Here is a 72,089-nt window from a genome sequence, read left to right on the forward strand (position 1 = left end):
AGCTACTTGTCTAGGCGCTCGCAGATGCTTAGTAAATGAGAGAAATCTAAAGTTAGTCTTGCTCAGAGTACTTGTTCCAAAATGCCAAGCCTTTAGAACCAGTGATAATACCCACACAAGTCTCCTCTCTTTCAACTGCATCGATGAAAGAAAAACTTCCTTCAGCAGCCAACAATCAACCACAAGGTCGGGGAAGAGGTCGAGGCAACAGAGGACTTGAGCGCAACACTCCAAGACAACAAACTCATACAGGCCTGAAGTGCCAAATATTCTCCAGGTTCGGACACCGAGCCAATGTGTAAGATGATCGCGTTGGACCCCGGCAGAACCAACAGAGAAACACCCTCATACCTCAAACTCCTCAGTTTGCTGCTTAAGCAACACATCTGTAATCATACAATTCCAACATGAATGGTTCCATGATTCCAACTGGAAAGTCATCTCCAGCAACAACACTCTAGAATGAGGGTGGATCCACTTATCATGTCCTGCTAGATGTTCATCTTCCTCGTCCATCAAACCCCTACCTTTGATCGAACAAGTTGTACGTCGGCGATGGATCAGGTTCGCCTATTCACTCAACTGGAAATGCTTCATTAATGACTAGTCATCAGAATCTAGCCGTTAGAAACATCTATCAATTAGACAAAATTACAAAATAATATATTACCAATTAGACAGTTAATACTCGATAATAATGTCCATGTTGAATTTCATCCCCATATATGCCTTGTCGAGGATCATATGACCATCATTGCACTTCTTAAGGGTGCCTCATCGAGCCCTATTCTGCCTGAAGTCATTACAACTGACAGCTCATGTCAGCTCGAAGGCCTCATCTGATGTGTGACACACCATCTCGGACACACTCCTCTTAAAAAGTATTATATCCCTTTTTGGAATTCCTTTTCCTGAATTGTCTACGCAACAGGTATGTGAACAATGCTATGTTTCTAAGACCCAAAATCTTCCATTTTCTTTGACTTGCACTATGTTTTCAAAGCCACTAGAATTGGTTCCTACTGTCTCTTTAATAGACACCTACAGCAGATACACTCAAATCTATCTACCCAAAAAGAAATGGATCTACTTACCATTTTCAAACAGGTTCAGCAGCTGGTTAAAAGATAACTCAACCCTCTAAATTCAATCTCTCTGATCGGATAGGGCGAGGGGAAGGAGAATGCCAGACGCTTCACCAACATCTTGTCTCGGAAGGTATCCCTCATCGTATATCCTGTCCGCACATCCCATAAAATAATGACACTGCAGAAAAAAAGCACTGCCACATTGTTGAAACAACGCTCACCATGACACAATCATGTAGGGCAGCCCCAAAAACTTTGGGATGAAGCCAAAGCAATTCCCACGTATCTCATCAATCATCTACTGACACCCACTGTGTGCATTTCAAGTCCCTACGACACTCTATCAAACCTGACTAGTCTCAGCTCAAATATTTGATTTCGACTTGAATATTTATTGCGTCAAAAATCCAGACCTTGCTTTGCTCACATATGCTTCTATGAAGCAGATACCCATTATGAATATTATCATCATATTTATCTACATCGTCTCAAATGAGAGAAGCTTCAACTATGTTCTAAGATCATATTTAGTTGGGTCTGAAGGGTGTGTTCTAAATTGATACTCTCTTCTTGACCAACAGGTGTGGCCCATTCACATCAGAAAACAAATAGAAACGAAAAGAGATAAACCCTTCCATATAAAACGATATATATCATCTTCAAATTCATAATTCTAGCATTAAAACAGTAATTCATTAAAACTATGAATTCTCATTAAATTAGTTTCCACTTTTCTCCTTTTTAACTCTGAAATAAAAGACATCACAGCATGTGCTTCTTCAACCAAAAAATATGTATATATGCGCTGGCTTAATTATATGAAATGATGGATATTTGACTACTGATTTTCTAAGATATTATTTTTTGTCACTTTTATGAATAATTCAAAAACTAAAAAATACAGTCAAAATAAGTTAACTCTTGATTATGTCAATCTCAAGAATGGCTCATTCTTGATGACATTAGGTTTTTTGGTTACATATGTTATTTCATCAATATTTTGATGGAGTAGTGTTTCATTCTCATTACCCTGATGAGTAATTGGACTTTGATTGATCACTTGAAACCAAATTTCATACAACAGAAGATGGAGGTCACTTCATAATTTAGATATAAGACCCTTGATGATGTTATCATCTTGTGTGGAACTAGTTCGACTTTTGACTTGCTCCTTTGAAAATTTTCTTCAACACATTCACCACCTGTCCTTTAGATTTATCCACGCAATATATGCTAATGAGGGATCTGCTCTTGATCTCTTAATATTTTGTACTCCTTGAAATTTTATTTTATCTTCTCACCATCAATTTTCATTACAAGGAGGGAAATTCTAAAAATTTAAAAGGACAAAGTTGGCGTCCAGATGTGTCGGTATGGGTTCCTTGAATGGGTGCCCCTTATTTTTACACATTTGGGAACTATTCCTAGAAGCCCTTATAACTTCACTATATGTACCAATACCCATTGATCTTATGCATGTGATCCCCTATGGCTCTCTAACGGTCAAGTTAATAACTTTAATGTACGCATATATTTATTGACCAACCTCTGCCCTTAACTATATTGACATATATTGATTAATTTAACACAATTGATAGGTCAACTTTCCAGTATGTTCATTACCAAGATAAACCTTGATCTTATGAAGATACCTAATCAAGATTGAACTTTTTTATTTAACCGTAACCATTATCAGTTACCACATATGTGTATCCTTCCTTGATGTGAGACTCTCAATGAATTAGGCTATGGTTAATTATCAAATTCCAATCTGGTATTCCAGTTAGTACCAATGTGTTATTGGGATCATTTGAGAACATCTTATGTAATAACTCTAATTACAGGGCCAGGGATTTAATCCATCTTTGTCATCGAGCTAACCTCTTCCTATACAAATGGAAGATAGTCACATCTTGCAATATTTTCATAAGATTTAAGTCAATAACATTTTTATGTAGAGTTTCACCCCAATCCATGTTTTATAAATGATCCAACAACAACGGAGTTCCTGCTCCTGGAAATGGTTTGGAGTGGTATCCACTACATTGAACCAAGAGAATTGTTGACACTATTGTGAGAACAAACTCCAACTAACATTTGGCATCTTCATCTTGGGAATCCAGATTTTATTGTCTTCAATAGAGAATTAAACATTTTAGACTTCTTCTGTCTTAAATTCATGAGTGTTTTCTTGGTTAGCCTGCTGTTTGGTTAAAACTCATCAGTTTTTGTTTAGTTCTAACCAATACCCTCCAGTAAAATTGCTTCATATCATACATTCAGACTTATTGGGACTGGTCTGTGTCAAGCCATTCCGCAGTTTTTCCTACTACATAATGATTCTTCATGAGTTTATCAGGTCACCAGGCTTTATCCATTCGAAGAAAAATGTGATGTTTTTCTTCTAATCATTTCCAATAGCTACTGGAACAACAAATTTTAACAAAAATCAAAATATTTCATTATGATTGAGAAGATGAGTATAAAGATCCTCATAATCACTAATCAACTTGCAGCATTAAGCCCCAGGTTTCATATCCCTGCACATCGGAGCAAAAATGAACTGTTGAACAAAAGCATCGTAGTATTGTCGAAACATCTCTAAGCATGTTACAGCAAGTGTCAAAACCAATGAAATTCTTGATTCATGCCATGGCAATGGCGACATATGTTATTAAAAGCATGGTCGCTCCTATTCCAAGTAAAAAATCACCTAATGAAACTATGCATTATGCACCCCAGGTTACACTTTCTTAAAGTGTTCAGCTGTCTTTGGTTCCCCAATGTTCAATCTTCTGGCACAAATATGTTTCTTCATAGGTCTCGACGACAGGTCTTTGTTTGATATGGTCATCTTCATAAAGGTTATTGTTGTCTCTTTGGAGCCACTAGTTGTCTCTATATTTTTGAAACTAATTTCTTGTTCTCAGCTACCAATTCTACTTCTTCATCAACTGAAATATTATTCGGATCCTCATCTTCACAGTGTTCCCTTCTCCCTCATTATCCAGTAAATTTCTCACAATATCCAATTATGATCACTCCATCACTTGGTGATGTGATCTCTTCACGTTACAGCCGCCTTCCTCATTTGTCTTTATCAATACCTCAACACCTCCCAATGCCAACCTCATCTCCTCATTGTTCTTTGATGAATTCTTACACAGAGCCAAAACCTTCATTTACATACTCATTATATATAAAATTTCACTAATATAACGAACCAGAATTTTGGTTAATTAAGTGACTTTAAGGATATGATTTACGTAAGAGTATGTATTAAATTTTCCATGGAATAAGGTAAATAAAGGTCAAATACATAAGGACCAGCTAACAAGAGATAAAATGAAATTCAAATATATATTTAAATAAATGTTTGAGGTGATTTTATATTTTTATGGCTTTTTTACTATTTCCTATAGAGAAAAATCAATCGAAGGAAGGAAAAAAATTCAAAACTATTTTCAATAAACAAAATACTTTCTATTTTGTTTGAAATAATTTATAATAATTTAATGAGCTTTTAATGAATTTTTCAGGAATTTTTTGGGGCAAGAAATAAAATTTAATGTCAAAGAGAGCCCTTAGCCACTATGCCTGCGACGCAATTTCCAATCCAAGATGCGCCGCCACACGGCAGAATTGGGCACCAACAGGTAGTGGACAAAAAACACAGTAATGTTTGCTTCAAGTGTATTTTTTGGATGATTTTTGTTTTGCTGGAAAGCTTGAAGTCTAGGCTACTTATTGGAATGTTCCTAAAGAAAATAATGATAAAATTCAAATCAAAGATTCAAGGTATCACACAAACCTTGTTGTCACTTTTCCCAAGGGCCAAGTGGTCCTTTTTCTCTAAGAATCTTGATCATCCATCAAATCTCTCTCCCACATTTTTTTATAACAAGAAGGGAATAAAAAAAATCAGTTGCACTAAACTTTCAACAAGTTGGGAGAATAAATCCAATATGAGATACAAAGAGAGGGGGAAATAGATTAGTAGTTGTGTCGCAACCCTCCCAGCCATTTGATTTAATTACAAGGGTTTGGAGGGCTATGATACCTGATATATAGCCTGGATCCACATTCCCTCCTTATCAGATTTTATAATGGGACTTATAAATTCAAATTGTGGTTTATTTCCACATATCTTGTCTCCAGTTGACCCAATTTTAAAAGAGGTTTCAATGGGTTTTTAGAGTCGGATTCTTGTGTATTTGGTATTTTTTTATTCTAGAAAAGATGCATTGGGTTCTCCTTTATATCCCAAATTCACCATTCTACTTACCTAGATCATGTATTTATGATAAAACTCCAAGAAGGTAAGAGAAATCCACTTGACTCTAAGGATTCAATTGGGGTTAGTCTCGAAAATCAATAAAAACATTAAATTGAACTTAGAAAATAAATTTCTCATTTTATCGTTAAATGGTGAATAATGAAATTAAAATTCTAAAAAATAATGGGTAAAAAAAGAAGTATAAATTCATATTTTTATTGTTATAAGTTGATGTTATCAACCTACATTGACTCTTGGATGGGTAAGTTTTGTTTACTCTCTCGAGGTGCTTGAAATTGAGGTTCTTGTGTATCGAGTATCTTCTTAGGCTCTACTTACTCCAGGTTGGCAAAAGCCATGGATGTAGAAATCATGGCCCTGCATCGTAATGGCACATGGACAATAATGCATCATCTGAACCAATATTGTGGGCTCCAAGTGGGTACTCAAATGTAAGCTCAATGCTGATGGTTTCCTAGATCAATGTAAGGCCTGACTAGCTGCCTTGGGCTTTAGTCAGGTGCAGTGTATTGACTATCATGATAATTTTGGTCAAGTAGTCAATGTAACCACCGATATACTGCTCCTTTCTATTGTTATTTCATGTAACTATCATATTTAACAATTATATATCTATGATGCTTTTCGTCATGCCATGTTAGTGAAACTATACATTTGTGATAACATCTTGGATTTGTAGACCCTCAGTTTCCAAATCATGTGTGTTTACTTAAGAAATATCTTTATGACAGTAAGAAAAACCCCTCCTATGTGGTACCAAATTATACACATACTTGTTCCAGTTAGGTTTCAATGCCCAATAACTGAAATTTCCCTTTTCTTCAAAACCAGCTATTAATCATGTTTATTTTTACTTGTGTATGTTGATATCCTAGTTCTTTGCTCAGAGACAACGAAATCCCTAAAGAATGCTTGTACCCTGCTATGTCTTCACAATACAAAGGATTTCGGTGGAATTGAAATCATCCACACAAAAACAGGTATTCTCTCTCAATCCAACTACACGCCTCGTATTCTCTAAATCAATATCATGGGCAGCTGCAAATCCACCAGCACAGCATTTAGTCTATCTTCAACTTCTTGTCACAAAAACTTGGAGAAAGTTGATGCAAATTGTTTTCTTTAAATCGGAGGAGTTCACCTATATGACTACTACCCAGTGCAACGTTGTACTGGTGTCCGTAAAGCATGCCAAAATAGGCATGAGCCTCAAGCAGCTCATTTGATTATTGTTAATCACTTGCGACAGGTGTTTCACGCAAGTACAAATCATATTGAAATTGCTTCACAAATTTTTCAGAAACATGTAGCTTCTAGAAATGTTCATGTTTCATTGTTTCTAAACTAAACCTTTGTCCAAGCATCGTTTCGAGCAGCTAGGATCTGTTTGGAACTCACACTCAAATTTGTGTCCCATGAAGTGGAAAGCCCTACTAATTCTACGTAAGAACGCTTTTGGAGAAGAATGGAAAACAAATCTCTTTCTCTGCCGCCTCCCCTGCTTCTCTTCCTTCTCCTTCTTCACGGTTCTTCCTTCCTTTCCTCCTCTCCAAGATATTGAGCTGCAGTCTTCTTCTTCTCCCCTATTCTCCATCTCTCATTATCTCTTTCCTCTTCTCCAAACAACAGGATCAAAACTCAATGTAACTCTCAATATCACTACAGATCAAACATCATTACAAAGAAATGTCATGCGACAAGGTGAAGCTGACACTTGACGGTTAGGGTGCATGTGTCTTTGGGTCTTCATTAAATGCATGCCATAGTTCTTATCCTCTATTATTAGTATAAAGATGTACAGACCATCGATGTTTAAGTTAATGGGACTTTCTCTTCCTGTTTTCATCGACTCATAATCTTCTTCTTCGATTCCAGAGCATGTGAAGCTCTCTTACTCCCATGGACTCAAAATCAACTCACCATCTTCAAACAGATGTATGAATGGAATCCAAAATGCGTGAAGTTCCTCTCCGTCGTCCTTCTGAAACCGACCTTGACTGGCACGCATACCTTCTTCGCCTTCTCCTTCTTCTCTAACGCCATTACTGCTTCTATTCTTCTCTCCATGTGAAAGATCAGCAAGAAAACCAGATTTTCATTGAGTGCGGATATACGACAGCATTCATAGTGGGGGGTAAATTTTATAGCAGAAACGAGGAGGAATTGGGGTTCCTACTGTTCTGGAATTCCTATCGCTGTGGAAGTTTAGTAAGTTTGTTCATGAACAGGTCATACACAGATTTCATCTTTTATCATTTTTCATTCTTCAGTGATTTTTGTATGTCACAAGCTTTCACGGATCTGCAGAGAATGTGATTGGGCTTGGGAGAGAAAAATTCCCGCCAAGAATAATGCTTCAGTTTTTTACATATATTTGTTTTTCGATGATTTACCAATCCGCCAAAAGTTTCATTGGGTCCCCGATGAATAAGAGGGAGAGCGCTTCAGAAGTCTTTTGAACACGGTATTTTATTCTTAAATGGCTCCTACTAATTCATTTTTCGCATTTATTGGTTTTTAAGGCCTTCTATTAATTTTATACTAATAACAAGTTTTACTAATCTGTTGGAACTTTGTTTCTTGAGCTTTGGAGACAGAAAATACTTTTTTTTTCCTTTCAGTTCCCAGATGATCATTTTTTTCCTTTCTGTTCGTTTCATGGGCTAGTAGAGCATGACCTTCACTTTGGGAACATCTTCTTGAAAATTTAGTCGGATTGATCTCTCTATTGAAAAATGCATTAACGCGTTGAACATGGGTTGAGTTTATATTAAAATAAAAATACAAGTATGCTTGATTTTTTAAAATATAGATGTAATAAAATATTTGTTTACCAAGAAAGAAATGAAAATCTAAAAGAGAAAATCAGATACAGATCAACTTATCATAAGATGCAAATATTTTACGCTACATTCGAATTTTTAACTGACCATCTCTCGGGAAGTTAAATAAATTCATTAGAAATCGATAGTTAAAGTGGATTGATAACGGAAAATATTTGAAATTGTTGGTAATAAACATTGACAAAACGGGTAACCACATCTCAGTAAGAATTGATTCTTCATTAGGCTGTAAAAAAAATTTATTTGATTTAAAACCAAAAAATGGATCATTCACATTGTCTCTGGTTTACTTAAACTCATATTTATTGGTTGCTCATCAAGTGTGACTTAAGTTTTCCATCCACTATCCAAAAGAAGATCGAAGAAACTGCACTTCATTTTCTTCTTTTAAATCTGTTTAGTTTATAATAATTTATTACTCCAAAAGAATCATGAAGCTGGGAGGTCAGTGACGCGCAATTGGAAGGACAAGAGCTCTATAAATTTGTTTAGTTTTCTGGGCGTGGAGCTATCCTACTTTTCAATAGGTTCATTTTATTTCATAACTTTTTATTTCCTAGGAGCAGGAGATTCTTAAGTTCTTTAACGTTCTGCATCAAATATGGAACCTCTGGCTTCTAAAAGCGTGCAGCTTATAAACTCGTGCTTTGTACTTCCTTCTCTCTGATTGAATAATTTACAGGACTAAGCTAGTGTCAAATCTATGTAATTTGATGCACCATGGTTAGTTTTATAGCTCAGTGTCCCTAAAACACTTTCATACTTGTAATATTAACCTCAAGCGTAAGGATATGAGTTTGAACTTGACCAGAATTACAAGTCCAAAAAATTGAAGTTTTGGTTCATAAAACTTTACTAATCTTCTCATCGATGTGATGTTGTTTTGAAGGAATGTTACCTAAAGAAGCCAATCATTTGATAAAAGCTGAGTTTTAAAATACTTAACATTATTGTTGTAAAAAAAGTTAATATTCACAATGATTTGAGCACCAATATTTGGAGAGAAAATGCGAACTAGGTTTTGGCACCGATATTTGTTTCTCACTGATCTTCATGTGTTTCTTGTTGGTGACCTGATACAGAATTTGTATGATTCACATGTTCCTACTCCCTTCATCAAGGAAGACAGAAGAAAGAAATAGATACATCCAAAATAAGAACGTTTTTACTTCAAATTTACCTTTGTGCCTTCAGCATTTGAATCTTAGTTAGAAAACTAAAGGCTTTATGATGATCAGGATCCACAAATGAAAATAAAAATAAACAAGACAAATACATTGTTTGAGGTAATTTAAATCATTATATACTATTTATACTCTAAAATAGTTTGTTACTCCCTTATGTTTGTATGACAACATGTTTTAAATGTGTACATTAATACAAATATTTACGATAACATTAAATATTGATTATTTTACATGACTTCACGAGTCAAATTATATTTTCGAGATGTTGAGTGTAATGCTGATTCGATTAAAAAGATTGATTGAACAAAAAAAGATTCAGAACCCTGTTTAGAACATGAGATGGACATAGGATCTAATTTTTTTGTTATCAAGTTCTAATATTTAGATAATTTTTGAGAAATTTAAAAGAATATTTTGATTTATTATTTCATGGATGCTTTGAGGGAAACTCAGAATTATATATATTGTAAGATATGAACAGCTTTGAAGGAGTTTAATATTAACATATCTAATAAAGAAATTTAAATTTCTTTGTTAATTATTTTACATCTTGTTGCTGAACTGATACTTTCATTATTACAACTGAAATTTATATTAAATCAATTGACACACATTTAAATCTCTGAAATAACTCAAATTTATCATTAGATTCACTCTAACCCTTGCAGACTCCTACAGATCGGCCAATTCACTTTGACATTGCAGACTACACCTCGACTAGAGGCAATTTTCCATCCTACATTTCAGAGATACCAAATTTGGTGGATTAAAAAATCTTGCATTTTTCTTCATCAGGTTTTTTTCTTTTGTCAGGGTTATTTATTTTAATGAAGACTCTGATAGTTTTCCTACAGGGAACCATAAATTCTGGTGATTGTTTCATCATTATTTCTTTGTATCCAGCAGATTTTATCTCATCATTCTCCAATCGTCAGTTTGCGCCATTTTTTTCATCATGAGTGTTCATATTGACACTGTACCCAATCATTCCTCTCCAAAACATCATCAAATCCAGATGTTTCTCTCCACGGCGTCGGGGTAAGTACTTTATGGATATGATTTGCATATCCATGTAAACTCTTGGCTAAATTTTGAACAATGGGGAGCAAGGGACTATTTCCCATTTTCTAACAACACGATTCTATCCACCTACACTATCCTTGCCCAGTATTTCATTCTGTTGGGGATGAGTCACCATCCCCCCGAAAAAATGGGAGAGAGGGGGGACTTAGCAAACACCCCAAAGAGAGGGGGCACGCAGAAACCAAAGTGTACCCCCACTCTGTTGTCTTTTTGTGTGGAAAGGGCCTATTTGGGGTCCATTTCGGTGTTATTTAAAGGGATTTTACCCCTTTGGAAACCCTTATTTAAAAATCAGCCACCAAGTGATGTTTTGTTGTTAATTCTTCTTGTCTCTTTCTCTATTTCCTCTCTCTACGTTGGTTTTTTGTCTAATAGATCATTTCTAGGTGATTACTCCCTTGTCTTGGGAGGTCAAGGTGGCGCTTCTCTACTGCAGCATATGACAACTTATGCCCTGGACATTGACGTCGCACCGGTGACATACAAAGGTCTAGTATCTATCTCTACATGCCATTATATGGATCATGTTTAGGTTGATTTATTATGTAGTTTACTGTAGCATCTTGGGATTTCCTTCAGCACACTCCATTATATACAAAGCCGGTACATTATTTTTTATTGCTCTTATTATGTTACTTGGTCTGCTAGCGTTCGGTTGTTCTTCATCACGTATGACACTCCACCTTTTGAGTAAGCTCCCTTCAAACAGTGGCTTATTTAGGGTGATGTAACACAAAGGACGCCGGGATTGAATGGCTCGTGTTACACCACAGGGAGGGCGGGGGAAATCATGTCATGTAGGAGAGACGACTTACGTGGATGTAATGCAAGTGATGATGTGATGATGAAATCGATGAGAAGTAAGTCACCCAACATCAACAAACACTTACGAACTCTAAGTCATGGTAAGTAAGACCTGGGAATGCCACTAGGCTCCTGATGATCCCGACGCCAGGTTGAAGGTTGGTAGTGCGAGCTCACCTACTAGCGCTAATGCGCACGCCCTCGACGATTCAGACCAATGACATACCGTTTGAAATCCTAGTCCTCGGAACATGAATCCTATCTATCACTAATCTAACCCAAGTGGTGAAGAAAACGTTTGGAGGTTTTGAAAGAAATAATATAATGCCGAGAGGGATTTATGAGCTTACCAGCAGCAGCATGAGTTGCGATGTCTGATTCGCCAGCACTGGACGGCATGCCACACGTAGGCAAGATGACGAAGTAGGTAGACGCAACGGTGTGAGTAGGCATGCCAGCGCGAGTAAACGCGGTAGTGGGTGTGACAACGGACACAAAAATGGGTGCGCCAAGGCCTCAACGGTAGCAAGTCGTGGCACCGCGGCAATGACACGGTGCGGCGGCATGGCGCAATGGTGAGGCACGGCGACAGAAAATGCGATGAATATAGGGAAACTGGCAAATGGTAGCAAGGGCGACGATGGCAGGCGAGATGGCTACGCGTTTGGCAATCGTGGCCGGCACCAGCGGCCGGTAGGGCTGCTATGGATGCGATGTGCTCCAACGCCCGCTAGGGCTGTGGTGGTTGCGGGTTTCTGCGGTAACCGATTGTGCAGCTGTGGATACGACATGCAGTGGTGCCCACTAGGGTTGTAGTGGCCGCGGGTTGCTACAGCAACAGTAGGCTACTATAGCGACCGCGGGTGGCGCCAGCAGTCGGGAAGGCTCACGGGCGGCGGTGCCGACGATTTTCATAATTTTTTGGTGGCATTTTTGAAATTTTGACAAAAAATAAAAAAACACAAAAAAGAAGAAAATCCTTCAAAATCACTTTTTTTAAAATCGATTCTTCATCTTACTTCTTCCTATTGGCTGTCCCACCTCTTATGGGGGTAAATATGAACCAAGGGTTGTTGCGCTGCCGCGGTCGGCAGTGTCGGCCTGTAGCACTGTTATAGACGCGATGTGTTGTGGTGCTCGTTAGGGCTGCGATGGCCGTGGGTTGCTGTGGAGAACGCGGGCTACTGCGTGGGCCGCGGGCTACTACGATAGTTGCGACCAGCGACAGCCTTGGCCGATAGAGTGAGACGAGTCGAGCTGCTCACGTGTGCAGCCTTTAGACGTATCCACGCGATCCTCGGCACGTCGAATCTCCTCCTTCTCCTTGACGAGCCCCATTCTACCTCCACCGTCATCGTTACACCGTTCTGATCGCATCGGGCATGGAGAGGGGGTGTGGGGAGAGTGGAGAAGAAGGGGAAGGGCCCTGAATAATTTTTGCGTGGGTAAATTTTGTTCAGGGTCTTCCCTTATTTATACTAAGTGGGTATTTTTCATAAAAACCCCCAAAGCTTAAGTATATCTTCCGACGTCCAAAAGACCATTTGTGTGTAACAATATAGGCCCATGTACTAGTCTAGTTAACGACTCTAGCGGCCCAATAACCTTTATTGGCCTTCCAAATTAATTAACCATATCATCATATAGATTAATGAATGTCGTATCAATTTAACCCAATCGACAAGTCGAGACTCCGACACGTGCGGTGCTAAGCTACACCTCGTGTCCTAGAAGATACAAAGTAGTGTGTATCGACTCACTCATGGAACCTGTTCGTCGTCGGTTACCGTGTATGTATAATCCCTCATCCACTTGATGCTCCTTGGATGACTTAGGGTATGGTCAATTGTCAAACCCTAATCGATCATCCTAGTTAGTACTGATGCATTCGGAAGTCATCGGAGAACTCTTCTCCGATATTTCACTACCTTGGCCAAGGACTTCATCGCATCATCTTCCTTGAGTTGTCACCTCTTATACCGAGGGTGGATGATCCCATCTTGACTACTCAATCGTCTTCGAGAACTTCTTGATGTACCCGAACTAAGACTGTTTAGAAGCTCATGATTAGAGACTCGTTGGCCATAGCCAAAGTACAACCGTCCATCCACAAGACGTCTTTGGTGTCTCAGGTCTAAGAACCACTTACACAACCGTGACGTGAATCAACCTGATTGAAAGTTCGGTATAATACCATTCAGGGATTCGTACGGATCAATTCAATGAACTCTTTCCACTAAAGAACACCCACTATCTATCCTTAGTGTCTACACATTAATGGCTACAGGACTGGCCATACTCATCATATGAGTGAGGCTAGATAGTGTTTTCTATGTGGATACTTCGATGTCCTTCTCGTGTATCCTTTGAATAGGAATGTTTAGAACACATGCTTAAAGACTAGTGATCTCTGTATTATGATCTCATCATAATTCACTAAGTCCAATTATGTATTCATGGCTTTCATTATGTGCATCACACATGCACTATAATGAATATTTTCTATTAATGAACATGGAATGAGATGTGGAATGTGTGATTGGCTTTCCAGCCACATATATTTCCATCAGGCTCACGGGCGGCGGAGCCTACGGTTTACGTAATTTTGTGGTGGAATTTTCGTAATTTTGACAAAAACTAAAAAACATTAAAAAAACACAAGAAAATCCTTCAAAATCATATTTTTTAAAATTGATTCTTCATCCTACTTCTTCCTATGGGTGGTCCCACCTCTTATAGGGGTAAATATGTGCCTTCCCTCTTAGAAATAAAGGGGAGAAGGCCCAATTATAAGTAATTCGGGCCTCTTAATAGGAGAAATACCAACTATCATGCCCACACATGAGCTCACACACGTGCAAATGTGTAGGTCCATACAGTGACCCAAACATGCGCGAACAACAAAACATAGACGTGGCCAACATACAAGGCCTAGTAAACAAGAAAAATATGAGGAAAGATAATGTCAACCTCTATGGCCTGTTGACTAGGTCAGATACTTTGAAGGGTGGGTTGCGCGTGTGAGCCCTCACATGATGAACTGATACGATCGGGTCTTTGAAGTTGGATGGTCCACCATCATAGGGTCATGGCATCCTCTCCTGGATGATTAAAAGGATGATGCCCTCCATTATTGAGCATATGGAGCTTGTTTCTCCATCCAAGTGTATCTCAGACGAATGAGCGTGTATGAATGGATATGAGTATACTATCTCTCGCATAGTAACAACGAGTTGGTACAAATGAGACAGTTTAGGTGCCCCAATGACAGATTTTATACCCCAGTTTGTTGTCTCCTTAACTATACAACCAAACTAGTTCATATATGCCTACTTTTTATGGTTGTAAAAACAGATCGTGATGTGATTTATTTTGAATGTTAATGAAAGATCAAAATGAATTATTAAATGAATTATGGTGCATTATGTTAATGAATTAGTGTTTTAATGATTCACTTGATAACTTTATGCTAATATATATTTTTTATTATGTAAAATATTTCGTGAATTATTTACTAATAATTTGATACTCCTTTCTTCATTAAAAAGGCACATATTGAATAAGTTTAATTTTTAGCTTAAATCCTGTTAATTATTTATCGTGAATTTTAGTTAATACAAGCACAAATTCACATACAATGAAGATTTCTTCTATGGACAATACGAAGTTTTGACTTTTTTATATATTTATTTTCAGATGTTAATGGACCAACCTTCTAGACCAAGAAGAGAGCACTAATGTGAAAACCCTTTTAATTTCCATCCAAATTTAGCCTACTAAAAGGCTTCTCTCATTTAAACAAATGTAGACAAAGACTAAAATAATCATCATAATGAAGATCTACTATATTGAAACCATCCAAATGTTATATTGTGGGATGCTTCTCACTTTTGTAGGGCTTAATAGAAGCTTTTCAAATTTGACCCAATGTAGATAAAGATGATGATGATATTTGTAATGAAGATCTAATTCATTAAAGTTTCAATGAGCTGAGCCATGGCTGGATTTGTGAAGCTAGAACTTTTGAGTTGAAACCAAATACTTGTGAAATGGCAAGACCACCCAAACATGAATTATATTCAATAAAAATATACCTAAAAAAAGGATTACAGCTAATTTAAAACAATGAATTCTTAAATCCCAAATTGCAGAGCAAAATTCCTAGCTGATTCAAGGTACCAACTAGCCATCAATTTTTATGGCTGTAAAGCTCTGAAGAATTTGCTTTTCTATCTAAACGGAAGTATTCTGTATGGTTTACTGACTCACCAAAATTCCAATCTAAGTATGAATGTCGTTAGTGATGAGGATTGGACAGGTGATAATCTTATTTCTTGGAGTTCCAAGAAGCAGCCTAATATACGAAGATCAAGTACAACAGCAGAGTATAAGGCAATGGCTAATTGTGCTGTAGAAGTTCTTTGGATACAATCCCTCTTCAAAGAAATCAACGTCATCACCTAGAGCGCAACAATACTATGTTTTGATAACATTGAGGCTACCTATCTTGCTGTGAACCCTGTATTTCATGCCTGCATGAAGCATATAGAAACAGACATCCACTTTGTCAGAGAACAGGTGGGAAGAAAAAATATAGAAATCAAGTTCGTGCAAAGTGATGATCAGCTAGCTGATGTTCTGACCAAGTCACTTCCCAAAGCTTGGTTGGACAAGCTTAACATCGTCGCACTGCCGTCACGCTTGATGCGGGGTGTGAAGTGAGTCAGCAAACTCGGCATCCAGTCAACAGCCATCTGGTCAAATAGGATCCTCAGTATGAATAGCCAGTAATAATTGAACATGTACCCTATACTCGTTATGAGAACTAGTTGTTAGGATTCAATCTATGTTCAAGTATAGAATAGGATGAAATTAGCAGGTTAGGATAAAACCTAGAGGGGAGAAATATCAATGGTCAAGGGTACATCTCGCACAGCCGTTGTATTTACTAATACCGCTATGATTAAATCTAAATGGAGAGGAGACCAACAGCTCAGCTCTATTTTAACATAGACATTATAATTAGTTATAACGGCTATGATTAAAATAGAAACATGTTCCATTTAACAACTATTAATTTATTATTAATACGTACCAACAATGACATTTTAATTTGTGGAGTACAGATTATCTGAACCTAGGTCTTGTATCTTCTCTCCCTTTACTTCTCCTTATTTAGGAATAGGAGTCAGCAAACTCGCCACGTCACCAGCTCTGCCAGCAGGGGGACCAATAATGACTTAAATGAAGGTTAGCAAGTAATTGTATCCCATAGTCATTAAAGAGAAGTAAAAAGGAAACACTCAAACGGATGGGATTTATTCCTATCTAGCTGTTATAATCAGTTAAACATAAACTTTCCATTATTACAGTACTATACTGTACTGTAATTACGAAACAATTTTAATGAGACAAGTGTGGTGTAATAACGGCCTTAACGAATTGCTGTTGTCTCTCTACCTATTCTCTCTCTCTCTCTCTCTCTCTCTCTCTCTCTCTCTCTCTCTCTCTCTCTCTCTCTCTCTCTCTCTCTCTCTCTCCCACTCTTATGCTCTCTCTCCTCCTCGTCTATCCCCATTATTGTACTTGATCTCTGGAGCGGGAGAGCTGTTCTCCTTTGTTTGAGAGTTGTTCTCTTACAATATACAGCAGAATACAGCAGTAGAAGAACGAGAAACGGAAATAGAAAATATATTTCCAAGAGCTCACTGTCTGTTCTACATTTTACATTCACAAGAGCAGATCCCATATTTGAGCATCAAAACTATTTATTTGAAGCCGCGCTCATATGAAACCGCTGTTTTCATGAATGATATTTTTCTTCAATCACGTTTTAGTTATACAAACAGAACTACTTGTATATAAAAGTCCAACCTGTTTGTATAGATCCGGATCGTCCCAGACGTGGATGAAGGACGGTACGGTTTTTCGTCCACCAACAAAAAAAACCGTCCCGTCCAGTAATCATGGGATGGTTTTTTGTCCCGTCCAGTACTCCCCTGACGAATTTTTATCCCCAAATTCGTCCTCGATGAAAAAAATCTATTTTATATTTTTAATATATTAACATAGATTTTTTTAAGTATGTTAAGGGAAATATGGAGGAGAGAGAATGGAAATAGACATATGTACAATTAATTCTGAGCGGCAGCAGTTTGCAGGCGCGAAAAAACAAAGGACCTTGATGCAAATTGTCACAGCGAGGCCATGTGGTGAGATCCCAATCGTCGGATGTGAATCCGGAGGTTTTTCGTCCACATCCGTCCGTCCATCGTCCGAGACCCCCGGATGGACGGTTTTTTCTGCCGGGATGAAAACCGTTCTATCCAGTGGTCCCAGGACGAGTTTTCGCCCCGAAATACATCTGTATCCTCGGATGGGACGATTTTTAGTCCCCGGACGAAAAAATCGTCCCCTCCGCGTCCCTGAACTATACTTGTTTGATTGGCATTTTGCCATACTTTCGTCTCTTGTCGTAAGAATAGGCTAACATTTGGATTTCCGTGATAACGTTTTATGAAAACTACAGCCAGTTCGGAACGATGCCCAGATGCCGCGTCACGGATCACAATTCACACTTGAGACGAATATCCTGCCGACAAATTCTGTGGCCAAAATTATTATCCTCCGCGTATTTGGTCGGCAGTATCCATCAAGAATAATGCGCAACGTCAACGAAGAACATGACGAATGCCCGGATATCAAAAGACTGACGTGCCTCAATAGCGAACACCCAAAACTGAATTTGGCAGGTCAAAGTTGGAGCACAGATCTACCCAGTCCGATAAAATATTAATACAATAAGTAGCAAGGCAGAATGTAACAAACTGAAGATAAGAAGCCTTATTTCACAGCATCCGACAAGATTACATGGCTCTCCTCAATGATCGTCGCTGGGAAAACATAGGTTGATAGAGTAGGTAAGCCATCGAGATCGCGGGCATCTTTCAAATCTCCTCGATCTCTGTTTTCCGCTTCGTCACCTGACTTATACGGCACAGCCCATAACGCACATGCCAGAATGCAAAACGTGCACCAATTAATTAGTAGGGGGATCCAGCGACTCTATAAAGAGACCCAAGTCGAGTAGTATCTTATTATCAATCGTTGTGGAACTCCTTGTTCGTATCTTATTATCGATCGTTGCGGAACTCGTTTTCCGCATTTTCCACAGACCTGATTTTATACAGATGAACACATTAGCCGTCGAGAAGATGATCTCGGGCAGCGCTGCACCGCTCGACGCGAATTACCTGCTGGGTCTGCGGCGTCGGAGTCTGAAGCAGTCCTCTGCGCTTTGTCTCGCGTCAAAGTCCAAAGCTCGGAGTCTATCCTTTCCGGTGAGCTGAGCTTCCCAACTGTCTTTAGGGAGAGATAGAAGGTCTTTCTTTGTCTGAACGGCACGGTACTCATAGTTGTACACGGTTATCTGCAGGCACTGTTGGAGGCGGAAGCGAAGGAGGAGGACAGGGAAACGCAGCGGAGGTCGGGGCGCGCGCCGCTGGTGGACGCGCTGGGAGCGGCGGCCGAGGAAGACGTGGCCTGCTTCGGCTTCCCTGGCCACTCGAGAGGAAGAGGAGCGCCCGCGGCGCTCGCGCGACTCATCGGAAATGCGGCCTTCTCCCACGACGTCTTCTTCCTGGAGGACGCCGTCGCGGAAGCGCAGAGGGAGGCCGCGGTGCTGTTCGGCGCGGACGAGACGTGGTTCCTCGTCAACGGCACCACCTGCGGGGTGCAAGCCGCCATCATGGCCACCTGCGGCCCCGGCGAAACCTAATCCTCCCCGCAACGCCCACATCTCCGCCTCCTCCGCCATGGTCATGTCCGGCGCCGTGCCTCGCTACCTCACCCCCTCCTTCGACCCCTTCTTCGGCATCCCCGGCGGCATCTCCGCCGCCGACGTCGCCGCCGCCGCGGACAGCGCCTCGCGCGCCGGCGAGCGCCTCGGCGCAGTGCTCGTCACCTCGCCGACCTTCCACGGCGTTTGCAGCGACGTCGCCGCCATGGCCGAGATCTGCCGCCGCCACCGCGTGCCGCTGCTCGTCGACGAGGCCCACGGCGGGCACTTCAAGTTCCACCGCGACTTCCCCTCCACGGCGCTGCAGCAGGGCGCCGACGTCGCCGTCCAGTCCACCCACAAGGTGTTGTCCTCGCTCACCCAGTCCTCTATGCTGCACGTCGCCGGCGGGCTCGTCGACAGGGACCGCGTAGACAGCTGCCTCCAGGCCTTGCAGAGCTCCAGCCCGAACCACCTCCTTCTCGCCTCGCTGGACGCCGCCAGGGCTCAGCTGGAGGAGAACCCCGCAAGGGTCTTCGACGGCGCCGTCGTGCTCGCCGCCGAGGCCGCGCGGCGGCTCGCGGAGGTCCCCGGAGTCAACGTTCTCCGCTCCGGCGCCGTGGACCCGCTGCGGATAACGGTGCGGGTGTCGCGGCTCGGGATCAACGGCCAGGATGCGAGGAGGATCCTGGAGGAAGACTATCGGATTCTCTCCGAGCTCGCGGGGGCGCGCACCGTGACCTTTGCCGTCGGCCTGGGGACTCGGCCGCAGGACGTGGACAGGCTCGTCGGGGGCGGTGGCGCGCCTCTCGCTCGCCACGGGGGACGCCGCAGTCGCGAGCGAGGAAGACGAGGGGATGGAGAGAGCCTTGTTTGAGGCAGGCGAGATGGCGCTGAGCCCAAGAGAAGCCTTCTTCGCGAGGAAGAAGAAGGTTCAGTTCCGGCAGAGCGCCGGCAGAGTGTGCGGGGAATTCGTCTACCCTTTCCCGCCGGGGATACCGCTGCTCATGCCGGGGCAAGTGGTGACGAGGGATGTCATCGACTATCTGCTGGAGATTAGAGAAAACGGGGCTCTCATCAAAGGAGCTGCCGATGCCAACCTATCCACCATCATTGTATGCGACGTCTGAAGAGCTTCTTTTCCTTCACTGGAGCTCTCGCTGACACTTGATCTTCACGCTGTCATTGTGGGTAACTCAGCCATGTACACTACGACTCACGTACAAACTGTTTTGTGAAAAAAACATTAACTGGCTTTCTTTTGCCTTCCCCATGAAAGTTACGCAAGTCTCAGGCTGGCGTTTGGAAGAATGGGTTCTCTTGAATGTTTTGAATTATCTGGCGATGCTTTTTTTCTAAGGTCATTTGGACGGAGATTGTAGCAAGTTTCGAAATTGTTTCTTTCTGTCAGGTCAGTACATAGACTACGTTCAAAAACAATATTTTATGATATTTAAAATTGCGGAGCAAAAAACTTGGCGAGAGAGTAACCCCAAGTCCGGTTAAAAGTTTATCGTGGAGCCAGTGAAGGAAAGTTTACCCGATGCCAACCTATCCACCATCATTGTATGCGACGCCTGAAGAGCTTCTTTTCCTTCACTGGAGCTCTCGCTGACACTTGATCTTCACGCTGTCATTGTGGGTAACTCAGCCATGTACACTACGACTCACGTACAAACTGTTTTGTGAAAAAAACATTAACTGGCTTTCTTTTGCCTTCCCCATGAAAGTTACTCAAGTCTCAAGCTGGCGTTTGGAAGAATGGGTTCTCTTGAATGTTTTGAATTATCTGGCGATGCTTTTTTTCTAAGGTCATTTGGACGGAGATTGTAGCAAGTTTCGAAATTGTTTCTTTCTGTCAGGTCAGTACATAGACTACGTTCAAAAACAATATTTTATGATATTTAAAATTGCGGAGCAAAAAACTTGGCGAGAGAGTAACCCCAAGTCTGGTCAAAAGTTTATCGTGGAGCCTTGAAAAAGGTACGATGCAAAACCCATGTTTATAATACAGCAGTTACAGTGATACTAAGCTTTAAACCACGAATAATTTTAAACCAAGTTAAAAATATTCTCCAGATTAGGTCATTTTAACCGTGCGGAGAGCACGTGTTATTGATCAAAATCTCAATGTGGCGTATGCCTAGTGCACTAGGTTCGTAACAGCGCAACAACGAAGCCAAGATGAGAACCTAAGCCCATCATAACTGGGGCCGTAGTCGATACTATGGTGGTAATTATAATTTAGCGGATGACTGCCTCTAAAGTGCAGTTGTGACACGCGGAGAGGTAGAAATTCCAGGGGTAGAGAGGTGAATCGGGAAGGATGAGCCGCCTGAAGACTCGGTGAGGTAGAGAAGGAGATCAGAGGGAAATACATAATAGCAAATGACTAAAACGCCCCTGTGGGCTAACATTTCAAAATTACCCCTAGGATCCTATCAAGATGTAGGTTGGGTTGCAATCATCTGGTTCATAGATTTGACATTAGATATCCTACAGCAATTCGAAAGTACAGATCAGCTACTATCCGCCTATTGTGATCAAATGAAGGATTCTGGACAGATAAAACATTCACATTGTCTTGGCACCTAACCGCGGGAGAGCCACCTCGCTGTCTTCATCATCTGTCATCTGATTTTTACACTTTTACTTGGAACTTTTCTCCACTGTAGGAGAAACAGTTGAAGTACTTTATCAATTCCAAAATCGTGTTCACAGGAAAATATCTTTCCTAATGCCTTATTATTTGAAATTATAATTTACGTTAGAGTTCATAATTCATAATGTTCAGAGTAAAGCGATAATTTTGTAGGACTAAACTTCTAAAGGAACGGTGATTACCTTCTCTTAATTGGCCACAGAATTCTATTATATGAAGATTTTTTAGCATATACGTGAGCCTCATTTCACGTAATAACACGCCTAATTTATCAGTGGTCCTTCTGCTTCGTTACACACCAGAGATTTTCATCCTTGAAGACATGACCAGACCTCTGATAAGCTACTGGGTCAAGAAAAGGAGGGCCCACTGGACCTAATTAAAGTTTACCTATCAATATTCCATGAGGTTCCCTTATCTTCTAAAATGTAGTATTATACTCAGAAAAAATAAGGCTTCCTCTCTCTTGTATAGAACCTTTTGTCTTGCTACTCACCAACTAATTTTTCATCACACTAGAAATATCTCATTTTATGGTGGTAATGTGGATCTACGAAATTCAGCCTTGAGTATTAATATGGTTTGATTTAACCATGACGATATTTAAAGTGGAATATAGTGACATTTCTCCTATTCACAAGTACCTGGTCTTTGTTCTGAATTTGTTAGGTATGTTGAGGCGTGATAGCACAAAGGATATATTCAGCGAATCTGAAACGGGGAAACCCATTGGGTATAAAACTGAAAGTGGAGTAACATAAGACATTGGGATAGAGATAAATGTGTAGAGTCATTTTGGACAATTACAAAATATAGTGAACTAAATTAAGTAATTTAGATGAAGTAAAACGTTCTAATATGACTGGATAGAAGCCTTAATTCATATTCATGGAGAGAAAAGGAGTTGAACTATATCAGGAAATAGAGACAGTTTGGTAGTTAAGTCTAGACCAAAAAACAATTGATTGGGATGGTTCGATTTTGTATATTCAACTTGCCTTGTGAACTTCGAGCAAGAAATAGACAGCGGAGTGAAAATGATACTTATATACAGAACAATAAAAAACTTATAATCATCGCCTCCGGATGTGCCAAGACGAATGTATTCATGGTGGGTCGCCGGCCGATAAAAACTTCACAATGTCAAAATTGTTAACAACGAGTTCCACATGAATCCTTTTTATATAGTCCCCGGATCTTGATAACGTTGAAAACAGGGAATTAGAGATCGAGTAGAGTAGAAAATGAACCGGATCTTGATAACGTTGAAAACAGGGAATTAGAGATCGAGTAGAGTTGAAAATGATCCGGATCTTGGTGGGCCTACATTATCTGTCTTAAGATATTACCACCGACACTGTTTGATGACCCAGAAATCTGGTTGAATGCCGTAAGAGACAGCCTCTTCTCTTGTATGTTCAGTACATCTGTTTACTTCTCATTTTACTATTTTTTTTGTCGCGTTAGGTAGATCTCAGCGCCAACGTGAATCTATCAATTTCAAGCTTGGGTGTTTGCTATTGAGCCACATCTCTCTTTTGATATCCATAGGTTTGCGGCATTTCTTCATTGACCTTCAAGTATTCCGACTGACGGGTATTGTTGATCAACCACGCGGGGAAAATAAATTGGTCCACGCTACTCGTCAGCAGAACTTCTTTTTGTCTCCACTGTACTCTGTAATCCGTGACGCGGTATCCGGAAATCGTTCTAACTTGAAATCATTTCTTTGAGAGTGATCTGCTCGAATAGGCAGTTTTCAGGCGAAGGGCCAAGGTAGAACAGGACATTAGCTCTAGGAAAATGATAGCCACCTTTCACTTACTGTTTCTTCAACGCTAGCTCCCGGTCTCTATGATCGTTCTCTCCTTCATCTGTCTCCTTATTTTATCATTTCTTTTCACCTTACGTTTTTTTCTCTTCGCAGGGTCTCACATCTTTTTCGTCGTATTCCCGCCTCCTTGTTTCTTTCTTCCGTTTCGCTCTTTCCTCTTTCGTCGTCTTCTCCTATCTATCCCTCACCCTTCCTTCCGTGTCTCTCTCCTCAATCTTTCTTTCTTTCTGTCTGTCTGTCTTTCTTTCTTCCTCTATTTCTTTCTTTCTGTCTGTCTGTTTTTCTTTCTTTTTATTTCTTCCTCTATTTCTTTCTTTCATTCTTTCTTTCTGTCTGTCTGTCTTTCTTTCTTTCTTTTTCTTTCTTCCTCAACTTTCTTTCTTTCTTTCTTTTTCTTTGTTCCTCTTCTTTCTTTCTTTCTTTCTTTCTTTCATTCATTCTTTCTTTCTTTCTTTATTTCATGTTTAATCTATTTTCTCTCTTCGGCATCCACCCTTTCATTCTTCTTTCTGTTTTTGTCGTCTTCATGTCTCCTCCCGCGACTTTTAGCCGGGTTGAACTGATAGATCAATAAACTTAAAACATACCTTCCATTGATGAATCTCTTTCTTCTTTTCTTCTTGAGGGTGGAGGGTCCTTCTTGATCCTTCACCGACGAGTTTCTTCCTTAGGACGATGGCACCTCGAGGACTCTCTCGATGGGGGATCAAGGGGACCCGAAACCCCTTAAATAGGATCCCAAGGGATTCCAAAGGGTGGCAGTTGCAAGCCCCTCCATCAAGAGCTTGCAACTGCTGAATGCCAAAGGTTGCAACCGTTAAGAAAACCAACGGTTGTAGCCCACATCAAAAATTGAATTCCAACTATCTCCCACTTGGGCTACACACCATGACTTTCCACCTTTAATGAGCTCAAATGGCTACTACTTGTCAAAGTACAAATGTTCATCTCGTCCATCAACATATTTAGCATAGGACTGAACAGCTTTCATCACATTATCGCGCAATTCAGCCATCACAATCACTAATGCTATAATGTAGAATGACATAGATTAAATTTTATATGAGTCCCACTTTATGGAGATCTTATAAACAAAATGGACAATAAAAAAACTTTAATTCTGCAGAAAATGTATACATGTCCACATTAAGAACCCTTCATACAAACTCCCACTTAAACTCACTATTCTTCCCAATGAAGAATGCCCATGTGAGTAGTATTCTCCATAAATACTTTAGGCAATACACCTTTCGTAAGCGGATCCGCAATCATTGAGTTTGTTCCAATATGCTGTGTAGACAATTCTCCATTTTGTATCCTTTCCTTGACAATTAAGTACTTGATGTCTATATGCTTAAACTTTGTCAAGCTCCTATTGTTGTTGGAGAACAGAACGGCTGACTTATTGTCACAATATATCTTCAACGGTCTTTCGATGATTAGATGCCTCATACATAGCAATATATTCCGCGGCCATAGTGGATGAAGCTACAAGTGGTTGCTTTGCACTCCTCCATGAAATGGCTCCTCCAGCCAACAGAAATATATAATCTGACGTGGATCTTCTTGAATCTTGGCATCCAGCAAAGTCAGAATCAGAATATCCAATGATCTCCAATTGATCTGACCTTTTATATGTGAGCATGAAATCCTTAGTTCTCTGTAAATAGTGCATGACTCTCTTGGCCGTTATCCAGTGATCCATTCCTGGATTGCTCAAATATCTTCCAAGCACTCCAAGTATATATGCAATATCCGGACGCGTACAAACTTGGGCATACATCATACTTCCAATAGCTGATGCATAAGGAATAGTATGCATTGCTTTTGCCTCCTGATTATTTTTAGGGCATTGACTAAGACAAAATTTGTCTCCTCTTGATACAGGGGTATTTCCTGGTTTGCAATTTTGCATGTTAAACCTCTTAAGGATTTTATCGATATAGGTCTTTTGTGATAACCCCATAATATTTTGAGTCCGACCTCGGTATATCTCTATGCCTAAGACAAATGAGGCTTCATCGAGATCTTTCATCTCAAAATTCCTTGATAGGAATGATTTGGTTTCACTCAATAATCCCATATCGTTACATGCAAGCAAAATATCATCCACATACAAAACTAAAAATATGTACCTACTCCCACTGAACTTATGATATACACAATTATCAACTTTATTCATCTCAAAACCATATGAAATGATAACCTTATGGAATTTGTGATACCATTGACGAGAAGCTTGCTTGAGTCCATAAATGGATTTCCTTAATTTGGAAACCAAATTATTTGAATCTTTGGACTCAAAATACTCTGGTTGCTTCATGTATATCGTCTCCTCAATGTCTCCATTGAGAAAGGCGGTCTTTACATCCATTTGATGAAGCTCAAGATTGTAATGTGCAACTAGTGCCATTATTATTCTAAAAGAGTCTTTAAAATAAACTTGAGCAAAAGTCTCTTTGTAATCAATACCTTCCCTTTGAGTAAATCCTTTGGCTACGAGACGTGCTTTATGTCTCTCCTTGTTACCTCTTGAATCCCTCTGGGTCTTGAATATCCATTTACAATCTATGGATTTTGCACCATCAGGTAGTGGAACAAGTTCCCAAATGCCATTATCATGCATGGATTTGATCTCTTCCTTCATGGCATCAATCCACTTTTGAGAATCTGAGCTTTCCATGGCTTGACGGAAGTTGATTGGGTCATCTTCCTCGATGCTCATGTCTACTTCATGCTCTTGAAGATACACAAAGTAGTCATCCGGAATAGCTCTCTTTTTCTCTCTAGTGGATCTCCTTAATGGTATTGATTCTTGAGGTTGTTGAGTTTGAATTTCAGGGTTGGAGGATTCTTGATTATCATCTTGTACTTGAATTATTGTTTCACCAATGTCAAGTGATTTTTCTTTATCTTGAGCATTGTTGTGAACAATAGGAGGCATTGTTAAACAATCCTCTTCAAAGACGATAGTTCTAACCTTATCTACCCCCACAAACTCATCATCCTCAAAGAATATAGCATTCCCCGTCTCAAAAATAGTTCGAGTTGTAGGATCATAAAATTTGTACCCCTGGATCGTTCGAATTATCAACATAATGGCAGCTTAATGTCCTAGAATCAAGTTTCCTTTCATTAGGCTTATAAGGTCTTGCCTCAGTAGGACAACCCCAAACACGTAAATGTCTTAGACTAGGTCTTTTGCCCGTCCAAAGCTCATAAGGGGTTTTTTCTGTTGCCTTTGCTGGTACTCTATTAGTCAAATAAACTGCTGACTTTAGCGCTTCACCCCATAATGGTTCAGGTAAAGAAGTCTGGCTCATCATGCTTCTTACCATATCCTTGAGTGTACGATTTGCGTCTCGGCAACACCATTCATGCTAGGAGATCCTGGCATCGTGTATTGAGGACTATCACACTCTTCCAAATATTTAGCGAAAGGTCCTAGACGTTGTTCTCCCGATCCATCATTTCTGCCGTAATATTCTCCACCGCGGTCAGATCTAATGGCCTTAATCCTTTTGTTGAGTTGATTTTCAACTTCAACCTTAAAGTTTTTGAACACGTCAATGGCTTGAGATTTCTCATGAATGAGATACAAGTAACCATATCGAGAATAATCATCAATGAAAGTGATAAAATACTGTTGGCCATTCCAAGAGGGTATAGGAAATGGACCACAAATATCAGTATGAATCAATTCCAAGACGTCTAAAGCTCGATGTGAACCATATTTTCTAATATTTGTCCGTTTTCCCTTAATGCATTTGACACAAGTGCCAAAATCCTTAAAATCTATGTAATTAAGAATTCCATCTGACACAAGCCTTTCAATTCTCTTTTGAGAAATGTGGCCTAACCTTTTGTGCCACAAAAATGATGAAATCTCATCACCCAACTTTCGCTTTGTACCAACCGTACTTAATTGAAAGGAATATTCCAAAGAGACTTTAGTGTCAACCAAATACAAATTATCATAAGCTCCTAAATTTCCTGTACCTAGAAGTACAGAATCCTTATAAAGACCAAATTTTCCATCCCCAAATGAACAATTGTAACCAGATTTGTCCAATACTGAAACGGATATTAAGTTACGTCCAAAAGATGGCACAGCAAAGGTCTGATTTAAAAGCAAATGATAACCAGTTTTAAAAATGACTTCAAAGACTCCAACGGCTTCAACCTCCTTCGCTTTCCCGTCACCTTGATAGATGAACTTTTCACCGTTATTTGGTTTGCGATGGCTGAGGCAGCCCTGCAAGGATACACTCACATGAGTAGTAGCTCCAGAATCTACCCACCAAGTGTACCTTGTTACAGAAGCTAAGTTATCTTCCGAACAAACATAAGAAAGAAAAATACCTTTCTTCTTGAACCATTCTATGCGCTTGGCACAGTCTTTCTTCATGTGTCCACCTTTCTTGCAGAAGAAGCAACGCATCTCCTTATGCAGCTTCTTTTTAGGTGGAACGCCAGCAATTTGTTTGCCCTTCCTTTTTCCCTTATCCTTAGATTTGTTAGAAGAAGCAACTGTAAGATGAGCACTTTCACATTGTTCTGACTTCAGTCTCTCTTCCTCTTGCACACAATGCGAGATGAGCTCATTCAAGGACCATGGATCCTTTTGATAATTATAGCTAACCTTGAATTGACTGAATTGATGTGGGAGAGAGTTTAAAGCCATGTAAACAATGGATTCCTCCGGAAGTTCCAAGTTTAATCCCTTTAATTTGGAACGTATGTGAGACATCTCCATAATGTACTCTCGTATATTGCCTTTTCCTGTATACTTCATATTCGTAAGGCGATTCATGAGAGTACTAATCTCAGCTCTATCTTCTTTATGATACCGTTTCTCAATTTCTTGAATGAGAATTTTGGCATCTGTTGCCTCTTCCGCTAAGGTGTCCCTTAGGGATTCAGGAATGGTGCACTTGATTACCATTAAGCACATCCTATTGGACCTTTCCCATGTTTCATGGGCCTTCTTTTCTTCAGGAGAAGAAGATTCCTTTATGGCCGGTGGTTGTGCGTTCCGGAGGGCATAATCAAGATCCGAAGCACCCAAGTACAATGATAAGAATTCCTTCCATTTCTTAAAGTTTGCACCACTTAACATAGGAATGGAATTCAAATTCGTGCAAATATCAGAAGATTTTGAGCCTAAATACAAAGAATAAATAAACTCACATAAGAACGTAATCAAAATTTACGTCAACACCAAATAGTGAAATTTGGCACAAGCGATCAAATGCAACATCAATTTCATCTTTGGATGATAATCAACTTCATGGCGATCCACTTCGTAAGATAGTTAAATTCAAACAATCATAAATAATCATTAGTAAGATCTCCTTTGGGATGACTTATCCTGATCATTTACACATAATGATCGTTAAATTTTCTATCATGAACATGGCTTACATTCGGCCAAGCACTCATTTTCCTTTGGGCCAATAAGTGCTTGCATGAACAAAATCATTTCTTTATCTTAGTATTTTAAGAAATAACTAAGGTTGATATAGCCATCACATTGCATGCGAAAATACTAGATCCATTTCAAATTTTAGTGACCTAGTGTGCAATAAATTCTGCCAAATATTTCCTCTCCTTTGGGTTAGGATATATTTGCATGAATTAAAAAAAAAGAAAAGACTTTAAAAAATAACAAGGATGTCATTTTAACATAAAATAATTTAAACAAAATATTATTTTGGAAATATTTCAATGTTGCATTCAACCTTTTCTATGCCGATATAAACTCTAGTGGGCCACTATTATAAGGCCAATATGAGCATTAAAAAAATGTCATATATATTTCCAAAGAAAAGAAAAAAAAATTGTTTTGGGATGGTTTTGAAGATGACCTTATGCCCTTTCATGAAGCCCAATTCGGATGGACCTTTCTTAATGGGCTATATTTTCAGTTCCTTTAAAAAAAAAAGAAGAAAAATCGATGCAGGAGGGGGGGGCTTCAACCCACGACCTCCCCCAACCCACCATTCCCTCAAACACCTTAACCAACCCAGCCACCATCATTTTACGAAAATGGGTATATTTAATATATTATAAACCATAATAGCCTTCGTCTTCCCAAAAAAAAAAACGAAACGAAAGCTGCAAAAACTCAATGCGGAAACGGATTATGGAGATCCAAAACGATGAAGATCATCACTCAGAGTGATCGATTTTCGTCGACCTATCATGCTCTGATACCACTTGATAGATCAATAAACTTAAAACATACCTTCCATTGATGAATCTCTTTCTTCTTTTCTTCTTGAGGGTGGAGGGTCCTTCTTGATCCTTCACCGACGAGTTTCTTCCTTAGGACGATGGCACCTCGAGGACTCTCTCGATGGGGGATCAAGGGGACCCGAAACCCCTTAAATAGGATCCCAAGGGATTCCAAAGGGTGGCAGTTGCAAGCCCCTCCATCAAGAGCTTGCAACTGCTGAATGCCAAAGGTTGCTACCGTTAAGACAACCAACGGTTGTAGCCCACATCAAAAATTGAATTCCAACATGAACAAGACGGAAAGTATTTCTATTTTAATAGATAAAGAAAATGTTTACAGACATGCATTGAGTTGGTTATACCAAATGATGGATATTGAATTATTGACTTTCAAAAAAAAACTTTTTAGTAGTTTGAATCATCAACAAAATTCTAGATACAGTCAAAACAGGTTGACTCGTGGATTGACAAGGTTGGAAGAACAGAAACCACGAGAATGTATCATACTTCAGATGAACTAAGATATTCCTGTTAGATTTTGGTATTGCATCAATATTTTGACGAGATAGTGTGTCATTTATTATTACCCTTGGTCACATTATTATGGTTTTCGACTATTGGCCTTTCACTTCTTCGATGCTTGTTCAACTTCTACCTTTTAAGTGAATATTCAACTTCATATGCATAATTCTTGACATATTTCATTCAATAGTCTCCGTTCTTAAACCAGCTAAGCAGTCATTTTACAGTTCCCTCTCTCCCCATCCATCTCCTGACCCATTCCTCTATATCTCATTTAAAAGCTCTATATTTTAGGCCACTCCATGATATTCGGAATATTTATTTCATTATATCATAAATACAGTAACTATGGTGAAATCATAGAAACATATGTTACAAGTTCAATTTAAAGCAACGCCAAAAAACTCAAAAAATAATAATAAACCATCCATAACACACTTGTGGTTATTTTTTATTAATTTCTAATTGTATAGATATCTACAGTATGAAAATCAGAACTTAACTTTATCCTTATATTATCATTCACTTTGGTTTTCAAATATGTTACACTTATTCTAAAACACTTTACATGCATTGCTAATTATATAATGCCTAAGAGGGTTGATTTCCTTAACTTTGCCTAAGATGTTGTAAATTATTATTTCTTGTATGTGCTCAACATCACCTTCTCAAGCATATATATAAAGTTCTAGAGTAAAACACCAATTATAACTCCATGTTTCAAATTAGGTATTTCATTATGAAATAAGATATACCACGAAACATATTGATTGGTTAATTCTAGGGCCTCTCTGATCCCTTAAAATATTTTATGGATGGTAAACAATATCAGACAATATTTTCATAAGGAAATTTAATATATCATGTATATATTTTACATCTACCATTTGGATACAGAGTTGGCATATATTCTTATCAGCTAGCTCATAATAATTTAAATATCCACTTGAACCTCCCATTTAGTGCACAAAGTCTTATAAAAATTGTCAAGCTACTGATTCAGATTCACTAATACCTTTTGTAAATCCCCATATTTTTTATTCATCAACCATTATATATCATTTCAGGAATATTTTCCATAATTATCCATATCTTGTTGAGTACCTACTTGGATAATAATTATTACCCAGCTTTATTCCTCATGTTCTTGGAGATATTAAAAATACTGGCTTAAAGTATTCGCCAATACTTTTTGTCAAGTCAAGATAACATCTTGATATATTATCAAAATAATTATTACATCAAAGGCGGGTATGTCCATCACTAACCCTAGCTGATGTATGATTTTTTAAAAAATTTTAATATGATAATAAAACCAAATGAATTAATTATTTTGAAAATTATTTTAAATAATTTACTTTAAATCACAGCTATCATTTTCCCACGGTAATATAGGGTCTCATGTTACTAATTGAGTTGTGTTGTCGCCGATAATCACTATATATGAATATGAAGTAATTCTTTATAATTCTACTTTGTATTCATTGAATCATTATCAATGAATTTATGGTTGACCTATGGGGTAAAGAATTTAAGGTGAAGGAAGGTTCCCACTGTCCCAGAAGAAAGCTTGGCCATGGGGAAACTCAAGAGTTAAAAGAGACAAGAGAACACAAGAATGATATGGAGCCATTCAAAAGAGGAGAGATCACATGTATAGAGATAAAACTAATTCAAGGCTGGATTTTAGACTTTTCGCTAGCCCTTACTTGAGGGTTTATCTGTAATTAGCATATTCTCATGATATTCAGTACATATTCTCATAACATATTAATTGCACTCCAAAAGATATTTATAAAGTTTCTATTTAATACTAGTTCAGGAGCTTAAAACCTTGATTCAATGCATCATGATTTCCTTGAATATACCTTATTTTTTGGTACCATTCAGAATAGCCTAGTCATGAGTTTAAACTGCTACATACTCACCACTTGATATGCACAAGATATTGTTTTTCAACAGAGAGAGGACCTTTGCCTTTTAAATAAGATGTATGTGATTACTAGAGAGGAGAGTTGTATTCACCTGATGAGCATTAAAGGTAGTTCCAACACTGTGATTTTGCTCTTATATTGTCCTCTATAATCTCTGTTTATTACATTGCACCAAAAAACCATCATATCATCAACCAGATGATGATACAATGGCAGACTAATAATACTCATACAAAGAATAAACAGCATGTCCAAGAGATATATTTTAGGCTTCATGAAAATGTCATATATTTTTTAGAAAGCATTACTTTTTATTGATACTAGTGGATTTACACCCTGGGGTACTTATGAGAGACATTATATGTTTGAGGTATTCATACATTTGATAAGCACTCTCAAGGCCACCAACATTCACCTCTGAATCGTTAGACGATAGGGAGAAGCATATAAGACTGTTACTGATTTGTTCCAGTAACAACAGTTTACTCCATTAAATTCATACAAAAAGGCTTTACTCACTTCTATTACATTATAAGAAGATTTATTCTCATCCCAAGAAAAATGCTGATGAACAATGAGTCAAGACTGTAAACGCCTCGCATCTCATTACTATTCTTAAAACATAATAACTACACTCATTTTTTATTTATTAAAAAATACATATAATTTGAATTGGGTAAATTCTCAGTTCTTACAGTTGGCAGTTTCAACAGGTACTTCCTCTTCCTCATCTCTCAACAATATAATTTCCCTTAACGACTAATGATTTTTATAATTACTGAGATAACAGCATGGGTTTGTATGTCATTCTTTGAGGATATGGAGCAATTGAGATACCTTGTTTGTACAGGAGCATGGAGGAACCTAAAATCTTGCACACGGCTTTCTATCCTACCAAACTAGATAGAACAAAGCCAATCCAGCTTTACACCCCCTAATCTATCCTTCCTACATACTCCTAAAATCATAAATCCTAAAACATGCAATATTTCTTATGGATTTTCCTTTTATGCTTTACACTTCTATAGTTCCAAATTCATGCAAGAGCTAGTTGCTCAAACCATACTGAATTCAGAGATAATTTGGACTAGTGGAGCACTCAAAATGTGATGGAGAGTAATGGTTTACTACCTCTAGAGATGCTCAAACTAAGGTGACTTTGATTTATCTGATGAGCAATAAACTAGATAGGGCTCAAATAATCAATACGTCCATTTATGTTTTGCCTTTAATTGAACATGGGGAAAGAGGATTCATATCAGATAATGTAGAATATTCTTTAAATAGGCACTGGAAAATTAAACTTGAGGTCATAAAAATTTATAATCATGTGTTGAAAAAAATTATTCAATTGGTAAATACCATATTATAATCTTAATTATATTTTCTATGATTTGCCATGATTATTTTTATTAAATGAATTACCCCGCTTGAGATCCTTTAATTGATATTATTAAATTTTATTGTTTTTTCAGTTATTTGGATCTAGGAATATACTTGAATTAAATAAACATATTTAAGGACAATAAGATATAATATGAAGCCCAGATGGCAAAATAATTGGGCATCTTGAAGGATATTATGTAATCGTCAAGCCAATTACTCTTATATATTATTTTAGGTCTATTGGGGTTAATATTTATTCATTATTATTCTTGTGTGATTTTTATTATGAAGTTATTGGACAGATGCAATAACACAGTGTATTATAATGAGACAATGATACATTGCTCACTAATTTCTAGATATTTATTCTAAATATTCATATTTGATGAATATTTGAGTTGGAAATCAATCTATCCGGTAAGAGTATCACTATCGGATTCTAGTTATACAATAGGTATGGCTGCTCATGTAGCCATTAGTGTGGAGATACTAAGGGTAGATGGTGGGTGCTATTTAGGGAAAGTGATGGAGGCAAATTACGTATTTTATTTTAGTGGTGTTGTAATTTTAATATGACTAAATCAAATAAATTTGATAAAACTAGAAAACTTATTCAAATGTATAGTTGGAGCAACGTCGTGTCCACAAGGACTGGCCTTTAGATGTAAATTTAATATTTGAGTTATCAAAAGTAATAATAGTAACAGAGATAGTGAATTTAATAGAAGATAAGTAATTAGTAGGTGGGGGCAGTATCTAATGGATTAGAGAATTAAGATAATATATAATAGTAATGAATAGAGAATTACGCAAGTGTGAACTAGAGAAAGAGAGAGAATATAAGATACTATTTATATCTTTTTATAGATACTATAGATAATAAACAGACATTTGAAATGGCTGAATGGTATTATAGCAATGGGCGATGTTAATGTCGGTAGTGGAAGAAATATAGTAGTTTAGAGAGATAGGAGGTTACTTATTCAATCAATGGTATGTCATATGTAAGCTAGAAGATAAAGATAATTATAAAGGATATTAAGATATTAGTTAGATAGTGAATAAGGTTTTATGTTAATAATATGTAAGAAGTTATTTGATAGATAAATTTATTTTATTAAGAGGTAAGAAGGAGAATTAAAAAATAGAGGATATACTATATGACAGGAGAAAGAGGCTATTATAAGTTGAGTTATGGATTGGATCAGAGGAGAAGGTACACTTTTGTTTTAAGAATAATAACGATAGGTAGTAGGATAGGAATTATCTATTTTACAAGAGAAGTAAGTAGATAGATAGGAAGAATATCTAACATACTCCAGTTAAATATATAGATAGAGAGAGAGAGAGAGGGAGAAATTAAGAATAAGTAGAATAATTAAGAGGATTAGTAAATGAACTTTAGTTTGAATCTTAGGCCTTTTATATTTATGATTACCTTAAATGGATAGTCATTTGATTTTTATGAGTAAATATGTTTAATAAATGTTTTTAATATTTTTTAATTGAATAAATTTGAAAGAAAAATTGGTGTTTCTGTCACCCACCAGATTTTTGACAAAATGCCCCAATGGGGTCGTAGGACAGAAATAAGATGAAAACCAAAATTTCACTGAATCAAACTGAGAATTGAAACAATTTAATATGTTTGATGATGGATTCTCATTCCGATCAAGCTACAGAAGTTACCATATCTTCCCTGAATCGAGGAATGCAGGATGGGGATGCCGATCGCCAACACCTAGCTTCGATGTGATGTTTTCCCCTTCCTCTCTTCCTTGCTGGCATAGATTTCTTGGTTCCTAGCCCTTCTCTAAAGCTTCCTTGAGATGTATGTACAATGACAGAGCTGTCGCGACCCACCAAACACTTCAAGCTCCGAAAGGAACCTCCGCTGGTGCTCTTCTTTCTTATGATGATAGATCTGTGTTAACCTCAAAATTATGAATTTATAGGGTCTAGAGGGAAGCTCTCTCGACCCTTCCCTCAAAGGTTCCCAATCCAACAGCTTCTTCAAGCTGTTGGATCCCTAAATAATCCCCCATCCCATGGCCAGCCACCACTAGTTGATCAACGGGGATGATGATTGTGGTGGGGAATGACCTCTTTGCCCTCAGACCATTCGATATCCATAAAGATGGGTTAACTATTGTGATTAAATTGCAGCCATGGACCCATTCCTAACTACTGTATCCCATGTTTCCAGGTCATCAGCATGCCCCATCAGTGTTCTCCTTTATTGATGGAGCGCACCCAAACAACATCGATGGAACGTCATTGCAGCCATCTGCACTGTCAACAACATCACCGTTGGCCCGTGTCCAGCCCGACCGGCAAGCCAAAGCATCCGTAAAGACGCTCGAGTTTAAATACCCAAGGTAATGCATGTCTGTGCACGTGCTCGTGTTTTAATTCTCCATTTTTTGTTCGTCTGATTTCATGTTTGTGTTCGTCATGACGAGTACATCGTACTTGTCGTGACACATCCATATCGTTATTCTTTTCAGTGTCTGTATCTGTCCGCATCGTTTATTTTCGTATTGTTTTAATTTCTCTAGTTTTATTTTTGTTGTAAAAAGGGGGGTCATCAAATGAGCCTCCCTGATGGACCCCTTGTAAGGGGCCCAACATGCCCCTATATAAGGCCATGATGAGCCCCACGTTCTTTCTTAGATCTGGTTGCAGTTATTTTGTGTGGAAGTTACACTGCTAGGTCTCACCGTAAGAGAAGAAGGACAGGAGGGAGGAGAAGAAAAAAAGAGAAGGAGAGGAAAGGTGGAGAGGCAAAGGAAGATCTCCATCGGAGGCTACCATTCCTGATCATGAATCCCCCACCATTCCCTTTCAGGTTGTGCCTCCAATCAGTGTGTAGAATCAAGGTCGAGTTTGTATCCTGGGCTTATACAGCTAGTCTTCAGACCGGTGTGGTCGAATCCACGCACTGAGCGACAATCGGGTGTCGTTGGGTAGTTGATCGGGTGTAATCGTGCTGTACGTGACCGTGCAGTGACTTCTCCGAAGTGTGTCTAATCGACGTGACCCCATCCTTGGGTTACCAAGGGCCCACGACTTCTGCGTTTGTCCCCAAAGCCGTGTCCGCGAGGCACACGACTTTTGTTGCTGATGCACCGCTTCGCGAAGAGCATTGCCTGCTGTGTTGCTACAGCCCGTAGCGACTCTACGACGAGAAGAACCGTCGAAGACATCAACTAACATATGCACATACGCACTACATGGGAGGTTATCGCGCGGTGTTGATTGTGTTGGCGTGCATCGCAGGTCCTCGCCTCTACGAAAAGTCACATGGTTGACGCATGCCATTCTCACCCCACCGTGTGTCCAGCATCGTGGATGTCCGCCATTGGTTGTCATCAACTGCACGAGCAGTGCCATCCGTTGACTGTGCATGGCGTCAGTATTCCAGCACCACCCAGCCACCGTGTCCGTGGAACCCACACCCCGTGCTATTCAATCTGCGACGGGGCCCCCCGCAGCGCCCAGCAGAAATATGCCTTTGACGTTGTTGCTGCCTCTGCCAGACGCTGCCACCATCGATGCCCGTGACAATCTTGTATCCATGGTTGACGTCACGGTCAGCGTTGCTGTCATGGCCCTAAGCTGAGTTTACACGTCAACCATAACCGCGCCGACGAAGACCTCCGACTCATTCCGGTCGCACCGATCAACTGAGATGGACGCACCACCAAGCGTCGATCATACACTCAATTCTTCACATCGATGCATCTTTCTCCTCTTCACCTTCGACCTCCAACAACCCGCTCGAGCTCCATGACTTTGCTGTCTGTTGAGCTACCCGGGCTCATCCTCGGCACTCCTCCACCATTTCTACCCGCATCAGCCCTGGCATCGACGAAGACGCTGATGATGAAAGCCGCCATTGACGAGGTACTACGCTCCCTTGCTCGTCTATTACATTACTTTCTACAGTATATTTTTGGGTGCACTCCACCGCGCTCGGGTTAGATTAGGCTACAAGTTTACTTTGAGAAAACTACATGTTAAGTGATTCCCTAGGCACAGGCCAAGCCCGTCTATTAAGCGAGAGCCCCAATGGAATTATTCCATTCTATGACGTAGTTATCGTCGTTGCTCCGACGAGGGTCAAAAGGTCATCGGTTGCTCGCATCAGAGCTCAGAATTCGGTGAATTCCCTGTAGCTGGACCTACACTTACATTCCACCTAGGTCAATTGCATTCACGTAGTTACATTCCCCTTAGAGAATTTATTCGTCAGACGTCACGATCGATGGCATGCTGCATCATTTATCATTTGTCCATTGAAGAGTCCCTCTATCCTCATCATTCAACACTGCCAAACAGAAAGCCTGAAAAATAAACAAAAAGAATTAAATAATACAGAACAGATCTCACTGTCCAATCCTACTTAAAACAATCGGATGGTTGAGATCATGTTTGTTTACTTAAGCAGCCAACATGACATGAGCTTCAAGCTGGTTCAGTTCGAAGCCTAGTTATGTTTTCTTTCTAAGTTACACCCGTATCGCAGCTCGTTGGGTTGTGATCCATCTTTCAAATTCTCAGCCTGGCCCGTGCCATTATGAAACTTAAAAAGGTCATCATTAATCCCATATTGTAGCATTTTAAAATAACTAAGGCTATATAAATTTTCACTGATGTCATTGAATCAAATAAATAGATATTTCCCTCTCCTACACATGCACAAGCCTCTATGTGGGCCTTATTTCAGCCTCTATGTTGGCCTTATGTGGGTCTCTATGTGGACCATGCTGCAGGTCCTTTGGCGCAATGGCGCTCATTGGTTCTAGGCTGGCTTAAGTGCTTCTGAAGTCGCCTGAACGTGGCCGGCTTGAGTGTTGCTGGTGCTTGGCTCATAAACCACAAATTTTATATTTTATATTTATTTTCTTGAAAAATATAAGCCAGCATACTAGAAATAATGACACCATTGATATTTTAAAACTCATTTTGCATGAAAGTAATTGAAATTGTGATTTATGCAAAAATTAACTTAAACTTACTGATGTAACCAATTACTATATTTAATGAATGAGATTACAATCCCTATGAAAATGAAGATAATATTATGTGTGGAAACTAAAAAATGGTGCTAAAGATTCTATGAGTGTTTAATTATTTTTCTATTTTTTTCTAGATAGCATGTTGTAGTATGGAACCCTATACGACACAAATGGATCCTTAGTTCGTTTCTCTATATGTCAGCATTACTCATTCATAATATTTTCCAACAAATGGTATTGGGATTATAAAGTTATTAACTATATTGAGACATGGGCCCCAAGGGTCACACTCGTAAAATCTACAGATGTTAGGGGTTATAACTAATTATAAATATTTTCTTGAGCAAGAACCTAAATAAGTTAAAAAAGATGGCATCCATTTTGGGTTCCCATGACAACCAGGACCAAGGCACGCCCCATTTCTTATTTCTCTTATCATTCCACTAAATACACGTTGGAGACTTCATGGTTAGAAGATCTACTAGATATTCAAGACAAGTTGGAGAAGAATAAGAATAGGAGATCCATCATTCTATCAATTGTGTGGATACTTCTAGAGGTTAGACACATGAGGACCTTGAAGAGACTCTTCCAAGGAGCAGGTCAAGGTTGGCATTCGTTTCCCACAAGGTAATATTGTTATATGTTATTTTATACATTTCTTATGATTTTTTCACTTTCACTAAATGAAACTTTATTTCATTCAATTAATCACAGCTAATAGAAGTGAGCACATATAGTTGAGTCAAATGATGCCAAGTTATGTGGATCGGAGTCAAACTTGGATCTGGAATCTCCTTTAAATATTTTAGTGAAGGACATGGATTAGAGGAGCACGTTGATTTATCCTTACAGATAACATAGGTAAAGAAACAATACAGAACATAGTAAAAAAAATTTCTCTCTTGTAAGAATGTATTCTTTAGTCGTATGCTAACACTATCTAGCCATGTGTACTAATGAGTTTATTAGAGCATATATTCTTTATTCACATGCCAAGAGTGAAGTGGAGAGGAGGATTTAATTTTCTTACGGAACAAATGATTTTAAGTACAACTCAGCCTAGGATTGAGCCCGATTGAGGTATGTGTGCCTCTATTATGTAGAAAATTTAGCCTAACATCATCCATATGTATGATGAAATTAAAATAAATAATTCAAAAATGCATATTCATACATAATTATCTCTATTTATTTGATGTTATCATATGGGCATTGCAATACCTAAAGTAATAAAACCTAATGATAGTATGAGGATGGTTAATCTCCTAAGCATTTGTGTGGAGATACTAAAGAGAGATAATTGGTGCTCTTTTGGGGAAGCATTCACAAAATTTACATATATGAATCTCTGAATGGTTTATACTAAACTTTCAACCACATTGGTTTTGTATATAGTTGTAAACCTGAGGTACCAAGGACATCTTGATGATGGGTGATTGTGATTTCACTATGACCTATGAGTTTCTAATCACATGATTTAAACATTCCTAACTCGGATGTAATAACAAGTCCATGAAGGCTATTATGTAGTCAATATGGGTTGTGCACCCTTGTTAAAGAGGAAGATTTTGTAATGAATTATTTTCAAATAAAGAGTTTCTAATTATTTTCCAATGTAATAATCCTAGATCTGAGGATCATTTAGTTTTTGGAAATTTTTCATTCTCTAAGTCATTTTTGGAGTGTCACCTGTGTCATAAACTATACCTACATGAAAATTGATAATAAAAATGTTCCATAAAAGATTTGATGAACTCATTTACAACTCGACGTATTGAGCTGGGTAAATCCGTATGTTATTAAACAATGAAGGATATAGATGATTAAGTTTTCTAGTAAATATCTGATGGACTTATGAGTAATTAACTAGATCGGTACATAGGCCTCAAGGTTCACACCATATGGTTTATTGGATGTTAAATGATACACTTACAGGATTTGAAAAGATCATTTTCTGTCCCAAAGGAGATACACATGTGTGAGTTTTTATTTGGGTGCTCCTCCTCCTTCTTGGTGCCCTTCTCTCCTATCCGACTAGAATGTAAAGAAGATCATTTCAGTTATATAGTATAAATAAATGAGTATAAATTGAAGAGATTTCCCATGCCAAGGATTTCATAGATACATCTTGAGGTTGAACATTTTTTGGGCTCTTGAGATTCAAGGAGCCAAAAAATATATGATTATGTAGCACAAGGTAATGATCGATGTGTTATAGTGTAGATTATGTGTATACTAGAAATTGTAACTTTAATTATTTGAATGTGGCTCAGATCATGAAATATTGCATAAATGAGTTGTCTCATCATCACTGCACATTGCCGCTGTCGCCACATGCCCACGTGACGTTACCATACACAAGTGTGCACGTTGTCACCACGCCCCCTATGCTGCCACACCAACATGTCAAGTACCCCGAGACCACCTCGAAGCACTGCCAAACTGCTGCAAGGCACTGCCGCTCGATCACCAACAAGAGGTTTTTTGAGTTTTAGCTTGATGTAGAACCCCTAAAAAATTTTAATATTTATCTTATACATAGTTCATTTGAATTTAACTTATGTATATGAATAAAAAATTCGTACATATTTTTAAAACATGTTTTTAATCATAAATGCCTCCTCTCAAGTTATTTATTTCCCTTGGTATCTTGTTCTTGTTGGATTCAAGTCTTAACCTATACAAAGTTAGGTGATCATAAACTTTTTTGCACGAACTTAGTTTCTCTAAATGACATATATTTAGAAAACGCAATGACATATATTTAGGAAAATAAAATTTTTGTGAGGAATAATAGAACAGTTTACTAGAGCTTTATGACTGAATGGTCATGAAAAGTTTTTTATGGGGATATAAGTTACTTATAATTTCACATTTGACTAAGAAGTAGCCAATTAAAGTATAAGGTGAGAAGATAGTACCAATGGATTTCATATACCCAAATTGTATCTACAATAAGACATGTAGAGTAAAATCTTTGAATGTTTTCCAAAAGACAACTATGAACATTGAAATTAATTTTTGTAAATTCATCACTAATTCTTAGAAATTCATTCCTGGGGCTGTGAAATGTGCTTTTGTTGGTAATCATTTATCCAAACTGGATACATTTTCATAATCTTGGTGAAGATTAAGCTTTAAGGGTATTTTAGTAAAATTCTTGAATGTGTGTTTTGCTGAATGTTCAAAGTAATTCATGCCTTAATAAGGGTTGTGATTAAAGCACAATAGTTCCTCAGTCAACTAGTTGACTGATTCTAAGTAGAGATAAAATACCGGCCTTAGTTATATTAGAAGGCTACTTAGTTTGGCCAAATGGTGAACAAGTCAAATCATGTATTTAGGACTTTTAATTTCTATCATATAAAGATAAACATATTTTATAACACTTTTCAGATTTTTTTCTGAATTTGACTTCATTTGATTCGGTTACTAACTTCTTCAAATTCCTAATTTCTCCCTTTGAGTATTTAAGACTGAATTTACTGATGATTTACTGAAAATTAATTTCATGAAGATATGAGTATCCAATGGTGATATCTTGATTAAAATGATTTGGTAAACATACGTAAAAGTTTCAAATTATTTTGAAAGTTGAAATCCTTGGCATAACGGCTAGTTTTTGCTCTTAACAATTGAAAGATATTTTGAATTTATGGAAAAATAGTTAATATAAAAATTCAAAATTAAAATAATTATTGCCTCATATTGTCACATCATAATCAATACATATAAAGTGATGGACTGTTGAAAATTACCATTATTCCATTTTGTATTTCTAAGTACATATATACAGTTTTGATCCCTAATGTCAAACTCCGATCTCCTTGACCTTTGAAAACCTTATTCCAAAAGCTAGGGAGATCATTCAATCCCCAGAGATTTTTCAAACAGCTTTTGAGAATTATTTCAAGAGATCATTTGTTCCTAACATCAGTCAAAGTCCACAGAACTTGGAACCGTAGTTTTCTGATGGCGCACGCCATCGAGGACCGTCATCCGCGCCACGCGCCACGCACCATTGAAGACCGGGTGATCTTGATCCGGCTATCCTTTCCCATTTTCTGTCAATCTTTCTCTTATGTTTTTTCTTTTATCCCATTCTCGTTCGTCCCATTTGGTCGTGTTTCATCGCGCTCACGATGTTTGTCCGTTCGTTGTTTTATCGTCGAGGGGGATGAGCCTCTCTACCCCCTCTTCCCCTTGCTTCTTCCCCCCTTTTTCTTCTTCTTTATTTCTCCCCTTATTTCCCCCTAATTTCCCCTTATTCTTGTCTTTTGTTTGTAAAGGGGAGCCCATTTATAAGGGCTCCTCAAATGGACCCGTTATGGCCCACTTAGGGCCCATTTTCCCCCCCATATAAGGGTGGAGACAGGCGCCCTAAGCCCCCTTAGACCAGATCTTTTCCTTGAGGCATTTCATCAAACATATCGTCTGGTCTCCCTTCCTCATGCGTGAGAAGTGAACAAGGGAAGGAAGAAGAAGAGAAGGAAGAGAAGAGGAGGAAGGAGAAGGAAGGGGAGAAAAGGGATGGCACCACCGTCGCTTGCCGCTGCTGCCGCCTCTTCTCCCCCCCCCCCCCCCACAACATCTGCCGTGCGTTTGCCGCGCGTCCTGCCGGCCGCCACTGCGCTGATCCCCTCGTGAGCTAATGACGTCGGCCGTCACTACCGTTCGCTGCTCAAGCTATCCCTGTCGCACCACCTACAGCCATAGTGCCCTTGCCGCCGCCGTCGAGCCGCCACTGCCGCCGCCGCCAAGCTGTCGCTGGCATCCCTGCCGAGCCGCGCCGTCGCTGACTGCCGCGAGCAGACTGACCCCGCGATGCGGACCAGAGGATTCAGTCCCATCCCCTCGACTGGTCAAACGACCGGTCGACCCGATCGGCCGGTCCGACCCGATCATTCGGTCGATCCGATCGGCCAGTCTGACCCGATCGACTCGACCCATGATGACTCTAAATATATCATAAACTTATTAAAGATTCACTGGGCATCAAAGTCTCATTTGCATACATTTAGTCCACATATGTCATATTTTATGTGCATTATTTCCATACTTACTAACCCCACTTGATTCTCTGAATCAAGTGGATTAGATCTCACTTCTTTGATTAATGAGTTCAGATGTGGATAAAACACAAGGGAGAAAGCATCTAACCAAGGGAGGCTGGAAAAAATTTACAAGGAAATAAATCCTAAAAACTCCAAGAGGCACTAAAAAGAGAAACCTATAAATAGTCTCTTGAAAGAGCATTTGAGGTTGTCCAGAAATTCTGTACAAACAGGATAGGGCTTGGAGAAGAGGAGTTCTGCAGACCCTCCAAGAGCTGATGAGCATTGGAGCTGGGAGAGAAGCAAGCTGAGGCATAGCTAGAACACGACGATCATCATCTCGCCGGAAGGGTGTGACACCAGGTGGTGTGATTGTTCTACCTTCAGTTGTTGTCTTCTTCTCCCTTCTAAGACAATTGAAGCTGGGTTGGAAGGTACCAAGCAGTGTTTTCCAATTGTTCCAGATGCCATTGTTCATTGTTCAAAGTGATTTCGAGTTTGTTGTTTGTTCCAATCGATTTTCTCCTCGATTTCTCTCGAATCGACTATCCACCCATTGCATCTAGTTCAGATTTCGCCCCCATAGCCATAGATTGGCAGCAGCAAATTGCCTCGACGCCCAGGGCGCTGCGTGCAGCCATCAAGCTCGCACAGCCCCCGCAGGCAGAGGTCGCGCGCTGCTAACAGGCGTGCACAACCCCTGCGAACAGAGGCTGCGCGCTGCCCTCAAGCGCGCACAGCCCCCTACAAATAGAGGCCGCGTGCTGCCCTCGGGCGCGCACAGCTCCCCCGCGGACAGAGGCAGCGCGCCACCAACAGGTGCGCACCTTCCCCACGTACAGAAGCTGCGCGCTGCCTTCAGGCGTGCACAGCCCCCCGCAGACAAAAGCCGCGCCCCGCCATCAGGCGCGCGCGGCCTTTGAACGCAAAGTGCGGTGCGCTGCCTGCAGGCCGCGCAGCTCTGTGCGCTGCGTTTGCGCTGCCTGCAGGCTGCACAGCTCTGTGTGCTGTGTCCCCCGCGCAGCCGAGGAGGCTACGCACAAAAGAGGTAATTGCTCAAACCTACAGACGTAGGCTTGTGGCTAAGCAATTTTTGCGGATCGGAAAATCTTCTGGAGAAATCCTCCAGAATTCCATGAGCTGAAAATTAATCTTAACTGATATTTTCACCGAGAGATAACTTTAAGAAAGACTGAAGACTATTCTATCTAATTTACTGAAGATTTTCCACTTGCTGATTAGGATAACTGAAGGACATTGGCAACAGAAATTAAACTAAAAAGAATTACTAATATCTTATCTGCTCCCTGTGGATCGACACCTTACTCGCCCTAAGGCTGTGAGGTTAATTTTATTGTTGAATAGCTCAAATCCTCACACGACTAACCAGTAAAAAATCCGATAAATTGAGCTTATCAACTGGCGCCGTTGCCGGGGAGCACGGTATTACAGTAAGGATTCTGCTTTCTTTTCAATTGTTATTGATTCTTTTTCCTAAAGCTGCAGGATTAAAATTCCTCAACTTATTGTCTTTCTAACAGTCTTTTGAAGTCTATGGTAGTGACAAGATCCAAAGTTGGTGGGAGAACTGCAGAGAACGCTACGTGTGCGAGAGACTCCACTCCAGAATCTACAGTCACCCAACAGGACAATCAGCAGCCAAACATGGCAGAAGAAGGACGTCAATAGCATGACAGAAGAAGAACCTTTCTGGACAGATCAACACCCTCAGGAAGTTTGAGGCAAACTGATGTGAACCTGAACATAGGTGAGGGTATAATGTTCAGGTATGACAATGCTTTAATACAGTGTTTACCTGAATTTAATGGCCATTCTGCACAAAATCCCCTGGAATTCTTAGATGATTTTCATATTAGGTGTTCCTCACAAAATGTGCTAGGTTTATCTACAGAGATATTAAAGATGAAATATTTTCCTCTAACATTAAAAGATAAAGCCTTTTCTTGGTATCGTAACTTAGGAATCACATTCAGCTCATGGGATGAAATGCAGGGAAAATTTCTACAGAAATTTTACCCTCTCTCTAAAACGCATTTCTATAGAAGGGAAATTCACAATTTCCACCCTCATGAAGGCGAAGCTTTTAGCGAAGCATGGGAGAGATTCAATGACCTGATGAGGAAATGTCCTCATCATGGAATTGAAAACTGTCAATTAGCCCAAATTTTTTATGAATCTCTGTCAGATTTTATGAAATGTAAGGTGAACTTAGCCACCGGTGGAACCTTCAATACCGCATATGAAGATGAAGTTTTTGATATTTTGGAGAGAGTTGCAGAAACTGATTTGCAGGAGGTTGGAGCAAATCAAAATGGGAGGAATGTGCAGCCAAAGAGGGCAGGAGTGCTGCAGGTCAATGCTAAGGAGGTGGAGCTGCATGCAAACCTCAAGGAGACTAACCAGAAATTGGAGGAGCTCACGTCTACATTGAGAAATGTTTTCCTCAATAACTCTCCAATCATAAAAGCTAAAATCAGCTCTCTCTCTGTTTCAGCAAAGATCATGAAGATGGAGCTTGCCAGTCCATGGAAGAGGAAGTGAAGGCCTTCCAACAACAATAGCAACCATGGACTGGACAAAAGAAGACAAATTTCCATAGTGGAGAGGGCTTTAACCAAGGCAGCAAGCCTCCGTTTCAATCTCAATTTCAGAAAAAACAGCAATTTCAGCCTAGACCCCAGCAGTCTTACCAGGTTCCATCCCAAAACTAGCCAGATTTTATTGCACTAACCCCTGTTATTTCAGATATGATAGAAAAGCAGAATCAGAAGTTGAGGGCAGAAATGGAGATGCGAATACAGGTGATGATGGAGTTTCAAACGAGTCAAATGCTGGAATCTCACGAGCAAATAAGAAGGTTGCTGGAGAGACTGAGACCTGGAACTGTTGAACCTCAAGGTAAGAGCTTAGAACATAACTGTCAAACTAGTAGATTCCCTACTCAACCGATGGTTAATCCTTGCAACTTACTCCACGTAGAAAATTCTGTTCATGAAGAGATAAATAAGGAAGACCTTGAAGTTGTAGCAATCTCAAAATTGAGAAGTGGGAAAGAACTTCAGGATCCTTATCAGAATTCTGCAGAGAATTCAAAGAGGGAAAATGAGCAAGGTAGTGAAGAGGGAAAAACTTCTTATGAGAAGGAACCGCCTCCTTCCACTCATGCTCACGAGGATCCTAACCCCTCTCCTCTAAATAGAAAGAAATCTGTCTACGACTATGAAACTAGGTTGCTAGAAAACTTCAAACAAGCTACCATGACTGTGACTGTAGAAGATATGCTTAAGTGTGCTCCTTCCTTGAAGAAGTATCTTAAGGATTCCTGCACTAGTAGAAAACCCAGAGAAGTGGTAAAGCTTTCAGAAAATGCCTCTAGAATTCTGGATGCTATCCCTATCAAAATGAGGGATCCAGGAGCTCCGTTCATTACATGTGAAATCGGAGGAAAAACATTTTCCAAAGTTTTATTAGATACCGGAGCCAGCATAAGCATCATTCCTACAGCTTTATACGAGGAATATGGATTTGGGGAATTAGAGGAAATCCATATGGACTTACTCCTAGCTGATGGCACTGTTAGGCAACCCGAAGGAAGGTTGACGGATGTCATGATTACTGTAGAAAATTCTGAAATTCCTGTAGATTTCATAGGGACTGATGTCAAAATATCAGGGAATATTAGTTTAGCCCCTATCATTCTAGGGAGGCCATTCTTAGTAACGGCTAGGACAATCATGGATTGGGAGAAGGGGACTGTAGAATTTAAGATTGGGAAGGAAAGAGTACAAATTGATATATCAAAAATGATGAAGTGCCCCTTAGGGAGCAACGAAGAACTAAAATTTTGTACGTAGGATGAAGGAGAGGATGAGGTGATGAAGGAATATTTATCGTGTGTAGAAGAGCGAAATTTAGAAGATGAAATTACAGCTACTCCTTCGGTCGAAGTTGATCTAGAGTTAAAACCTCTACCATCCTCCCTCAAATATGCATACTTGGATACCATGAAAACCTTACCTGTGATCATATCTACATCGCTTATCCAAAAACAAGAAGATGATCTACTCAAGGTACTTAGAGATCATAAGAAAGCCTTAGGGTGGACGTTTGATGACATACGAGGTATTCCATCTTCAATTTGTGAACATAGGATAGAGAGCATCAAAGGAGGCTCAACCCTTACATGAGAGAAGTACTTGAGAAGGAAATACTAAAATGGTTAAATGCTGGAATCATATATGCCATATCCGATAGTAGATGGGTGAGTCCCGTTCACATGGTACCGAAGAAGTCCAGGGTGACTGTAGAAGTGAACGAAAAGGGAGAGGAAGTGCAGAAACAATTAACCACAGGATGGAGGGTGTGCATTGACTATAGAAAGCTTAACAAAGCCACCAAGAAGGATCATTACCCACTACTCTTCATGGACCAAATCTTGGAAAAACTATCCGGGCAGCAATTCTTTTGTTTTCTTGATGGATATTCAGGATACAGCCAAGTGAACATCCATCTTGAAGATCAAGAGAAGACGACCTTCACCAGTCCTGTGGGGACATACGCCTTTAGGCGTATGCCTTTTGGGTTATGTAACGCCCCCGCCACATTCCAAAGATGCATGAACGCCTTATTCACTGATCTAGTGGGAGAATGCTTAGAAATTTGCATGGATGATTTTTCTATCTTTGGATCTACATATGAGAACTGCCTCCTAAGTCTCACCAAAGTATTAAAGAGATGCATTGAATCCAACCTCGTACTAAGTTGGGAAAAATCTCAGACCTCATTAACCGAACCTGTCGGTCTGGTTGACTCGGTCAACTAAGCCAGATGAGCTGACCGAGCCTTCCCGTCAAGCCGGATGATCCGAACAAGCCGAATTGGATGGAATGCGAGCACCTTCGATTCCACCTCCCATCTGCCACCCCTTTGCATGCTCCGGCACCTCCAGTGAGCGTTGAGCCGCCGTGCCTACTCCAGCGCCCCTCCGCCCCACCCGCTCCAACATGCCAGTGATGAAGATGAGGTCCTGCACCATGAGCCACCGTTAACGAGGTACACCGTCCTCTCCCATCGCTCGTTTAATTATCCTTTGCTGTATATTTTTGTCCCGTCCCCACTGGTCTCGGGCTAGGTAGGTGAGAGAGGTGAAACGAGAGATAACTACGTCAGTGAGTGTCTTACTGGTACGAACGAGTACGCCCGTTACGTGCAAGCCCAACGGATTGAGTCCGTTCGGTCGTAGACATCCTCGTCGCTCTGATGAGGTTCAAGAGCCCCCCGTTGCCGTCACCAGGTGACTCCCGTCCAAGCTTGGAGTTCGGCGCCTCCCTCGAGTCAGAGCATTCATGTTCACGTAGTTACATACCCGTTAGGGCACCGTTGGACGACAACACCGCCGTTATTCGAAACTTTATCACTTATCACCACCGAGCCATCATACTCGATGATGACCGGACGACGTCCTAGACGACGTCCTGCATCATTTTCTGTGCAGGGTGATTCAATATTCGAATGAGAGAATGCTGGTCTCCAAAATTCAAGCATCCTTGACCTTGTGATACGTTTGACATATTTATCATAATTGTTTTACTGATTATCACATTTTTTCATCTTATTATCATTGCTAACATAAATAAAAATCCAAAGAACCTAGAATCTCATTTTTTTAATGATTTTTGAAAGATTTACAGGGGTTTGAACTTGGAAGTAGAGGAATCGAGCAGCCAACTAAGAACTTGCAAAGATTGATCTCTATAGATTTACCTGACTCAATTTTGAACAACTTTGTGTGAGATAACATTTGTGCAAAATCGTGTTAAAAATTGTTCGAGATGGAATCATCTCATTTGGTGCAGGAATGAAATAGATATTTGACTTTTAAGCACCAAAGGTCAAACACAAATCAAAGAATTTCATCTAAAGAGAAATGTGGAGGAGAAGAGGACTTGAGTAAAGAAAGACCGCAGATAGAATGTAATTTACTGCAAGGAAGTCATAATTACATTAAATAATTTTAATCTCTATATTAATAAACTTTGGATCTTAAAATATTCATGTTTAAATGGGTTAAATTAGGCCTTGTCTTGAATACCACTTACGGAGTTGTCGTACTAACTATTGTTGAGGAGAATATATTGTTCAAAAGTGTAATTTTTTTGCTAGATCTTTGTGGTCAATCAGGTTAAGGCTTTAGGGGCAATAAGAAGAAGGCTTGGGGGCCAAGTTAAGTAGATTAAGCAATGTCATTCCGTGGAAGACTTTGGAGGTAGAGGACGACAGAGCTTCATCGACTTGTTCCTTTTGGTATCCTTGTTCAGCCCTATTTCCAAGTGATTTGCGTGTGGGTATTCACACAAACTTGGTTAGGGTACATCATCACCTCAGGATGGATACCCCCCAACAACATTAAGGATTAGCCTAAGTTGTCTAAAAACAATAGTTGTGTCTCCCATTTCCTCTACCTCATTTACTATGTAGAAAAATCCAAAGTTAATAAAAAAATGATATAGCTAGGGAACCTAATTCAATCCCCCCCTTAGGTTATTCCTTTGCCACTTAAACTAAAACTTCATAAAAGAATATTAGGTTTTTTTGGCTAAGACATTTGGTAAGCATTATTTTACATACATAGAACTGGAGGTAGCAATCAATGATGAACAGATGTTCATGACTAATACGCATGAAAAAATGGAGAGAAATTCACAAATCCAATTGATGGAGCACATTGATGTGCCACATGAAAAGATCAAGTGCACATGACAAAGATTAAACATCTGTCTTAGGTGCACTAAGTATCTAGTGATATTCCAAGTCTAAAAGAATTGTCTCTTAGTTGATCCAAGAGTAAAGAAATTAATCAATGTTGGGAAGTCTATCTTAAATATCTTGAAGACAAATGACAAGGAGAATATTGAACTATGCTAATTATTCAAGGGTAAATGAATGAGACCAATTAAGATATTCTATTGAGGTAGTGTATTTGATTCTTATCAGATGATATATCATGTTAACAATAAGAATATTATATATTAGTCACACTCATATCATAAAATGTGTATAGAGATAATTCAAATGCACAAGAAAATTGTACCAGTGAGTACAAGGGTCAGTGACTAGATGTACATAGGAAAGTGTGTTTCAAAAACCAGAATGTATCAAGAAAATTTAATCATTAAATTATTTAAAAATAAAGAAAAAAACCTTACATATGTTCTATGGTGGATCCATGAACATACCTGGTAAGCTGAAGTATGTCCTGAGTAACCCCAACTAGAGGAACGTTGTGGAAAATGAGATGGAGGCCCTTAGAAAGAGAGATACATTTTCACCTTTCTCCTCCCAGAACATAAGAAGACTACATGATGTCGGTGGTTATTAAATGTTAAATATAAGCCTAATGGAGATTGACGGTGGTTAAAGCCTAGAATGGAATCCAAAGCATGCACAAAAATATATAGAATTGGCTTTGTAGAAACATTACTTAATAGGACACAAATTAATACTCTGGGATTAGCAATATTTTTTGCAGGCATCAAGGAGTCCCATCTCAACCAAGTTTAAGTTAAGAATTCCTTACTACATGGTAACTTGGAGGAAGAGGTATTTATAAATGTCATCTTGGTTAGAATAAAGACTTGGTTAATAAAATAAACACACACTCATGAATTTCAAATACCCCTAGATATTGGTAGTGTGTGCTGACCAGAACCATGAAATATTTATGCTATAAAAAAAATATTGGGAATCACAACTAGCTTATAAAGCATAATATATCCTTACTCAGCTTGGTTATAGTGTGATATTCATCGAAGTAAGAGATCAAAAGGTTTTGCTTATGTGTCACTTTTTAAGAAATTAGGGGAAGAAACCTCAAGGGAATTTTAGTATCTCAATCAAGAGAAGCCCCTCACTTTTTGAAGGAAATATGATACTATGGATACTACAGCAACATTAGTAGATCCTAGCCAAAAATAAGGCATGGAAAGGTGAAGTTTGATCATAAAAAGGGACAATACCAGATGTTGATAGGTAAGTTGATCTACATTGCCAATATAGCACAATCCTTTTATTTTCTTTGTATCTGATCAACTACACTTTTCTTTGTATCTTTTCTTTTATTTTCCTGATCAACTACAGCAAGTGGGGAGTTTTGAGCAGCAATTTGATTTTGTACACTCTATGTCTACAAAGATCACAGCCTGGGAATGTAATTTAGAATTTTATCAATAGTTTTTCCAATTATCTCTGAAGTTGATTATCCAAAACATGTATATTATTCTCTACCTCAATGTGTAAATCTATTATGTGTTGAATGCCAAACACTGTGTACTTATTAAATTCAGCTCAAATCTCAGATTTTAACCGCCTGTTATATCCAGTTTCATGTACATTTGTCAGTAAATATGATAGTAATACAGTTTAGTCTTAAAATTGTGTTTTGTAGTCTAAAAAGAATCATTTCGACAGAGATTCATACATCATTCACATCATAATTTTGATGAAATTTTATATATGTCCTTTAAATGTTGCCTGAACATCAATTAGTGATGAAATGTGAAATTCTTAGGGGGTAAAAATAAATCAATCCTGGGTGGGGTCTTCAATATCAAATGAAATTAAATGTGTTTTCTTAGACTCTGATGTATCATGTAACAATAGAAAGTGTTCAATCAAGTTTAACCATTTTTTTTATGGATCCCATTAAAGTAAGGTAAATGCCTCTCTCTGAATTTCTACTTACCATATACAATAATATCTGGATTGAATAGAACTAATGAACACCTCCTAGATAATTCATTTGCTAGCATGGATGTAGTCAGAGTAGTTCCTTCCAATTTTGTATTCATTTATTCAAGTAGTACAATATCTAAAAGGGTTTATGTCATATCCAGTTGATCGTGAATAATTCATTTCCCCTTTTTATTTACTCTTCCATGCTCTTTACGTGTTCAAACCTATGTGACACTTTTGACTGGCAGACTCAAGATCTACCTTTCTCAGAGAATGTCACTGCCATTTTGATTTGTGCCAATGTCAGAGGTGCATTCATCACTGGTGAAGATTATTGGTCGAGCGTGAGTTGTGGCATGATTGCTAAAGATTGGTGCTGATCTGATAGTTATGATAATATTGAGATACTGGATAATAATTATGCATTAGCTTTTCTTGAAAAATGTTTACCTAAGCTGTAGGTCAAAACGAATCAATAAAATGTATATCCTCAACACAATATTTTTAGATTTGAGGTGAGACCTAAACTGGTGAAGGCTTAGATAGGAAAGAGGGAATAAGAAGATAGATCATGATGGAATCTTAGATTGAGCAGGGCCAAGTGGTTTTCCCATCTGGATGCATGTACCTATACATCCGGATCATCCCGGACAAGGACGATGGACGACGGGATGAATTTCGTCCCGTCTGATGTCCATAATTTCCCCCGGGACAAAGGATGGGATGGTTTTTTGTCCGGTGAGTGAAAAACCGTCCTGTCCAATATCTCGAGGATGAATTTTCGGCACGTCCAAATTCTCCTGGATGATTTTTCGTCCCGTCCAGACGAAAGTATTATATTCTATTTTCTATTTTTCTAAGTCCCATTAAGAAAGAGCCAGCCCTAGTTTTGTCGTTCGACATTGAGAGAAATTCACCAAGAGGGATTCGCCGTCGGGAAGCTCTCTCGTACCCAGTACCCACTCTTCCTCCATCTCTGTGAGTGGTAGCGGTGATTCACCGTCGCGAAGGTGTTCCACTGCCGGCAAGGTATGTTTTCTACCTATCTATCCTTCTATCTATCTATCTTTCTATATATCTATCGCTCCATCTACCTATCTATCTCCCTATCTATCTACCTATCTATCTCCCTATCTATCTACCTATATATCTACCAATTCATCTATCTATCTATCTGTCTTTATATCTATCTATCTATCTCTCTATCTATCTATTTATCTATCTCTCTGTTGGTCCAACTATCTCACTTTTTACCTATCTAACTCACCGGTGATCAATCCATGTCAAATTCTATCTTTCTATCTATTTGTCTATCTATCTATCTATCTCTCTGCTGATCCAACTATCTCACCTTTTACCTATCTAACTCACGGTCGATCAATCCATGTCCAATTCTACCAATCTTTCTATCTTTCAATCTACCTATCTATCTGCCTATTTTTCTATCTTTCTATCTTTCTATCTATCTATCTATCTACCTATCTATCTATCTCTCTGCTGATCCAACTATCTCACCTTTTACCTATCTAACTCACCGTCGATCAATCCATGTCCAATTCTACCTATCTTTCTATCTTTCAGTCTACCTATCTATCTGCCTATTTATCTATCTATCTATCTATCTATCTCTCTGCTGATCCAAGTGTCTCACCTTTTACCTATCTAACTCACCATCGGTCAATCCATGTCCAATTCTATTTGCAGAATCTATTCTAGGGGCATCATCAAATTGGGGTGTCAGTTTTGGGCGCTGGTTTAAGGACTCAGAAGTGAAGTTAATCAAAGTGGGTGTTAGAACTCAGAAGTGAAGGTAAGGCTTTTTGACAAACTCATAAGTGCAATATTAATGAGTTGTGTACGCGAAGTGAGACAGTTTAGTTCCAGTGAAATTTCAGCTGCCTGGATTTATTATACTTCTTGTTCAGTCAATGTGGATGTTACAAGTTGTTTAAATGCTTGTTTGAACTATTTAAAGAGTTTCTCAAAAAAGGAAAAAAAGACCAAGTACAATATTATTCGGCTGAGTGACTGGCAAAATGAGTCAAATTAATTTTAGTAAGTCGTCAATTGATTGTATTTATTATTTTTCTTATTCATCCAGAGTGGATGTTGGACATTTATAAAATGTTGGCTTACAGTAAATCATGAGTTCTCAATAGAGGAAAAATAATAATTACAGTATTCTTTAGTTGTTTTGTATAGGAAGTGACTTTATGTAGTTTTAGATAAATTTCAACTGATTGAATATCTTTTTTTTTCTTCTTCAGTCAAATCGGATGTTAATAGTTGATTAAATGTTGCTTTAATTTTTATTTAAAAGATTGTCAAGAGTTCCTAAAAAATAAAATATGAGTTAAATATTATTCATTTTCTTCTGAATAATATTGTCGACCTATCGTGATTGATTTTGATATAGATATGGAGTCCACATCTGCTACCACTCCCAAATCAATGGCTAGGGCTACGCCGTCGGTGTCTGCAGAGTGCTACGTTGTAGAGGTGGATGACAAAGTGTCATCTCGAAGCGTAAGACGCAACCGGTCTAAAGTTTTAGATCGATTTGTTGAGGTTGGCCCGGACGCGTACTAGTGTACGCTTTGTCAAGCGCAGAACCCCACTCATAATGTCATCATCAAGCGGAATAAAGATAAGAGCACGAATGTGTTTTGGAGACATATAGAGAAAGTACATCGTAAATATCACGATGAACTCAAGGGCGTCCAGATGAATCAGAGGAAGATAACCCATTATGAATTATTGTCCCACAAGCTGTACTTACGTGGCATCACCATGGAGCGTACGAAGGAGGAGTTTGTCAGATTCATCTGTGACAACGATCTTCCTTGGCAACTTGTGAAGAAAAAGTCATTCCGAAGATTATGGTTCTACGGGACACAGGTGGTTGGGGATATCCCTGGTCCTGATGCGGTCAAAGCAACGGCTTCTAACATGTATAGAGAAGTCCAAGGGAAATTAATAGAGATGTTTGCTGACGTTCACAGTGTCTCTCTGATAGTGGATGCTTGGATGTCAAGAAATAACCTCACCTGTCTAGGTGTCACCGCCCATTGGATTGATGTCAATTGGAAGCTCTGTGAGCTACTCCTTGCCATCTGGTAGATCAAGGGATCCCACTGCGGCACCAACTTGGCGAGGATCATCGTGGAAGTTGCATATGAATATGGAATAGAGTCGAAGCTTTGTGCCATCACCACGGACAATGCATCCAACAACAGAACCATGCTGGCCTCAATCGTAATCAACTGAAGACTATAAACCCACAGTTCACTATGGATAGGCACGTACCATGCATTGCACATGTTCTCAACCTTGTAGTTCATTCCGGATTGAAGATACTACGTAATCCTGACGCACCTGAAAGTAGTATGCTATGAGGCCGAGATTTTCAGACATAAGCAGCGTTGGCCACAGATGAACCAACTCATTCGCAGGTCGACGAATGCAGTTCAACGATATCTGCACCCTTGGGAATAACCATTTCATGTGTGAGAGCCATCATCAATGCTATTCAAAGGTCCACGCAACGGATGGAGAAATATATTGACATCTGCAAAATGTATGAGCTACCGAACCCGATCAAGATAAAGTGGACTGCCCAACGCGTTGGAACTCCACTTTCAAGATGTTAGAGCGTGCTCTTGCCAAGAGAGAGGTACTCGACCATATGGTCATGAGGTTCCTTTCGACATCGACCAAAGATTACGCCCTATGTCAGGAGGACTGGGAGTTGATTGAAGAATATCTCTGTATCCTGGGGCCATTGTGTGAATGTTCCGACTATGTGTGCTCCACAAAGAGGTTGCCGATCACTGAGGTAACGTCGTTGATCTCGGACCTGACGGCCCAACTTGAGCAGGCTACGTACATGTTGGGGCAACATTGGATGTCGCGCGGAGGGATGCGTTGCGCTCGGCGTGTAATGCTATGCATGACAAGTTGATGCAGTATGCAAAGGTAATTTGGGGCAATCACACTGTGGCGACGACGGGGACCTTGGATCCATTCTCCAAAATAGACGTTGTGCATTTGTCATATCACGAGGACGTGCTATCCTATCTCGGCAGTCTTTTAGACGGCGCATGTAAAACGGATGCAACTGGATGTGATTCAGAGCAGGTCGAATCGTGAGGAAGGCACCGTCCGGAACATTTTGTATCCACCAAGCGACAGTATACCCGTCCATGCAAGACTCGGCGACCACGTTCAACGCCTAGGCAGGAGCTAGACAAGTATCTGAATATCCCGTGCAGTGAGGAGGAAGATAGTCCACTAAGCTGGTGGAAGGATGTCTGCACTCGGTACTTTCGGAACTTGACAAAAATCGCATCCCAATTTCTTGCCGTAAGGCCGACAAGTGCACCCGTGGAGCGACTTTTTTCCATTGGTCGAGGCATCACCACGTACCGGAGAGGACGCCTAGATGCGGAGAGCATAGAGATGCTAATGATGCTTCGTGCATGGTTCCCTTGCGCAGAGCAGTGCTCGTCTGATTGCGATGATGACGTTGACGATGACGACAACTCTTCTGATGGTAAGATACGTTACATGGTTTTCTGAACTTTTGCTTGTGCATGTTTTTTTCCTAACTCGCTCCTTTACACGTAACAGCATAAGAGCGGCAAAAAAGGAAGGTGCCCGCCGATTTACATCCCTCTTGATTTACTGTAAGTCATGCTTCTACCCCATATATTTCTGTTCAGTATGCCTGCAACGAATCTCTCTCTACTCCGTTGGTTTGAATTTTAGTTTAAATAACTTGGTGAAGTATTTTCCCTTGTTGGTCTTCTTCTGTTCTCCCTCTTCTGATTACATTATCTACTGATCTTACCTTCCCTTTCACCTCCCATCTTAATAGTTTTCGGCCCCACTCCTGTATTATTTTTAATTTTCATCCTCTCGTATCTTCCCTTCTTCTCTTTTTGTACTCTTATTTTCTTACATTACTTTTCATTTTTCCTTATCCTTCTCATTGGAAGTTTTGTGCATTTATGCTGACTGAACGTGGTGGAGCATGACTTATTCTTCAATTCATAGAGGGTCTGCATCGCCCATGCATCGTGTGAAATTTTTGGGAAAAATAAATGAAACAGGAAAAAAATTTCAGATGGGTAGGGCATCCAGTGATTACAATATCAGCGATTGATCAATGGATCTTAATCTTCAACATCGTCATGCTCTTCCACCTTTTTCTATTCATTTAGTTTAAATTTATTTATTTAGTTTAATTTAATTTAATTTATTTATTAAATTTTAATTTATTTAGTTTATTGTTGAATTTGGACCGTGTTTATTCTTATTTCTTCTATGTTCCTGTTTAATTTGGTTTCTTCATTTCCTATTAATCTGTTCCTTTATTCAAGTTTCTTCTTTCTCTTCCTTCATTCCTTCTCTTCCTCTACTCCCTCCCCCCTTCTCGTTTCGTTTTCTTTGGTTCTTATCCTCCCTTGTGCCTCTCATCTTACTCTTTTTTCGGCTCGAGTTCTGTATTTTTTTAAATTTCCTTCATTTCTTATCTTTCGTTCTCATTTTTTTCTTCAGTTATTGTTTTATATTATTTCTCATTATTCCTTATCTTTTTAATTCGAAGTTCTGCTCATTTCTTTGTCCCTCTTTCAACTCTTGCCTTGTTATGTTTTCATTAGTTCATTTATTTGTCTCCTTATTTCTTCTATTCATCTTCACCTTTACTCTGCTCTTCTTCTCTTGCTATTTTTGGCTGCAAATCTAGGCAGGTAATATTTTATTTCTTAACTTTCATGTTCTGATGCTTTATTATTTTCCTTACATGTTGCCCTCTCCATTTCTCCCCCTTTTTTTATTTTTCCTACTCTTCTTCCTCTACGATTCTTTCATTGTTTCCTTACGACTTTGATTTGGTTTCAGTTTGAACGGAGTACATGTGCGAGATGTGATGTGAGACGGCCATCTCAACACCGTCTGATTTTGAGCGAGTTGGATGGATGGTTGCATGAACTCCACAAAAAAATTCTGTCCCAGTTTCTGGAAAAAAGCTCTCTATTTCTGTTTCACCTTGGCTGTGACTGATGAACGCCACATGCCCACGTCTACTGATACTCTGAATTTCTTCTAAATTTTACTTCGTGTGTTATCCTTTTAACTCCAATGGATACCTCAACGGGTTGGCCTAAGAAATATATGAAATTTTGTATTGCTCATCGCATTGTACGATGGAGATAAGAGTACTTAAGAAATGTGAAAGAAACGAGTGGGCTTAAGAGTACTTAAGAGCACTAAGTGAAACATAAAAAATGTTATATAGTTAGGTTTAGAAATATCCAAGTATTGCGTGAAATATTGACTAAAAAATAAAATTCACTATGTTCTGTTAGTATCTTTGGAGTAACTAATACATCAACAAATAATTTTAATATAATTTTAACAAACTATTAAAATAAAAATTCGTCCACAATTCGTACGTCCACCGTCCGGCTATACCGGACGAATGAATTTTTCATCCGATGGGACAAAATTTGTCCCATCCGGTTGTCCATCGGATGATTTTTCGTCCAAAATTCGTCCTTGCCCATGGACGGGACGAATTTTCCGTCCCAGGACAAAAAATTCGTCCCGTCCACGTCCCGGATGTATACATGTACCATATGCATTCCACCCTTCAGCCATAGTTTCATGATGGATTGACCACTTTTAGAAAAGACATTCTTCCATGTACCATTTTGTGTTTATACTTTTTTATCAATGTGCACGAGTTCCTATGTCAGTGCCCCATGTTTGGCCTGACTTCCGAGGCTCTCTTATTGAAATGCGGGTTGTATATTCTTGGAAATTAAACATTATTCTTACACCATAGCCTTGGGTTTGATGTCGTATTTAGTTTTTGACTCTGAAATAATTATTGGATCCACATTAGTTTGACTTTTACATTATTTACTTTGTACTCTACAACAATGCGTGACCGTGCCATGGTTGTTTGGCTCTTATAACTCCATCAAACTAGGATGTTTTGCAGATTTCCATAGAAATTCAGATGTTTTATGCATGCACTGGCATAAACAATTTATTAAAAATAAGGTGTGTAATTGTGCAAGTGCTCTCAAAGTGCACCAATAGTCTTGTACTACATAATGGCACCACAAGATCTGAATCAAGTGTTATCTCTTGTTATAACTCTTTAACAAATATTAAAAACTTGCAGTATTCCATTTGGAACTTGTGAATATAACAGAAATATACTTGGATTGAGAAAGAAATGAAACATTGGTAAATGCATAAGCTCCACAGCTGAGAAAGTGATGAGAAAAACCAAGGTATTTGATTGCGAAACATAAATTTAATAATTTAATTATGTAATTTGGTCCACTTGGATCCTAACCAGTAATGGGCATATCATTGATATAAACAAGAACAAAATGTTTTTCCCAAACTGAAGAAGTTACAAAAGATAAGAATTGGTTCATGAGTCGATTAACCCATGGGGAGTAAATGATTAGTTAATTTGGTAAACCAAGAATGAGGGTCTTTTATAAGGGCATAAAGTTACTTCTTGCGACAACATACATATGAGGGAAATCATGGAACTACAAACACCAGGAGATGATGCATGTATAGAGTTTCATAAAAATCATCATGGAGAAATTCATTCCACACATCAAGCTTATGAAGTACCCATCCATTAGAAACATCAAGAGACAAAAAAATTAGGCATTATTAGGTTTGATGTCTGGACATAAAATATTACAACTGCCAATGCAAGTATTTTGCCAATATCCTTGATCAGCCGATCAAGCCTCATATTTTTTATGGAGATCTAACAATTTGGGTTCTAGTTTTATACCCATCAGGAACACAGAAAGTAAAACCCAATTTGATAGCTCTCAAGACAAATGTAAAGCTTGAATGGTTTCTCAAGGATATCGGAAAAATCCTTAGTTCCCTTGTAGAAGAAAGGATTAAAGCACCAAAATATGGCTTCGTGCTATCAATTCAGGCATGTTGATGGAATTCATCAGAAAAAGTGGATGGTTTAGGGATAGCATGTTGAGTGTTTACCAGAAAACAAGATTTAAGAGGATGTTTAAAGTTAGGGCTTGTTTCGGCATTAATGTTTCTAAGAATGGGTTTGAGGAGGGGAAAAATCAGAGGAAGGTTTAATAATATTGGTGGTGATTACCAGTTCTAGAATGGAGTGGGCATAGATAAAAGGGTGCATGAGTCTGGTGGAGTAGTCAAATATGAGATGGAAGTATAGATTTGTTGAGAGGAAAAGTTGCATACACTTTTCACGTCAAGGAGAAAACTTATTAGTAAGTTATGGCGTTAGATTAAGACAACACAAATACAGAATATCTTTAAAATTATGATCTAGAGTATGTGATGGCGAAGCCCTCAACCTATCTACGTTTTTTTCCTTAGGTTTAGGATAAAATTTTCATCTTTTTAGTTAGGGTTTTCCTTGTATTTCATGGGGCCTATTTAAAGGACCCCTAGGTTAAGATCAATACAGACTTTTCCTTTTGAGAAACAAATTTTTGGAAAGACAAGAGAAGTCAGGAGAGACCTTGAAGAGGCGGCTCTGCCACCGCCGGCCCCTCCCCGCCGGCTGATCATCCCCGCGAAGTGTAGCCACTGCCCCGCCCGGCCGCCCCTGCGCCCGCGCTGCCCGCGCCGTGTAGCCGCCGCCCCGCGCAGCTGCCACCGCGCCCGCCCTGCGTAACGCCGCCGCCGCGCAGCCGCCACTGCGCCGCGCGCCGAGCGTGTTGCCGCCGCCCCTCACGGCGCATCGCGCCCGCCTGCGGGCGGCGGCCCGCCGCCACTTTCCGTGCGAACCGGCGCTGCCGCCTCGCGCCAACGCCGCGGCCGTCCGCGCTCGCGCTCCGCCGCACGCCGCGCCGCCTTGCGCGGCGCCTGCGCTGACGCGCCCGCGCTTCCACTCCCCACGCCGCCGCGCCTAGCTCGGCCAACCGGTCCAATGGGCCAATCGGCCTATTGGGCCAGCGCCAGCTGGCCTGGCCCATCAGGCGCCGCCGTCGAGACCGCGCCTCGAGGCGCCGCCTCCCGCGCTCTGAGGTGCCAGCTGCCCTAGCGCCACTGCCCGTGTCCCGAGGCACAGTTTCCTTTGGACGCCGAGCACGCTTCCCCAGGCAGCCACGTCAGCCCTGAGCCCTTAACTGGGCTAAGCTTGTTGGGCCGCCGCCGGCCCACTTGGCCCTTTGGGCCTGGTCATGAAGGACCGCGGCCCGACCGCGGTCAACCGCCGCCCAGGCCACGGCCCAGTCTGGCCCCGTCACTGCCGCCACCGCCCCGGGCCGCCACCTCCGGCCGATGCCGCCTCTGGCCGCCGCCACTACCTCCGGCCGCCGCTGCCACTATCTCCAGTCGCCGCTGCCACTACCTCCGACCGCCGCCGCCACTACCTCTGGCCACCACCGCCACCTCCGGTCGCCGCCGCCACCACCGGCTGCCGCTGCCACCTCCGGCCGCCACCGTTACCTCCGGCCGCCGCCGCTCGCTCGCCGCTGCGCCGCCGCCGCCACCATTCAAGGTCACCGCCCACCGCCGTCGTCGAGAGTACCTTGCGACCCACGTCGCCTCCAGCATCAACGACGTCTAGCACGTCACAGCCGCTTTGCCGCCGCCGGCCGCCTTCCATCGGCTGCCGCCTGCTGCCGTCCATGGCCAACGCATGCCACCGCCCTCGGCCGCTGCATGTCGCCGCCCTCGGCCGCCATATAGTACGTCGCCGTCTTCGTCATATGGTCGGCTGAACAGCCCCGCCCACCAGTCGTCGGGCCTACCAAACTCTCGACGACTATCCGTGGAGCGCAGTTCATGTGGAGATAGCGACACCCTTCGGCTTCAACCAAGTGAGGACCCCGTGCAGGACCTTTCCGGGAAACCCTCCAGAGCGGGATGTGCAATTCGAGATGACCGTCCCCGAGGAGAACGAACGGATCACGACTCCCACCGCAGGACGTCGACGACGTCCGTCCTACATCAGTATGTTTATAAGTATTTCTAGGGATATTTAAACAATAAATTAGTGATACTAGCCAATTGATGATATGGGTCGAGAGTATCCACATTTCTCATCAATTTTGTAGGAGGTACAACAGATTAGTGCAACCAATTCACCCTAGAAATGTTGATGAGGAGATGAATGATTGAGAAAAGACAATCTTATTTCAATGATGGGATAGTGCTTTCTCTCACCTACCCCATTATGTTCAAGGGTATGTGGACAAGAGAGACATTACTGGATGCCACATTTTATGAAATGTGTGTAAAGCCCATCAAATTATCCTTCCTCTCAGGCTGGAAGGTGAGAATCTTGGATGAGAAGTTGCATTCTACTATTTATTAAAAATGGGGAAAACACACCAACAGAATCATTTTTACCATTTAATGGTAAAAAATCTAACTTTTACATATCAATAAAAATGACATGATGTAGATAAATATTGTGGGAGAAATCTAAAGTACCTAGTGGTCAAAATGTACAAGATGCAACATTTTTGCATTTGATTAGTGATGTAACACGAAGTGCTGCTATTGAATGGCTCGTGTCACACCACAAGAGAAGGGCAGTAGGGCGTGATGAGCACATGGATAGGTGATGCGTAAGTTTTAAAACCCAACGAGAAATACGACCGAAACCTATTGATCTAGGTACTCTCGACATAAGAGCTGGGTCTATCGGACGACTTACCACAGAAGAGCTGGGTCGAGTTACAGCAGTCGTCGTTGTTGCTGGCAGCTGGATGGTCAAACCAGCAGTCCCTGGTCTGCGGTCAACAAGTAGCATGTGTTCACAAGGGGAAGCATGGGGTTGCGAGATATGTCAAACACGACGGATTCGCGGCAGGGAAGTTGGTTTCTGGTTGTTCGTCAACCATGTCTTCTAAGGAGAGACAAGTCCTACACGCTTGAATAGAGTGGCAGGGCAGTGGCGTGTCTCCTCCAATGGCCGCGCGGTGGCCTGATGGTTGGCGGGTCATCGTGGGATGGCAGGATCACCGTGGAGTGGAGGATGCGTCACGGGTAGCAAATCTTCTAAGGGATGTGCAGGCCCGGTACCAGCATTGCACTCTAACATCCTCCTGGTGGGTTCTTTATGACAGGTGGTCAGGGAAATTATGTTGATGACTGACTCTCTTAGCAAACTCCTCTTCTCAAGTTAACATAGAACAAAAAAAGAAAGAGATGATGGACCCCTGTTGAGGGGGAGGTGGAGACCCAAGTGAAAATCATCATGTTCAAAATTCTTTCACAAAATGGATCTCCCAAAATGAGCGTTCAACCCCCACCTCTTTATATAGAATGGGGGTGTTTGTGGACGCCATAATGGGCCACTTTGGGGAGAAGCCAAACATGGGCTCTTCCATAAAGGATTGAACAAAAACACAAACAAACAAATGGCGATCATGGGGGAGGTTCGGACTTACGTAGGGAGGGGCTCCCTATAGTCAAATGAAATGATACATGCACAAAATAAATGACGATGCATGAGATAAACGACGATAGGTAGCTGTCGTCCAATCTGTTATCGGTAGTTCAGGTTATTCACCTTGGTTTGGGCTCCACGACGCGGCTGTTGACAAGCATGGGCTTGGTCTACCTGATGGTCCTCTGTCAATTAAAATGAGAACAAAATGACATTTATGAATTTTAGAATCATATCATGATAAAAGGATTGAATATTTAGGAATTTGAGAGGAAGGAAGCTCATATTGGCCAATACTCTTGAAGGAAAGATGTCCCGAACAGAAATCACATGAACACCATGAATCACATCCCCCAAGTCAAGTCGCTTGGGACACTGCTCCATGACCATGATAAAAACCATTCTGGAATATTCCCATATATCCGTTACCAAATAAAAAATTGGGTGAATTTTAAAGATATATTATTTCCATAGATAATTTATCTTAAAAATTAAATTATGAGTGATTTTAGTACCATGTAAGCCATCATTTTATTTGAGAAATTTATCACAAAAATATATGTACATATATATACATATGCAAATACTGAAATTTCTATGAGATGAAGCTGATCAGGCTTGTTGTAGAGAGTAAGATCCAAAACAATGTCAAGGTCATGGATTAAGTGGTGAATAGCACAACTGTAAAGAGACCAAAATCCAACGGAATAGAAGGCGCTGCAGTATTGGGCACTGCAGATTTATGACTAGACAATTTTATCCATATGTGGAGTGAATGATGATGCATCATTATTGCAATTAGTCCTTGGGTACCCTTGATGGTAATTTGGTTTTTGTGTAGAGTTTTATTGCATAATTATTGTCAAAATACTGATAAAGCACTCTAAAAAATTCATAAAAATCATAAATTGGGTATAAATATGCTCATTTTAAGGCTTTGATTTATGCAATAGACGGTAATGGTTGAAGCCAAAGGACTAGAATAGTTAGAGATTAAACGGGTTAAAAAATATTTTAAAATAATTATAGGGGTTTTTATATTTTATGGGATTTTTAGATATTTTATATGATTAAAATTAGCTCAAATGAAATAAAACTTGTCAAAACTAATTTCAATAAATGAAATAAATGATTATTTTATTTTAAACATATTTTACTAGTTTTATTTGATTTTGAAATTTATTGGGGTTTTTAGAATAGAATCAATGTAAATAAATTCAAATACCCTTGGTTAACGGTTCAGCAACAGAATTTGTAAGTGGTTATGCGAACCAGGGCAGAAATTGTAAGTCAGTGGCAGTGTTTGGCAACAGCCAAACGTCGACAGAAAAAATTAGATATTCTGTTACATGAGAGCTTTTCAGCATTTTTTAATGAGTTTTAAAAATTTCTGTCAAGGTTATCATATGAATATTTACCTTGAGAAATAAGTCAAAACTTTTAAATTAAAAATAGAGCTGACACAATTTTCATTATCACGTCCCCAAGGTCAAGTGGTATTTTCTCTTTAAGATTCTTGATTAAACTTGAACTTACTCTCCCACAGTCTCGTATAAAGATAATGTAACAAAGAAATTGTATGCACTAGTTTGCCAAATTTTATTTGGCAGCAGGAGTCCAGATGGATACAAAGAGAGGGGAGAGGATTTCAAAGAGGAGTGTCCTAACTCTCCCAACCTTTATAATTAATTACAGAGGTTGAGATAGCTATGGTTATCTTTTTTTCAGGCTATATCCACATCCCTTCCTTCCCCAAATTTAAAATAGATCTTTCAAATTGAAATTATAGATAGTTCCAAAATTCTTGCCTTTATTTTACCCAGTTCATAAAAGGGGCTCAAATGAGCTTGAAGAATGAACTTCATGGTAATTGAACCTCTTGTATGATATGTTCCATCGTTTGGGTTTTTTTATCTGTTCAAGGACCTAGCTGGGGCCTATCTTTTTATCCCATTTGCATCCAAAATTTGACAACTAATTCACTTATGTCTGGTATTTTAGATAAAAGTATGTAATTAAAAATCCACTTAACTTCGAATCGACTTCTTAAAAGTCAGATATTAGTAAACTACATAAAAATAAAAGTTATAAAAATAAAGTGAATTTTCTCATTTTAACCATAAATTTTGAATCGTGACATGCAGACCAAAAAATAAAGGACAAAAATCAAGTATAATAGCATACTTTTATTGACTTAATCAGATGTTATCAGTAATCTATAACTTAATGCCCTAGATGACAAATGCTTTTGAGCTCCATGTACATATGTGGATTATGTGCTCATATGTATAATATTTGATCCTGATATCCTGATATTTTTATATACATATGACATTTTCATATGTATAACATAGGATCCTAATATGAATCATGATCCTTATATTTCTAGTATTTTCAAAAAAGTCAATCAGGGATTTTTTCCAAAATAAGATCCAATTCATTAGGAACTGATGAGTAAATCTAGGCTTGACCTTGTGATGTAACAATATAGGAGTTGAAATGAAATATTTTGGGAAAACGGAGATAATTTATAAGTTAATTTGAAAAATATTTATAAATTAATGGTAAAAAGATGAGTTTAAGTAAAACAACCACAACCAAAACATCTAATCCCAAGAGCTAGATGCATTTCTCATCAAAGGAGCTGATCATCAATCTAAATATTGTATCCGATTAGCCCCGATTATTAACATTCATTTTAGAAATAAAATAGAGGAATCATTAAGCCAGAACCCAAGAATAATTCCTTGAATACAATAATGGTATTTTTCAACCCAGTAATAACTCTATTAGAGTTTTAATTTATTCTTTGTTGTTTTTATTGCAACCGTGTGGGTCCATCCTACAAGGTCTCATATCTACATGTTTACTAAAAAAATAAGTGTTCCTACCAAGGCCTAATATTTCACATATAATTGGCCATCCTCCAAAAATTAGGGATATTCAAGTTTTTCCTAGTATACTCGAAATCCTCAATAGGTGAAGGAGACTAGTGATGACCACCAGTTTCCATAACTTGACATTTTATTAGAACAAGGTTCTAGTCACTATTAGTCTCTGTTCATGGGTTTAACAATGACAAGCTCATCTTTATTGTCACCTTCCTCATCTTGGTACGAACACCTTAATACCCACCATTTTTCTTGCAATAACAGTCAACTCTGACTTCCACTGCAACATCAGATTGTGAAGATATTGCAATGATATTGTAATGACTTCTAAGACACCATCATGAAATATGATTTCAAGTTTTTCATGATATCTGACAAAGTCAAATTTTACGGTTAAAATTATGACGTTGTTGATTTGATTTTAATCAATAAAATTTGTAAGAAATACTCACAAAATAATTCACCTAGTGGATGAGAAACAAACGATCTCCATAGGAACAGAGATTAGAGGTTTGACTATCTCTTGATAGTGATCTGATAGGATGAGAATGGATATGAATAGTGTAAGAGGATGCATTGTGATGGAAATTGTGAGATGAGAAGAGAGGGTGGCATGAGCTGAGTGGATAGAAATGAGTAAGATTGTCAAAGATGTAAGGGGAAGATGGCAGATGAAGGGCATGTATGAAGAATGAGATGGAGAAGATAGTGTTTTAGGGTGTAGCAAGTAAATAGAGGGGAAAATATAGGATGATATTGAGACAACATAGATGACACATGACGTTTGTGGTAGATGATGATGATGGATCGTGATGGATGATGGTGGATGACACTAGATGTGGATGCAAAAAGATAAATTGGATATGGATCTATGGAAGTGAATGTGTTGAAGATATTTCATTGAAAGGGAACATACTAACCTTAGATCCATATGTACCAAGGGGTTCAAGGCATTTTCCAAATGCAGATCAACCACCTCACTTCTCTAGTATCCATCTCCAAGCACTTAAGACACCAAGAACACCCTTCTCTTTGAATCTACCTCTCGAGGAGGAACTAATTTTAAAGATGTTTTTTTACAATCAGGGCTCAATTTATAGATCCAAATTCACAGATAAATAGAGCCAAGAAAGAAAAATTTGCCCTCAAAATTTTAGCTCAATCGACCTTCTTGATCATTGCCTATCAAGTCCTAAAGTTGGACGATTCATAGTCATTGATTTAATCTAAAGATTTCTCTCTCCTCATCCTCATCAGCACCATCATCTCTTTTTGGGGTCATGATGATGTCATAATGGTTTTATTCTAATGATTGGCATGATTTATAGATTCGATTTTTCCAATCATTCGCAGAGATAATCTACGGGTTGCCAATCAATGAATCAAACGGCGACACATGGCATAGCAGAAATAAAACCCAAAAAGACACAAATAAGTCATATGTAAATAAACATGTATATTCCAACTTATAAAAATCATATCATTATGAATAGAATGTCAAAAAATTCAAGATAAATCATATTCCGATTCAAAGAGTATTTTCTTTCAGAATATGATGTCAGAAAAATCCTTAAAATTACACCAGTCTTAAAATGGATTAATCATTTTAGGTTTGATAACATGCATATTTAACCAAGTTAATGTGAATAAACATGTAAATATTGGCATATTGACCAATTAATATTGTTTATTATCAATGTCTTTGTGAATCCAGTAATCAGGTGATAATATCACGACTTTGAATCGCTGCTATAATTTGATTCCTCCACGGAATAAATAAAATACCACTTTGGCTATGACATCTGCACCATCAAAGGCCACACCTAAATTCCACAAACTAAAGGTGATGGTGGGCATGGTGGAAATATTGGAGTGGCCTATGTCTTCAAAAATTACTCCAATGCCTTTTTATTGTTGGTAGTGTGGTCTAAAACTAGGATTTTAAACAACATGCATTTATGTTAGGATTTTAAACAACATGCATTGCCTCTACTACCAATTTATTACGTCCAGTACTTAATATATTGAAACATTAGTTAGATAGATCCTTTCTATTTTTCCATAACTCAAGTATACTTATTGTGTGGTTCTTCCATTCTATGAGGTGACTAAGAAATTCTAAACATAGTAATTCTCTGAACACGCCCCAACTAGCTGGTCAAACTCACTTGATCGAACTTGTTGAACTAGATTTACAATATTGAGCTTGCACTGAAGGGGTGTGGATTGAATAGTCATCTATAAGATGTTAAGCAATCAACATATCCTCATTATTTCACCAGGGAGATCAATGTGCCCTCATAGGGGCAATATTTAGTTGATAAACCTAAATGTGATGTTGTTAAATGCAAGTTTAGAAGTGTCATTTTGATTTAAGCTTATACAATAAATTTATAGAATTCCCTTTTTCAAAATATAGAAAGTTTAGGATGTGCAAGGAATCGAACCACAGGGGGGAACTTTTCAAGAATTTTTATCCCAATTCCAATGGATTAGTTCAAGAATGAATTAATTTTTATATTTAATGAGCCTTCATTTGTTTAATTGTGTTTTGTAATTAATCAAAATCAAGCAAAAGCTTAATAGTGATCTTAGTATTTTCGGTCAAGACACTCTAGATAGGATAATTTTGATTCTTATATCAGATTAAATTGGATTTCCAAGATTTAAATCAATCTGATTTATCAACACAGTTTTTTGTATTAAAATTAGGAATTTATAAGCAAGAAAGGGGTTTTGAAATTGGGCTCGAAGATGGACGAATTTTTCAATGAAATTTTGGATTAAGGTATTTCAAATGTTGAAATTGAATTTTCAAAACAATCAATTTATAGATCCAGAGGGAGAAAGTAGACAAACTAACCTAGAGAGAGAAAGTAGAAAAAAATGGGGGAAAATGAATTAATGATGGAATTCAACCCTGATCTAGGGATCTAAGATACCATTTGAGATGCAAATCAATGTAGAGCTAAGAATTAAAAATCAGATCCTGAATCAGATTCAAATTGTAATGCTAATCACCATTCAAATCAACTCCAAGGGCATGTACATTTTGCCCATACCTTGGCGTTTTGAAATCTTTCAAGAAGAAGTTCAAATAGAGAAGAAGAAACTTACAGCTTTGATGTTTGAACCAAGATATGTCAACTTCAGAAGCAACCCATGTGTCCTTCCTGGACAAACTCTATGGGAATAGCTTCCTTGGTGATTTTCCCCTTCTTCCTGACCTCTATTTAAAGATCCAACCGTATGGATCGTAGAGGATGACAAGACAAACCTACCTTCAAAATTTGGGCGCAATCGGATGGCTAGATCTCAAGATATCGCCATTTTACTGGCAATTAATCCTAGCCATTGGAGTTATTTTATCTCTCCTCCACGCAGATAGAAATGGAATTTTCTGATTCATTGCCTTCTTTTCTCTGCCCTCGGATTGCACACTGCCACATTTTTGTGCGCTTCCAAAGGGCACAATCATTGGTTGATCGCGATTCCTCTTGAGTGGCTAGGATGGCGCCATGTCGCCTAATCTGCATTCCTATAAAAAAGTTAAATAAACACTTCTTTTTTTTTCTTCATTTTCTTACAATAAATACATGCAGAATTGATTGCCACGTGCAATCGATGCATGCAGCTAATCGATTGCGTGTGTACTTATTACGCAGAATATTCCAAAAGTACAAAAGACAAATGTTTACCTTTTCTCCTCGCCGCCTGCACCAGGTTATCAAAATAATGATTTGCTCATTGTGGCATCACGCATTGCGATGCCATAATGAGCCAATAAAGTGCTCTTTGGACACATTTAATCATTCGCCCAAATTTTGAGCGAATGACGTGGATCCTTCATAATTTTAACTAAAAATCGACTTTTAAAATGTTAAATAAATTATAAAATATATTATTTTAATTATAAACATTATTTCTTGGCTATATATTGGTCAAAAAAGATATAAAAAATATGTAAATTTCCATAAAATTTATTAAATGCATTAAAGACCTCTGGCCAATTATTTTATGCCCTACAAAAAATAATTCATCAATGCACTGAGGTTAAATGTCCTGTAAAAAATACTAAAAAATTAAAAACAATCATAAAACTATAGTGCAAGCCATTTCTGTCCATTAAATTATGTTAACATACAAATATGGCTAGTAAAACACATATATGTAATGTAATATTCCTCAATTTAACATTAGAATTTATAAGTTATAATTTGTACTTTGACTATGGCCAACAAGTCTCTCATCATGGCATTCTAAAAAGTTTTAGTTTGGGTGCATCAACAAGTTTACAATTATGATTGAGCGGTCAAGATGGGGTCATCCACCCTTGTTATAAGAGGTGACAGCTCAAGAAAAATGATGCGATGAAGTCCTTGTCCAAGGTAATGAAATATCAAAGAAGAGCTCTCCGATAATTTCCAAACACATCACTACTAACTCGGATGACCGATTAGGGTTTGACAGTTGACCATACCCCAAGGCATCCTAGGAGCATCAAGTGGATGAGGGACTCTATACGTAACCGATGACGAACAGGTTTTGTGAGTGAGTCAATACACACTCCTTTGTATCTTTTAGAGCACGAGGTATAGCTTGGCATCCATGTGTTGGAGACTCAACCTATCGATTGGATTAAATTGATACGACATTAGTTAATCTATATAATCATATAGTTTGTTAGTTTTGAAGGCCAATAAAGGTTATTGGGCCTCTAGGGTCGTTAACTAGACTAATACATGGGCCTAGAGGGTCACACGCAAATGGTCTTTTAGATGTCAGAAGATATACTTAAGTTTTGGGGGTTTTATGAAAAATACCCACTTAGTAAAAATAGGGGAAAGCTCTAAACTAAATTCACCCAGGCCATAATTTTTCTGGGCCTTCCCCTTCTTCTCCTTTCTCCCCATGATGATGGAGGTAGAAAGAGGCTCGTCAAGAGAAGGAGGAGATCCAATGTGTGGAGGACCGCGTGGATACATCTTGAGGCTGCACACTTGAGAAGCTTGACTCATCTTGCTCAGGGATCGAAGAAATCACGGATGTGATTCGTGCAGAGATACTTCGTTTCAATGATTTCATTGATGTCATTTGATTCCATTTTAGTCTTCCGCGGCGGAATGGTTTGATTTGTTAATCCATATCAAGGCCTTTAGAACCCAATAAGAAGTTATATAGAGGGAGAGAATGAGATGGAATGAATGAGAGAGAGAGAGAGAAGGAGAGAGAGTATGAGGGAAAGATGTATATTTGGAAGGGGAAAGAGAGCAAG

At 39.2% G+C, this 72,089-nt stretch overlaps 2 protein-coding genes and 1 pseudogene across 2 annotated transcripts; 2 read left to right on the forward strand and 1 right to left on the reverse strand.

Moving 5' to 3' along the window:
* The first annotated feature begins 18,404 nt into the window (after window positions 1-18,404).
* LOC144714592 (uncharacterized) lies at window positions 18,405-19,081 on the forward strand. The gene is made up of 2 exons (XM_078589365.1): window positions 18,405-18,642; window positions 18,738-19,081. Exons 1-2 carry the CDS (start codon window positions 18,493-18,495, stop codon window positions 19,077-19,079), a joined length of 492 nt encoding a protein of 163 aa, XP_078445491.1. The 5' UTR covers window positions 18,405-18,492; the 3' UTR covers window positions 19,080-19,081.
* A 5-nt stretch (window positions 19,082-19,086) lies between these two features.
* On the forward strand, window positions 19,087-20,344 carry LOC144714591 (uncharacterized). Its single transcript, XM_078589364.1, has one exon. It carries the CDS (start codon window positions 19,117-19,119, stop codon window positions 19,954-19,956), a length of 840 nt encoding a protein of 279 aa, XP_078445490.1. The 5' UTR covers window positions 19,087-19,116; the 3' UTR covers window positions 19,957-20,344.
* A 25,471-nt stretch (window positions 20,345-45,815) lies between these two features.
* On the reverse strand, window positions 45,816-45,894 carry LOC144714700 (small nucleolar RNA R71; annotated as a pseudogene).
* Window positions 45,895-72,089: the final 26,195 nt, after the last annotated feature.

Source organism: Wolffia australiana, chromosome 17, assembly GCF_029677425.1.
Source record: "Wolffia australiana isolate 7733 chromosome 17, ASM2967742v1".
Taxonomy (NCBI): Eukaryota; Viridiplantae; Streptophyta; class Magnoliopsida; order Alismatales; family Araceae; genus Wolffia; species Wolffia australiana.

Excerpts from the sequence above, each read along its gene's own strand:
- LOC144714591 (XM_078589364.1), top strand. The coding sequence starts at position 19,117 with ATGGTCATGTCCGGCGCCGTGCCTCGCTACCTCACCCCCTCCTTCGAC.
- LOC144714592 (XM_078589365.1), top strand. The coding sequence starts at position 18,493 with ATGAACACATTAGCCGTCGAGAAGATGATCTCGGGCAGCGCTGCACCG. Across the intron at positions 18,643-18,737 it reads CTCGGAGTCTATCCTTTCCG|GCACTGTTGGAGGCGGAAGC; the intron begins GTGAGCTGAGCT and ends GGTTATCTGCAG.